The 70,012-nt window shown below is 47.5% G+C and overlaps 3 protein-coding genes and 1 long non-coding RNA gene across 8 annotated transcripts; 2 read left to right on the top strand and 2 right to left on the bottom strand.

The window, feature by feature from the left end:
- Window positions 1-11,942: 11,942 nt before the first annotated feature.
- LOC136329132 (uncharacterized) lies at window positions 11,943-21,553 on the bottom strand. The gene is made up of 4 exons (XR_010730156.1): window positions 21,431-21,553; window positions 15,358-15,454; window positions 13,887-14,021; window positions 11,943-13,283 (listed from the first exon to the last, which is right to left on the bottom strand). It is a non-coding gene; the product is annotated as an uncharacterized lncRNA (long non-coding RNA).
- Window positions 21,554-21,669: 116 nt separating this feature from the next.
- Window positions 21,670-31,487, top strand: ZC3H12A (zinc finger CCCH-type containing 12A). Its single transcript, XM_066269624.1, has 6 exons — window positions 21,670-21,790; window positions 22,582-23,058; window positions 27,553-27,692; window positions 29,058-29,292; window positions 29,642-29,748; window positions 29,916-31,487. The coding sequence occupies exons 2-6, from the start codon at window positions 22,664-22,666 to the stop codon at window positions 30,791-30,793; spliced, it is 1,755 nt and encodes a 584-aa protein (XP_066125721.1). The 5' UTR covers window positions 21,670-21,790; window positions 22,582-22,663; the 3' UTR covers window positions 30,794-31,487.
- An 11,635-nt stretch (window positions 31,488-43,122) lies between these two features.
- MEAF6 (MYST/Esa1 associated factor 6) lies at window positions 43,123-69,444 on the bottom strand. 5 transcript variants are annotated; one of them, XR_010730471.1, is made up of 8 exons: window positions 69,315-69,444; window positions 68,121-68,236; window positions 65,865-65,961; window positions 65,684-65,729; window positions 50,669-50,861; window positions 45,778-45,835; window positions 45,130-45,163; window positions 43,123-44,634 (listed from the first exon to the last, which is right to left on the bottom strand). XR_010730471.1 is itself a non-coding variant. In XM_066269619.1 (8 exons), exons 1-8 carry the CDS (start codon window positions 69,402-69,404, stop codon window positions 44,626-44,628), a joined length of 615 nt encoding a protein of 204 aa, XP_066125716.1. In that variant the 5' UTR covers window positions 69,405-69,444; the 3' UTR covers window positions 43,123-44,625. The 5 variants fall into 5 exon arrangements, 4 of the variants coding, with proteins under 4 accessions (XP_066125716.1, XP_066125717.1, XP_066125719.1 ...); XM_066269619.1 differs by lacking the exon at window positions 45,778-45,835 and adding an exon at window positions 45,941-45,970; XM_066269620.1 differs by lacking the exon at window positions 45,778-45,835 and adding an exon at window positions 45,941-45,970 and having other exon boundaries at window positions 65,874-65,961.
- On the top strand, window positions 61,941-62,393 carry LOC136329130 (cytochrome c-like). The gene has a single exon (XM_066265071.1). The coding sequence runs from the start codon at window positions 61,995-61,997 to the stop codon at window positions 62,274-62,276; it is 282 nt and encodes a 93-aa protein (XP_066121168.1). The 5' UTR covers window positions 61,941-61,994; the 3' UTR covers window positions 62,277-62,393.
- Window positions 69,445-70,012: the final 568 nt, after the last annotated feature.

Genomic DNA, 70,012 nt, shown 5'->3' with positions numbered 1-70,012 from the left:
CTGGATTTCCTGCCTCAGAGCAGGTGGGATGCTCAGCTTTCCCTGACTTGTTGCTCTGGGGATTCTACAAACCAGAGAGGCTCTCTCCATAGAATCAGGGATCAGAGGGCAGAAAGGAGGGGAAGAAAGCTGCCCCACTGAAGGACAGAGACAGTGAGGGGAGGAAGGAGGTGATGTGAGCAGAAAAGGTGACCCAGGCCCTTTTTCTGAAACTTTTCCTGGTAGCGACTTGGGATCTGTGGCACCATGGCCCAGTATTTACAAGATCCAGTTGTAAGTGTCAGCGTGAAATCTACTTCCTGTGTCTTGGGCACAAGCAGGTCCGTACCTGCGGGCCAGCTGGTGTTGCCACACTCCAGACTCCAGACTCCAGGATCCCAGGAACCCAAAGCAACACCCCCCTTCTTGCCCATCCCCACTATCACCTGTTGTCTGCCTGCCTGTGTGGAGTGGACTGCACACAGCACTGGGCACGAGGTTCCGGGGGGAAGGGGAGGCGGGGCATCCTGCACTAAACATGGGCCAGTGCACAGGCACACAGCACTGGGCACGAGGTCCGGAGGAGGGGGCCGGGGCGGCCTGCACTAAACACGGGCCAGTGCGCGGGCACACGGGCACTGGGCAGCCACCACTCTGCAAGGCTGCCTTGTCTACTCACCTCCCCCAGCTCCCAGCACACCGTGCTCCTGTTGTTTAATTTTGCTGAACACTGAGTCCCAACCCCGTGTTAATTGGTTTTACTCCAGCCTTTTGTACCTCCCATTAAATGAGGAAATGCCACCCATAAAAATTTCATTTTAAAAGCCAACTTGTTTGTTTTATATTGAAATTCCCCAGGCAGCTCCAGCAGAGGAAACAGACACATTTTCATTTCATTAAAGCAACTTGAGTAAAGATAAAAAAAAGAAGCTGAGAAATTAGATTTAAAAACAGAGCAAGATGCATTTAAAGAAAATGAATGAAAATGAGCTGCCGCAGAGGGCGGCAGAGATCACGGCTCCACCTCTGCCTGCGCCTCCTGCAGGGAGACATGGGAGCGACCAGGAGTCAGTGGACACTTGGACACTCTAGGCCAGGTCTCAGAGAAGGCTGGACCATGGACTCTCCCCTCCCTGAAAATCGGCACACCGGGCGTCCTAGAAGCAGGCTGAAGTGACTCCATTCCAGGGCCAGCATCCTCCTCCTCTTCAAGGACAGCCTGCACGATGGTAAACCAGCCCGGGTGGTCCTGGATCTACCGCTTACCAGCTGCATAACGGAGGGCAAGTGGCCTCAGTTTTCTCCCATTTCTGTAAAATGGGAATAATAGTATTTCTTCATTTACAGGGTTGTTGTGAGGATTAAGTAGGATAATACCATGAAAACACTTAAAATACAGCCTGGTATGCATGCAGTAAGTGCTTAATAAAAGTTAGCTTTTTATTATCCGATTCTGCTGCTACCCTTCCGCCCCGTGCTCCTAACACAGTGCCCTCAGCAGAGTGCATCTGCCTCGCTCCCTCCTCTACCCATTCCCTCACCACAAAGGTCCTTTCCATGATGTCCCCAAGCTAAAGACAGCTAACAAAGGTTGGAAGAAGCTCTGAGGAGTTTGGGGAGCCTCCACTCTACAGCTCAATTCTTGTACACCAAACCAATTCATTAAAATTTTATTGTAACCTTCCAAGGAAGGCCAGCTTCCCTGGGTCCAAATCCCAGCTCCACTCTTTCCCAGCTGTGTGGTCTTGGGCAAGAGTCTTCTGGGCCTCAGTCTCTCCAATAATGAAATGGGCACAATAACTGGATCAGCCACATATTGTCGTGACGATTCCATCAAACAAACTCTGCAGAGTGCCCAGCAGAGCTGAACGCCTGGTGAACAGCCACAGTTCTGCATCAGGCCTGGGGTCTGCGGCTGTGGAGGTGGAGAAGAGGTGGGGCAGGTGGTTCCATAATAGAGTGACCTCACCCCCCACTTCCTGGTAGTTGCCGTGGGGTAATTATTAATAGTCTTCCCTTTCCTTCTCCAAAGTGTCCTAATCTGGATGACTAATTATATGATCATTTTATTCCAAATCCCCCACCCCAGTGAGAGGCCTCAGAGTTTGTCCCCGGGTGTTGGGAAAGGGTCCCGACCCTTGGCCTGTTTCCTGCCTGACTACTATCTGCTAACCTTGAGCCCTAAATTCACACTGGGCTCAGGCTAATGAAGCTCACTCCCTTAGCATGATAAAGAGACGGGGGTGGGGAGAGGCCAGGGGGAAAGCCAAGGGTGCTGGAGTCTGAGTCTAGGATTCCTGTCCTGTCTCCGCCACTCTGAGTAATTTACGCAACTCTTGATTCTTAACTTCCTCTTTTCTCCTGGCAGAGATTAGTAACAGTAATGTCTTACCCACGGTTGCAAAGATCAAATTAAACCAGTGAATGAATGTGAAAGTGTTTTGCAAACTGTAAAGTGTTGCTCACAGTCTGAGGAGTATCCTTTGGAGGTCAATGACATCTACTTTAGCAGAATTTCCAGCTTCTGTTCCTGGGGGCAACCAGATATGGGGACATAAAGGGTCACAAAGAAGCCCCCCTCAGAGACTCCTCCTCCAGGCAGGAGCAACCTGGGCCTCAAGCTTCACCCCGCTAGCTGTACTGCTACCTCAGGACCTCAGGACGGAAGGTGTGACCCAGCTGCCTATTGGGCTGCCTAAGCCCAGAGAGGACATCTTGGAGGCTGCAAATCAGCACCCTTTTTTAAAAAAAATAAAATTAAATTATTATTTTTATTTATTTATTTATTTTAGAGGAGAGAGAGAGATTGAGAGAGAGAGAGAGAGAGAGAGAGAGAGAGAGAAGGGGGGAAGGAGCAGGAAGCTTCAACTCCCATATGTGCCTTGACCAGGCAAGCCCAGGGTTTTGAACCGGCAACCTCAGCATTCCAGGTCAACGCTTTATCCACTGCGCCACCACAGGTCAGGCTCAGCACCCTTTTTATTCTTTGCAAAATTCTTTCCCAATGGTTCCCAAACCATACACCAGGATGTAACACAGTTCTGAGAGTAGGACCAAGTGGGTGAGGCTCCAGGTTCTCTCTCCCTACCTCTCTTCTCTCTCTTTACTTCTCTGTCTCTCTCCTCTCTCTCTCTCCTCTCCTTCTCTTTCCTTCTCTCTCTATATCTCTCTCTTCCCCACTCTCTCCTTCTCTCTCTTCTATCCATCTCTCTTTCTTTCTCTCCATTCTCTCTCTTCAACCAGAGCAGATCTATTTTATATATTCCTTCCAAGATTTTGCTTGCACAAAAATTTCCATCTTTAAAATGCCTTTTTTTCAAAACACTGTGTTCCAGCTCCTCTTCTCTCCTTCCTCCCTTCCTAAAGCCAGTGGGTGGAGCAGAGCAAGGGAAACACCTGCACAGGGGTGGGGGCGGGCTGGAGGGCCTGAGCCCGGTCAGCAGGGGGTGGGCCCAGCGTGGGAAACCAGAGCCCAGCTGGATGAAGAGAGTGTTTATCACAAGGGACAGCCTGGCCTGGAGTGTCAAAATACACATGGGGTGAGGGGATGTCCACACACGGGGCAGCTGGTGCAGGTGGCAGAGCCCAATCAGGGTAAGTAGGGCAGCCTCGTGGGGGGGATGGGGCCAGTGTGGGAAATCAGAGGCCCAGCTGGGTAGGGAGGGTTCAGCCTGGGAGAGGGTGTCAGGGCCTAAGAGTGAGGAAGGTATCTAAACGAAGAGGGAGTGACACCCCCTGCCTGGGTAGTTACAGCCTGAGGAGGCGTGGGAGAGAGGAGGGACTGCTCAGATGGCCCGTCAGTCAGACGTGGGGTTCTGCCTCCTTCTCCGCCTGCCCAAATCCTTCCTAAAGCCAAGCAAGACCTGGAACACCTTTCCAAGTCAACTGAAATCACCCAATATTCACTGAGCACCAGGGGATGTGCCGGGCAGCATGCTTGGTGCTGGAGAGAGAACAGGGATGGAGCACACAAGAGACAGCCCAGTGCGGAGGGCAGACATGGAGCCACCACTATAGAAGTGAGTGATCGGAACACATAAGGTGAGGTTAACAGCATGACTTCTAGGGGTGAGGGGGTCAGAGAAAAGGCCAGCTGAGAAGTGGAGGAAGATGAGTTTGCCAAGTGGGGCAGGCTGGCGGCAGCAATGACTCTGGACCGTTTCTCCCCCTGCCCATCTTCACAACCCAGGTTCATCCCATTCCCCAAAGGCTGGAGCCACCAGGAACCTCACAGGAGGCCTTTCCGTTCCTGGCACCCAAGGACTAGGCCCTAGTCATGGCTCCTCTAGAAAGACAGGGAGCTTCAGGGGGCTGTCTCACAGCTTTGTCCAGACCCCACTTCAGCTGGGGTCTCACCTGAATGAGAAGGTTCCCCCTCTGCTTTCTTTTCTGAGGTTCCATATCCGTCTTAATTAAGAAATTCCTTCTGGTGTCTAACTCGAATTCCTCTTATTCTTTCTATTCTTAAGAGAAATGTCTAACTGAGGCCCTTCATCAGTATAGTACTGGTCAAATATGTCCTGGGAGAACACTGGGTGATGCAGCTGACCAGGTTAGTGAGTTGGCAGCTGCCCCAAAACCCTCCCTCAGGCAGAGGCTGTCTCCCCATACCGTCCTTATTTTCCCCTCAGAAACCCTAATCTATCATCCTTCCTTCGAGAGTCCCTCTCTCCTTCCCACACTCAGGTGAGAACCCCACTTATGCACCCACCAGCACAACCATCTTACTCCCCAGAGGCCCTTGGAGCACAGAAATCCTGCATAGGTCCCACTCTGGGTGGTCCCTTCCATTTGGGCTCAACCCAGAATAAAGACTGCCTGGGTTCCATAGGACTTGTCAGGCTTCAAACAACCTTAGGAGTTGAGTTAGAGCCCTGCAAAGCACTTCCTTTTTTGTTCAGAGAAGTGTCAATGGCGTCCCCCGTGCTCCGCCTCCCTGCGGTCACCAGAAGGGGGTGCCATAGGCTAATCTGTGGGTCCTGTGATCTAAAGACCCGGCCTTGTCGCTGAGGAGGAACGAGGGAGGGTCTGAAGGGCGCTGGGAGCCCCGGGGTGCAGGACAGTTTGGGGAGCTGCTGGTGGGAGGCGACACACCCGCGCCAGCCCCAACACCACGGGAAAGGGAGTGGCATCGCATTCTGCCTAGTCATCGCCTGCGAAGACTCGCGTCACCTCTGATGTCAGGGCTTCAAGGGGCTTCTTTCCATCTCGAGGCTCCAGGAAAGGGCGTCTGGGGGCCAGAGGTTACGCAACTTTCCCCAAGTTCCGGATAGCAGGGAGGGGCAGGCTAGAAGGTTCGAACCCACGTCTGTGCGCGCCTGTCGCGTCTGCCCCGTGCCCACCAGCACGGTCCGCAAGTGGCGGAGCTCCGGGTACCCCCCTTTACAAACCCACAGCGAGAACACCACCGACCTTGGCCTAGCTTCCCTTTCTCATCTCAAAGTCTTTCACGGTAAGATCTCCGTGGCAGGTTTATAATAAAGAGGCTCCTGAAACCACAAATGTTTTTTAATGAATTCAGGTCCCAAATTCCCGGAGTGGGTTGGGGAGGCGGAAGATGGTGATCATCCTTTCACTGTGAAAGTCAGCGGCAAGGGCGCCAGGGCCCTCCACCGACCTCCAGAGCCCGCGCTGGCGGGGGACGCCAGGGCCCGTCGCGTGTGGGAAGTACTCCTTTTGAAAACTCTAGGTCCTTGTGGTCTGAGTGTTTTGAGTTCAGTCCATTATGAGAAATCTTCTTTTGAGGATGGACATATTCAAATCCAGATGTTGTCCCCACAGAACAAAGAGCTCTCTCCAATTTCTCTTTACAGAAAAGTAGCTTCTCATCCATTGAAGGAATAACATCTCTTGATAAGTGGAATGTTTTATCCACAAGCCAAGAACCTGCTGCTCTGAATTTATTAAAAATGGTCTAATAGCCTGTCTCTGTTCCATTTCAGATGCAGCAAGGACAGCGGTGACAAGGTAGAATGTCACCTGCTGATGGATTCAATAGATTGAGTATGGCTTCACTAAGAAGAGAATGTTAGATTTTTTAAAAATATGTGTTATTTATTTAGATAAATTTCTTTTAATTCAAGACATATTCTAATGGGACAAGTGTAAGATGAAGTACAGGTTGTCAAAAAAACTTCCCGAATCATACATTTCGTCTTATAAATTCAAAAATGCTTGAATGACAACTTTTCAGAAAGAAGGATGCATTAAATGTACACATTGGTTATAAGAAAGTCCCAGGCCCTGGCCGGTTGGCTCAGCGGTAGAGCGTCGGCCTGGCATGCAGGAGTCCCGGGTTCGATTCCCGGCCAGGGCACACAGGAGAAGCGCCCATCTGCTTCTCCACCCCTCCCCTCTCCTTCCTCTCTGTCTCTCTCTTCCCCTCCCGCAGCCGAGGCTCCATTGGAGCAAAGATGGCCCGGGCGCTGGGGATGGCTCTGTGGCCTCTGCCTCAGGCACTAGAATGGCTCTGGATGCAACAGAGCGATGCCCCAGAGGGGCAGAACATCGCCCCCTGGTGGGCATGTCGGGTGGATCCCGGTCAGGCGCATGAGGGAGTCTGTCTGACTGCCTCCCCGTTTCCAGCTTCGGAAAAATGAAAAAAAAAAAAAAAAAAGAAAGTCCCAGTATGAGTAATACTCATTTTTAAAATATACTTTTAAATAGGGGAAATACAGCTTACACATTTGTTGGCTTTAATATGTGTATATAGAGCCAACAAGGATCTTTATCAGCAGTCTCTAGTATTTTTTGTTGAAACTAAGAGTCTGAAGCAGGAAGCCTTTCCTCACTCTACTTGCATACCACCGACGATGGGTTGTCCACCACCTCTCACTGTGGGATGGTTCTGGTGGTCAGAGGTGGTGCTCAGCCCCTTGCCACCCCACAAGTCCCATTTGCTTTGGCCATTGGAGCCAAGCAGGGTTGTGCTATTGTTCCTGCCTCTGCCCCTCTCGGTATCTCTTCTCCAAGGTCACTATTCCCAAGTCCTTACTGTCCTTCACCCTCCACAAGCTGGACTCTGGTCTTGCCCGTCTCCTCAAAAGTATGGCAACTAGAATTGAACACAAGCCTCCAGCTATAACCTCCCACATCCTCAACCCTATATCTCTGTAGATGCAGCCTGAGATCATGTTAGTTTGGGACTAAAAATGCGGCACAGACAGGTCAAGCAAGTTACCCAAGGAGGCAGGGCTGGAAGGTAGTAAAGTCGGGATTCAAATTCTTAACCCATTCAAGTGAACCCCAAGGGTCTAGGAGTTTTCCCAGAGATATTCATGTCATTAAATGCAGTACTAGCATCTGTTTCTACTTATATATTTTAATTAATGAATACTAATTTATTAATCTCTTAAAGGGAACTATTTGAGAGATTCAGTGCTTATCAAATGGGGTTCACAGTTACTCAGTCCTTTTATTGCTCAGCCAAACACTGCCAACCCCTGGGGTAGCCTTGCCTATGAAACAGTTGTCAATTATTTTTATTATAACAACAAGTTTATAGTCTGTACACAGAATAGATCACTGGTTAAAAATACAAATTCTAAAAAAAAATAGACACGAAATGCAAATTAATAGGAAAAAGATTTAATGAAATATTTCTGCAAACTCCCCATACCTACATACTGCTTATCTCTGATCACAATCTCACACGTATTTGATAAATGTTGTTTAGTATCCACCAGGATAACTAAATTGGGCCCTTACCTTACACCTATGCAAAAATTAATTCCAATAGATACAAAAAGTATGCATAAAAAATGAAACCAGCCTAACCAGAAGGTGGTGCAGTGGACAGAGCATTGGCCTGGGACACTGAGGACACAAGTTCAAAACCCCAAGGTCGCAGGCTTGAGCGCAGGCTCATCAGGCTTGAGTGCAGCGTCACCGGCTTGAGCATGGGATCATAGACATGACCCCATCCATTGTCGCTGCCTTGAGCCCAAGGTCACTGGCTTGGCTGGAGCTCCCAGGTCGAGGCGCATATGAGAACAATTAATGAACAACTAATGTGACTCACCTGTGAGTTGATGCGCCCCATCTCTCTCCCTTTCTATCTCTCTCGTGCACATGCAAAAAGATAAGTAAATAAAACTATAAATGTGCTAGAAAACAATGGGAGAATTTGTGTCAGAACCTTAGAGTAGAGAAGGTCTTCATAAGGAGCACAGAAAACCCCCAAGCCATAAAAAGAATGATCTGTTTATCTATATAAAATTGAAATATTTTTCTTGGTATAAAAGGAAAAGAAAAAAATCATGTAAAAAGAAAATTGGCTAACAGGAAAAAAATATTTGAACTATATCACAAAGAGCTCATTTCTCATCTTTAAAGTTCTACAAATGAATAAGGATAAAAGACCAATAATTCTATAGGAAAAAAGACAAAAGATGTAAACAACTGGTCACAAAACAATGCAAATTGGCCTTAAATATTATAAGATAAATGAAATACCAATGGAACTACAATGAGATACCATTTTTCATCTACGAGATTGGCAAGGATCAAAATATCTGAGGTACTGGCAAGAATATGGTGATATAGGCTATTTTCATCACTGTTAATTGGACATAACGGGACAATTTTTATGAAGAGCAATTTAGCAACATTTTCCCAAAAGTAAATGCTCATATACTCTTTGTTATAAGTTAAATTATGCCCCCCACCCAAATTCATATGTTGAAGTCCTAACCTTCAATACCATGGAATATAAATTTATTTGGAAATAGAGTCATTGCAGTTGTAATTAGTTAAGATGAGGTCATACTGGAGTAGGGTGGGCCCCTAATCCAAAATGATTAGTGTTCTTATAAAAAGAGAAAATCAGCCTGACCTGTGGTGGCACAGTGGATCAAGCTTTGACCTGGAACGCTGAGGTTGCCGGTTCAAAACCCTGGGCTTCCCCGGTCAAGGCACATATGGGAGTTGATGTTTCCTGCTCCTCCCCCCTTCTCTCTCTCTCTCTCTGTCTCCTTTAAAATGAATAAATAATTTAAAATAATTTAAAAAGAGGAAATCAGAACACAGACATATACATACAAGGAGAACACCATGTGAACATCAAGCCCAGGAACAAAAAACATTACTAGTAAAACCCCCAGAAACCATCTGACCAGGTGGTGGCACAGTGGATAAAGCATCAGACTGGAATGTGGAGGACCCAGGTTCGATACCCCAAGGTCACCAGCTTGAGCATGGGTTCATCTGGTTTGAGCAAGGCTCACCAGCTTGGACCCAAGGTTGCTAGCTCGAGCAAGGGGTTACTTGGTCTACTGCAGCCCCACGGTCAGGACACATATGAGAAAGCAATCAATGAACAACTAAGATGTTGCAACAAAAAACTAATGATTGATGCTTCTCCTCTCTCTCTCTCTCTGTTCCTGTCTGTCTGTCCCTATCTCTCTCTCTGACTCTCTGTCTCTGAAAAAAAAAGCAGACTTGAAATTTAAAAAAAAAACAAAAAAGCCTGACCAGGTGGTGGTGCAGTGGATAGAGCGTCGGACTGGGATGCGGAAGGACCCAGGTTCGAGATCCCGAGGTCACCAGCTTGAGCGCGGGCTCATCTGGCTTGAGCAAAGAGCTCACCAGCTTAGACCCAAGGTCGCTGGCTCCAGCAGGGGTTACTCGATCTGCTGAAGGCCTGCAGTCAAGGCACATGTGAGAAAGCAATCAATGAACAACTAAGAAGTCGCAATGCGCAACAAGAAACTGATGATTGATGCTTCTTATCTCTCTCCGTTCCTGTCTGTCTGTCCCTGTCTATCTGTGCCTCTGTAAAAAAAAAACAACAACAAAAAAAAAACAAAAAAAAAAACCAGAAACCACAGGAGAGGTCTGGAATAGATTATCCCTCACACTCTCAGAAGGAATCAACCCTACCCACACCTTGATCTTGGACTTCCAGCCTCCAGAACAGTGAAATAATACATTTCTGTTGCTTAACCACTCAGTTTCTGGTACTATGTTACAGCAGCCCTAGCAAACTAATACACCCTTTGACCCAGCAAGATGCATTTATTCTGCTATATATTTTCACAATTGCAAAGTGGTGAGTAGTCCAGGGTCTACACTGCAGCATTGTTCACAATAGCTAAAGAAACAACCTGTGAGTCTACCAGTCAGAAATGGCCTAAATAGCATGACCAGACAGTGGCACAGTAAATAGAGCATCAGCCTGGGTCACAGTGGACCCAGGTTAGAAACCGCAGGTCGAGTGCAGGGTTGCTGGCTTGCACATAGGATCATAGACATGACCTCATGATCATTGGCTTGAGGCTAAATGTTGCTGGCTTGAAGCCCAAGGTCGTTGGCTTGAGTCCAAGGTTGCTGGCTTGAGCAAGGGGTCACTGGCTTGGCTGGAGCCCCCAGTGAAGGCATGTATGAAAAAGCAATCAATGAACAACTAAAGTGCCACAGCTAGTAATTTTTTTTATAGCCTGTCCATTTCTTTTTCTTTTTTTTTAAGATTTTATTTATTCATTTTAGACAGAGGGGAGAGAGAGAGAGAGAGAAGGGAGAGGGAAGCAGGGAGGAGCAGGAAGCATCAACTTCATATGTGCCTTGACCAGGCAAGCCCAGGGTATTGAACCGGCGACCTCAGCATTCCAGGTCGATGCTTTATCCACTGTGCCACCACAGGTCAGGCCACAGCTAACAGCTAATAATTGATGCTTCTTCTCTCTCTCCCTTCCTATCTGTCCCTATCTCTATCTCTCTGTCTCTTTCTTTCTTACTAAATAAATAAATGGCCTAAATGAGCTTTATAATAAAATAATTTTCAGCTGAATATTTTTCAGTAATGAGACCATATAACATGTATACTGATTGGAATTCTCAAAGATTTATTATGAATTGAGAAAAGCAAGGTATAGTTGGTTGTATAGAAAGCCTTGTTTTAAGCCTGGCCGGTTAGCTCAGTGGTAGAGTGTTGGCCAGGCATGTAGATATCCTGGGTTGGATTCCCAGTAAGGGGGCACACAGGAGAAGCACCCATCTGGTTCTCCAACCCTCTTCCCCTCGCTTCTCTCTCTCTCTCTCTCTCTCCCCCTCCTCCTGCAGCCATGGCTCAATTGGAGCAAGTTGGCCCTGGGCACTGAGGATGGCTCCATGGCCTCCACCTCTGGTGCTAAGAAAAGGTCAGTTGGAGCAACAAAGCAATGGCCCCAGATGGGCAGAGCATCACCCCTTAGTGGGCTTGCCGGTGGATCCCAGTTGGGACACATAGGGGAGTCTGTCTCTGCCTCCCCTCCTCTCACTGAATTAAAAAAAAAAAAAGATAGAAAAAAAAAGGGCTCACTTCTGTTAAAAAAAAAAAGAGAGAGAGAAACAAAGCTGAATGTATATGTGCAAATATTTGTTGTAGCAGTATAGATTTCTTCCAGAAAAATACATAAGAAACTGTGATTTCAGTTGTTCCTGGAGAGCAGAATCATTTTGAGGACCACAGAATAAAGAGTTTGGTTCTACTATAAACACACCTGTACTTTTTGAATATCTTACATTGTTTACAATATTTCACCTGTTCAAAAAAAGAAATCTTCTGTAGAACATCAAGACATCTTTAGTACTTCAAAACCTAACACTAGAAAGAGAAAATATAGCCATTTAGCTTTTCATCTTTTGGAAATAACAGCTATTCATACCTGAAATGAATTATTCTAAAAGATGATATCTTTTCTCTTATCTCCTCATTTAGGAACAAAGCACAAAATTTGTTTTCAAAATAACTAGGCATATCACAAAAATGGGGCATAAGATGCAGAAATTCTAAACTCCCAGGTGTGAAAGCAAGTATATCTGTTTTTCCAATTCATAGCATGTAGTTGTTAAATTTCAATCTAAAATGATAATTTCAAAAAATTTAAAATAAAAAAAATAAAATGATAATTTCAGCCTACATTCAGTCCCAAACCAAGCCTGATGAAGTATTTTTAATTTATTTGTCTATAAAATTTGATTTTCCTCACAAAATTATTTAAATTCTATTAAACAGTATGCATCATTTATGAAGTAGGAAAAAGTCACAAATAGCCTTTAAAATAGTAAATCTTGCTTGACCTGTGGTGGTGCAGGGGATAAAGTGTCGACCTATAACACTGAGGTTGCTGGTTCAAAACCCTGCACTTCTCTGGTCAAGGCACATATGGGAGATGATGCTTCCTGCTCCTCCCCCCTTTCTCTCTCTCTCTCTCCTCTCTAAAGTGAATAAAAAAAAATTTTAAATAGTAAATCTTGCCCTGGGCAGGTGGCTCAGTGGACACAGCATCATCCCAGCACGCCAAGGTCACACAGGTTTGATCCCCAGTCAGGGCACATTTGAGAAGCAACCATTAAGTGCACAACTAAATGGAACAACTACGTGGAACAATGAGTTGATGCTTCTCTCTCTTTTTCCCCCCTCAAATCAATGGAAGAATTAAATAAAAATTAAGATGAAATAATAAATTTTATTAAATATAAACTTAAAAAAATTTTTTTTGTATTTTTCTGAAGTGAGAAGTGGGGAGGCAAAGAGACAGACAGGATCCATCCAGGATCCACCAGGCATGCCCACTAGGGGGCAATGCTCTGCCCATCTGGGGCCATTGCTCCATTGCAACCGGAGCTAAGGAAAAAAAGGAAGGTTGTGAGGTCATTGATTGCTGTGAAAACAATTTGAATGTCCAAACATGTTGAGAAATGCAACCTGGGCTCACTGTGTACGTTTGGTTGGGCAAGCTATGTACTGCGCAACTCCAGGGGGCGCTGTTCACACCATAATGCTAATTGTGCGGTGCACCACCTGCACAGCTGTGGCTGCTGAAAATGCTGAGGGACCATGACAGGCTTTGGGCAGCGGAAGGGAGGTGTCAGAGCTGAGGTCACATAGATGGTGAAGCCAGAAACTCATGCACACAGCCTCCCATCTCTCTAGGTTGGCCTCTCTTTTGGAGGCTCTGGCAACAGAAATATCCTGTGTTCTCTGAGGTTCCTAACATAAGGCTGGGGAAAAGGACATATCTGCCAGTGCCCACAATCGCTTCCTTGGCCTGTACAACTCAAAGTCCTCTTTACTCGCTTAGCAGCTGAGGAAGAAGGCCAGAAGCAGGAACCCCACCACGCTCCTCAACTTCACTCCTCCGCTAATGGAGGCACAAGTAGCTAGTACAACGGGTGACATAGACAGGGTTGAACTTTAAATGACATTCAGGACTTTTGGCCTCTGGAACCTTTCTGTGTGACTTCTGGCAAATCTTTAAGCCCCTTTAGACTCTGCCTTCCTACTTGCAAAATGAAGAGTAGTATTACCGTTCTTTCTCTGCCTCCTGGAAAAAGAGATAAGAGAGAAAAACACATACTGATTTCAACAAGGAATGTGTAGACATTCAAGCATTTCAATGAGTATCATCAAACGTCAAGAAATAAATGACAGAGTTCGGAGGCCCTACTGAGCAGCTATAAAACCTTGAGGAGCCTGACCGGGCGGTGGCGCAGTGGACAGAGTATTGGACTGGGATGCGGAAGACCCAGGTTTGAGACCCTGAGCTCACCAGCTTGAGTGAGGGCTCATCTGGTTTGAGCAAAAAGCTCATCAGCTTGAACCCAAGGTCGCTGGCTCCAGCAAGCAGTTACTCGGTCTGCTGTAGCCCCACAGTCAAGGCACATATGAGAAAGCAATCAATGGACAACTAAGGTGTCACAACAGAAAACTAATGATTGATGCTTCTCATCTCTCTCCGTTCCTGTCTGTCTATCCCTCTCTCTGACTCTCTGTCTCTGTAAAAAAAAAAACCTTGAGGAAATCTCAAGACCTTTCTGTCTCTTAGTTTTACCATATGCCAAATGGTAAAGCTTGAACTAGACCAGCAATTTGCTGACCTTTCATCACTAAAAGTCTGTTTTGTTATTTCCAAACCATCCCTACAGACCTCATATTTTATAAGATCTTTAGCCCTGGTCAGATAGCTCAGTTGGTGGGAGCATTGTCCTGGAGCATGGAGGTTGCCAGCTTGATCCTCAGAGCACATACAGGAGCAGTTCAATGTTCCAGTCTCTCTCTCTCTCTAAAAAAAAAATAAAATAAAATAAAATAAAAAATAAATTGTATGCCCTAAGCTGAAATTTAGGTAATTATCATATATTTAATAATTATGTAATTTTTGTCATCATTATAAAAGGTAAGTTTAGAATTCGCAATGACTTCAGGCAAGGCTTGATCCAGCAGCTATTTCCAAGGCTCTATGTTCTTTCAGTCTCTTGACTCTGCCTCCTCTGATATGTCACAAGGTGGCTTCCATAAGCTCCCCTGACACTACTTGCTTTTCTTACTTGAGATTGGCAAGAAATAGAGAGCTTGCTTCTCAGTTAGCTCAAAGACAACACCCAGCATTGAGACTTAGTTTGGCCTGACAGGGGTCACGTTCCTTTTTCTGCAACCACGCTCTCCAACAGACCAATTACTACAGCTGGGAAGATGCGATATTCTCATTTGCTTAAGCCAGTTGGGCTCAACCAACCCTTAGAGTGGGGTTTCTGAGCAGATCACAAGGCTGGGAAATTCCCAGGACTATTACGAAGGAGGAATCAGGCAAAGGGTGTTGTAGAAACAACCAGCAAGTTTCCTGCAGCATGTTTCTTACTTAGCTAGTGATATCTCCAACAGCCTGTCAGAACTTCTGATCAGCATGTGAACTGCATATTAATGACCTCCAGGATCTTGTGAGCTGGTCACGATGACAACCCCATCTGTGGGTGGCCACACTGCCCACGTGAGCTGACGTCAGCCCAGCAGGCAGCAAGCTCCTGACTCCTGGCCTAGTCCACCCATGTCCAGCTTTTAGCTCCCCACTACCGTCAGACTCTTCACAGATGGCTCATTTGAAAACTGCAGGTAAGGCCCTGGCCAGTTGGCTCAGTGGTAGAGCGTCAGCCTGGCGTGCAGGAGTCCCGGGTTCGATTCCCGGCCAGGGCACACAGGAGAAGTGCCCATCTGCTTCTCCACCCCTCCCCTCTCCTTCCTCTCTGTCTCTCTCTTCCCCTCCCGCAGCTGAAGCTCCCCTGGAGCAAAGATGGTCCGGGCGCTGAGGATGGCTCTGTGGCCTCTGCCTCAGGCGCTAGAATGGCTCTGGATGCAACAGAGCAACGCCCCAGAGGGGCAGAGCATCGCCCCCTGGTGGGCATGCCAGGTGGATCCCGGTCAGGCGCATGCGGGAGTCTGTCTGACTGCCTCCCCGTTTCCAGCTTCGGAAAAATGCAAAAAAAAGAAAAAGAAAAAGAAAACTGCAGGTAAATCTCGAGCTCCCAAGCTCTCAGGCCTATGACGGCCCTTTTCATATACAAGGAGACATCCACAGCAAAACATACCTGGAACTACGCAGGCTCATTCATGCACTGACTTACCAAGCATCCGTGCCAGGTCCCATCCCAGGGATGCATCTTCCAGGGGCCAGTCAGGTGGGGAGGCGGTGGCGCCCTACCCGGACCATTACAGTTCAGCCTGGGAACACAGTGAGAGGGAACAAGTGGGCGCCCTGGGACAGAGGCAAGCCCCTGCTCCTTCCAGACCAGAGGGCAAGAATGTCTACCCCAGCACACTGAGCGGCAGGGCCACCTTGGCCCAGCCCCGTAGCGTCTTGGCCATAGGGAAGGCCAGGGCCCTCTCTGGCAGCTTCCAGTAAATCATCCGCGTTGTGTGCCCCAGTCCAGATTAGGAAGTGTTCAACCTCAAGACCTGGAACCCAACCCCTCTGCACACTCTCAGGGCTTTGAAAAATTCCCTCTGACTCGTTCATGGCTGTGGCTCTGGAGTGGGGGAGGAGGCAGGCAAGCTGGCCCTGTGCCTTCCTTCACATCCTACCTCTTCCTGGATCTTCCAACCCAGCTGGGATTCACGGGTTAAGGGAGCGGAGTGCACAGCGAGGCCAAAGGGAAAACTTGACCACAACTACGCTCTCCAACAGACACCTAAGAGCCTCCCGCTCCTTCTGCATAGTTAGGTGTCCCCTGTATCAGGTTGGAAAGTCAGTCACCAGAACTTCTGAGCACCTGTGTGCATCTGATCCCTGCATCTGGGGCAAACAGGGCCAGGGGTGCTTGGGATGGAGAAAGCCTGGCTGGTTCTCAGCTCTGCCTAAACTGACTCACCACGTGGCCAGGGGCAATTCCCTTGCCCTACTTCAGTCTCCCAGGCTATAAAATACAGGTTTCGGGCTAATCAATCTCTCTGGGGCTTCCCTGCCCTAACAGTGCAGAATGTGAGCACTCAAGGTTCAGAAAAGAGGGAGCTGCACTGAAGGATGGGAAGGGAGCAGGGGGGCCAGCTGGGCAGGGCCCCACAGACAAAAGGTCCCCAAGTGCAGACTTTGGACACCATCTCCAAATGATTATACTTAAGTCATTTCTTTATACCAATAAAAATGAACAAAGACATCTGGCCTTATTACCAAAACATTCTACCGGTAAGGTCCATGAAGTCATATTTTTAAATAACCTTTCTCATGTTGGAATTAATTATAGATTTACACAGAGGCGGCAAAGACAGTCTAACTCTAGGCACTTCCCATACACCTCTCAGTTTCAGTTTCCCCTAATGTTATCTCACAGCACACTGCTTCACCGTCAAAACTAAAACAAAAAACAAAAACACAAGAAAATCATTGGTACATCTCTGTTAACTCAAGTCCAGACCTCCTTTGAATTTAACCAGCTTTTCCAGGATCTCAACGTTCCAACCAACCCAGGAAACCACATTCGTCCCAGCCGGCTGGTCTCCCAGTGCCCTCTGGCCTGTGACTGTTTCTGTCTCCCCTTCATTCTCACACCCCTTTCAGTTTTGAGAGCCTTGGCCAAGTATTTTGTAGAGGGCCCTTGAACTGGAATTTGTCTGATGTTTTTCTCTGGGGTTATGAGTTTGGGGGAAGACAAGAAGTGCCCCCCTCATCACATAATATTAGGGATACATGATATGCACTTGACTCACGACCGGTGATGTTAACTTCGATTATTCGGTCAAGGTGGTGTCTTCAGGTTTCTCCATTGTTAAGTTACTATCAGATGAGGCGATCATTAAGCTGGGTGATGGAGAATCTACATATACTATTTGGAAGCTCTGTCTCTTCTCCCCCAGGTTGTTATTTTTTTTTAATATTTTATTTATTGATTTTTAGAGAGAGAGGAGAGAGAGAGAAGGGGGGAGGAGCAGGAAGCATCAACTCCCATATGTGCCTTGACCAGGCAAGCCCAAGGTTTTGAACCAGCGACCTGAGTGTTCCAGGTCGATGCTTTATCCCACTGCGCCACCACAGGTCAGGCTCCCCCAGGTTGTTCTTTAATCAATCATTTATTTCTACCAATATGGACTCATAGATATGTATTTTATGCTTTGGGTTATAATCTAATACTCTGTTATTTCTTTTATTGCTGTAACTGTTACATTGTTGGCCATTGAGGGTTTTTGGCTCCTGGGTCCCTTTGACACACCCCTCTTTTTGTGTTTTGAGCACTTCCTAACTCTGGCACCACAAGACCTTCCAGGCTCACTTTTTCTCTGCCCCAACCCTAGCATCAGCCATTTCTCCAAGGAAGTAATATATTTTAAAAACAGATCCTCCAATTACCTTGTCAATAGTCCAAATATATTGCATTGCACTTGAATACGTGATGAAAAGAGTTCATCCATTCCAGTGCAATTTAAAACATACTTCAACTTTTGCATCTCTATTGTGACAAGTCTTTTAAAAATACACCAGGAGCCTCAAAACCTGGGCTGGACCTGGCCCTTTCTCTACTCTCAGGCCTTGTTGAATTTAACCTCTGCAGCCACTCTGCTAAGGATTGGGAGTAGCCAGCCTACCCTTCTTACAGAGGTGACCCAGTTCCTGCATCCATCCAAGTCTAAGCTGTCCAGTGGAGCTAACAAAGGACAAGATAATTAATTCTTGGAACCGTTCCCTCTCCAGCCTCCCCTTCCCAATCCCCACCAACGGTGACCAATCCTGGAGCCTCACTCCAGCTGTCCAGGTACAGGCAGGTGTCAGGAGAGCAGGAAAGTTCCAGGAAGGAAGTTGGCAAGCCCAGCCACTGCATAATGCATTCAAGAGGCAGAGTGGTGTGTGGCTGCACCATGAGGTCCAGAGAGCTCCTAGGTATTGGGACCAAGGTTTGCAAAATCCAGCTGTGAAGTGAAGTGGGGGTTCTGTGGAGGAGGGTTTCCCCTGGGTTCCACAGAAGAGAGTGGGGTTCTCAGGAAAGAACAGTATTTGAGCTGGAAGAGGGCTAGACTGAGCTCACTGGGAGGGCATGGAGCTGCGTGACTCATTGCCCAATCCTGCCAGCTCCCACTGGCACAGTGCTGTGCAGCATGGAGCCTGGGAGCATGGGTGGAGTCCCAGCCTAGGCCGGGCCCCAGCGGAGGTCCCAAGCAGGCAATCACAATCCAGCACGTAGGTATGCCAGGGGAGAACAGAAGAGGAAGCAACTCAACATCTTAGGAGTCCTGGCAGGCCTCACAGAGGAGGTGACATCATCAACAAGATGAATGGAATTGGCCAGGCAGCCATGGGAGTGGGGGAGGGGAGGGCACTACTGGGCTGGGGAAGAAGCAGATACAAAGGCACGGAAGTGTCTGCAAGGTGCTGGCACAGTGCCTGCCGCCTGGTGAGTACTTCAGAAATGTGAGGCATTATCGCTGTGGCATTCTTGACTTATCATTATGATTATTAACCTGAACTTGTGACTATTTTTCCTATCTTAAAGATAAGTTACTACAATGAATAAATGCCTAGCATCGCTAAGATTTTCTCAATTCAAAAAGGGACTGTTGGGAAGATGAGGGGTGCAGCATACAGAGCACTCATCAGTGGGAGTGGCTGTGAGCAGGTGATGAGGTTGCTTTATCTCTGGGGGGCACAGAGGAAGGGGGCAGCTTCAGGAATAGAAATGCATGCTCCCTCCTCCCTGGAGTGGTCTGTGGCATGGGAAACAAGCAGGTGTCAATGTGGAGATGAATGCCTTGGAGAGAGCTGTGTGGTTTCCAGCTCCACCAGCTCCAGGAGCTTGGGCAAGTGACTACCTTTCTGAATCTCCAAGTGTCTATTTCCTCAGCTCTACCTCTGCATTAAGATAGATCCAAAAGACCTGGACGGATAGCTTGGTTAGTTAGAGCCTCACCCTGAAGCACAGAAGTTGCTGGTTCAATCCCTGGTTGGGGCACATGCAGGAACTTATCAATGTTTCTGTCTCTCCATCCCTCCTTCCTCTTTCTCTAAAAATCAATTAAAAAAATTTTTTTAAATGATAGATACAAATAACCAAAGCACACTTTTTGTAACAGTAAAAAAATAAAAAAGAAAGAAAGAAATCCTATAAACAGCATCTAATAACACTAAGATGGATAAATAACCAGTGGTATATTCTAAAATGAAATATCATTCAACAGTAAAATAAACTATAGGTACACAGCCAATAAAAATTTATTTAAAAACAATACTGTGGGCCCCGGCTGGTTGGCTCAGTGGTAGAGTGTTGGCTCGGCATGTGGTAGTCCAGGATTCGATTCCCGGCCAGGGCACACAGGAGAGGCACCCATCTGCTTCTCCACCCTTCTCCCTCTTCTTTCTCTCTCTCTCTCTTCCCCTCCCACAGCCAAGGCTCCACTGGAGCAAAGTTGGCCCAGGCACTGAGGATGGCTCCATGGCCTCTGCCTCAGGTGCTAGAATGGCTCTGGTTGCAACAGAGTGACACCCCAGATAGGCCGAGCATTGCCCCCTGGTGGGCATGCTGGGTGGATCCCATCGGGCACATGTAGGAGTCTATCTGCTGCCCCCCATTTCTCACTTTGGAAAAATAAAAAAATAAAAATAAAAATTAAGAAATAAAAAATAAAGAAAATAAAAACAATGCTGTGGAGAAAAAAAAGTCACATAATCATATAGAATGATTCCATTTGTACAAAGTAAAGAAAAGCAAAACTAAACAATATATTATTTAGGGATTCATACAAAGGTGATAAAACTAAAAGAAAAAAAGTCAGAGAAAGGATTAACACAATTAGAACAAAATTCCAGAAAGTGGTTGTTCCGAATGAGGGGATGAGGCTCTAATGGAGACATACAGAGGGCCTCAAAGGTTGGCACAGGTCTGTTTTTTAAGTTAGGTGTAGATGTGTGGATGTTTTACTATAAGCATTATTATTATCCGTTCAGCTGCACATGTATAGAGTAGATGTGTCTTTTACAATAAACAATTTTTTATTACAACACTAATAACATGTAACCTTATAGGACACATGCCAACCATAAGGCAGAGAAAATATCAAGTATTGGCACACAGAGGAAACAGTATTGAGTAGTTTGGCTCCCTGGGATTCAGTTGCTCCATCTGCAAAGTGAACTGGTGGCACCGCCAAGGATTGCTGGTGCCTTTAGTTTGTGGGTTCTATGTTCCCTTTGTACATACACACACACACACACACACACACACACACACACACAGTTGAAGGCAGGGTTCCAGACCTCACTCTTTCACCAGAAGAGTCTCCCCACTGCCCTAAATCACTTGTGGGTTTCAAAAGTGGCAAAAGCAGGCCTGACCTGTGGTGGCACAGTGGATAAAGCATCGACCTGGAATGCTGAGGTTGCCAGTTCAAAACCCTGGGCCTGCCCGGTCCAGGCACATATGGGAATTGATGCTTCCTGCTCCTCCCCTGCCCTTTCTCTCTCTCTCTTCTCTGAAATGAATAAATAAAACTAAAATTTTAAAAGTGGCAAAAGTGGTACCTGACGCCCTGGAATGGAAGCTCCTGGTCCTGGTTCCCAGTCTTTCTAGGTGGGGCAATTAAGCCTTTTCTGAATTTCTCTAGGGTAAGATGGACATAATGACCTCTGTCTTCCTCAGCCAAGCCCATGGGTAGATACTGTAAAGTGCTGAACTCAACGTGGGATCATGACTGGCTCATTGGGAACCTAAAGCATCCTAATGGAAGACTGGGTGGCCTCAGGACTTTCATAGCTGTGTAAGAGAGCATTCTGGGGACATACACAGGGTGACTGGTGTAAATGCACCTCTATTGCCTGGCTTTCTGTCTTCGTCATTGTTTATCAGCTAGTTGTACCTGCCTTTTTCTCCTGGTAAGGGTCCTTATTTCAGAAAATGCGTGCCTGGCCCTAAGTGTCGCCCCTCCTCTGTGTGCCTGCCTGCTCTAGTACTTGTTCTTGAGTGTGTTCTTGTCTCCATCTGAAAAGTGCCTGTCTGGGTGTACCTACCTGTGTAACTATGAACCTACTTCCAAAGGTGCGTGGACCAAACTTTGTGAACCTGACTCACTCAAAGCGTCCCTGACTGTGGCTTCATCAGTTGGGGTCCGTACTTGTCAAGCGTCTGAGCGTTCGTGGTTGTACCTGTCCTTGCATCTCTGTATGCGTCTCGGTCGGTCGTGCCCGACTCGATGCACGTACCTGCTTTAGCCTGTGCTTACCTTCCGCACGAGGGCCGTGCACTCCCGGCCCCTGGATCTCCTCGCCGCTGGGACCTGGAGGCCAGCGTCCCCACCACCAATTCCTGGTGGAGCTTGGAACAATCCGCCACGACAGCGGAGCCAGAGGCAGGGGCGGGGCGGGGCTGACGGTGGGGCGGGGCCGATCGCGGGGTGGGGCGGGGCGGTATGGGGCGGAGCAGGAAGGGGCGGTGGCCGACTGGCTCTTCTCCTACGGGGCTTCCGCGTCTCGGTCCTTAACGCAGCCTGCCCGCCCACCACCCCATATAAAGGCACCGCAGGCCTTGCCGCTGGGACTCGGCCCCATGGAGACGCAGCCGGCAGCTCCTGGCGCGCGGCGGGGTGAGTCGCGCGTGGTGGGGTGAGGGCGTGGGCCGCGGGCAGGGGAGGGGGCGGGGGGTCGTGGGACCGGTCCCCTCTACCTCGGGGGTTTTCGGGACCCCCTTTAACTTAGCCCAAGTTGGGAGATCATGGGAAAAATGAGATCGAGCTCTCGAGGAGAGCCTGGGGAGCTGGGGGGCCGGGACAGCCTCCGCGTCACCGAGCCCGGCGGCCAACCAGAGTTTCCCAGCAACTTTTCTCTCCTGTGGGTCTCCCCGGAAAGTTCTCCCCCAACCCAGGAGTTTGGCCACGGGCTCTGCGCCTCCTGGGCCTGGCTCGGAGCGCAGGGCAGGCGGACGGGGGCGAAAGCCTCAGCGGGGAAGCCCCCGGCCTCCCCTCAGCTCACTTCCAACCCAGGGTTTCCATCTGAGCGCCCCGCCCCGCAGCTGTGGGGGCGCGGCAAGGTCTTCTAAGGCCTCCCAGGACATCTGGGTCCCCTGGGTTGGTGTGGGGATGTGCTTAGGATAGGAGGTGGAGTCAGACTGCCTAAGTTCAAATCCTTGCAACACCAGCCAACAGCTAGATGACCTTGAGCAATTTTTTAATGTCTGGGGCTCAGTTTCATCCTTGGGAATAATGATCCCTAGCTGGGGGAGCTTTTGAGGGGACTAACAGAGGTAACCAAAGAAGATGGATTTGCATAGTACAGTGTTGCCTCATCCTATTGGGCGGGGCGGGGCGAGGCTGGACTGGATGGGACAGGGATGGAAGAGAGCCATTCCCCATCCTTAACCCTTGTGGTTTCCTTCAAGGAGCTGTGACAGGTGCCTTCCACCAGTCTGATCTGTGAGTGGCTGGGTGGAGAGAGGCCCACCCAGGAAGCCAGCCCCCACCATGAGTCTGTGGGAACTTGAAGACCCCCAGAGCTGCCAAGTTACCCCCAGGTCAGCTCAGGTGACCCCCACTGAGGAGGCATCAGGTGCAGAGCTGCAGATGAAGGTGGACTTCTTCCGAAAGCTGGGCTACTCCTCTGCTGAGATCCACAGCGTCCTGCAGAAACTGGGGGTCCACGCAGACACCAACACAGTGCTGGGCGAGCTGGTGAAACATGGGCCAGCAGCCGAGCGGGAGCGCCAGGCCTCACCAGATCCTTGTCCTCAGCTTCCTCTGGTCCCCCGGGGTGGGGGAACCCTCAAAGCTCCCACCCTGGAGCCCTCATCTCTGGAGGAGGACAAGGAAGTCAGTGACCTGAGGCCCGTGGTCATCGATGGGAGCAACGTGGCCATGAGGTACGTGTCCCTTTTGCAGCCAAGCCGTGACCTGGAATAGTGGCCTATGTATGTATCTCATAGAGGGGCCTTCAGGAAAGAGTTTAACCTCTTCTCACACACTAGTCTAGAGGAAGAGAAAGCCCTTTATTGAGGCCCTACTATGTGTGCCAGGAGGCTCCTATAATCCTCATGGCTTCTTGGAAGTGGGTTTGCTAGGAATGTTGTAGGGATAAGATCAGGGGCTCAAAGACTTGTTTGGGGTCACACTATTGGGAAGCAGTGGAGCAAAGATTTGAACTTGGGTCCTCTGTCTCCAGAGTTCACCTTGTGCTCTTTGTCACTTCCCAAGGGCCAACACTCAGCCTCAGTTTCTCTCCTATGACATGAGGCAGTACAGCAGAAGGGACCAGAGGGGCTCTAGCTCACTCATAGAAGGAGGGCCTAGAGTCTCTTACAGATGAGCCTTCTTTGCTCATCTGTGAGGCAGGTCTGATCCAGCCCCTCAGGAGTCAGTGCAGTACCTGCAGAGAGTAACCACTCAGGAAGCAGCAGTACTTGATAGTTTTGCAATTACTCAGGGTCTGGGGCTTCTGAGGCCTTGTTGTCTCAGACATGGGCTCCCATGGAAGCAGGCCCAGTCCTGAGGCTTTTGTAACTATAACCAAGGGTGACCTCCAGGATCTGGCTCTATGTGGGGGTGTGGGTCACGCTTTGGCTTCAAGTGAGCTGTGACTTGCGTGCATTCTGATTTAGCTGGAGCCACCTGGGTGGGACGGAGCTCTGGGAGCTCCCTAGGGCCAGAGCCAAGACTCAGTCCCAGTACCCCTTCCCCCAAGTAGGCTTTAACAGAGAATGTTGGGTGATCCTCTTTATTCCAGTCCCTCCCATGTGGGCTGCTGAGTCAGGACTGGCAGACAGATTGTTAACAAGGAAAAGCTTCTGTGGGTGTGGACACGAAGACCCTGACACGGATGGCTCCTTCACAGGCTGTCCTCGGGGATCTCACTGGTGGGCTGCCTGAGGCCTCCATGCCCTTGGTTTCTCTGCCCCTCCCACTTCTGGCCCAGCTGGGTCAAGTCAGCTGTCCTGTTGTTCCTGGCCCAGTTCAGCCATCTTTTTTTAATTTTTTTTTTTCATTTTTTAATTTTTTTTTTCATTTTTAGAGAGGAGGGAGAGAGGGAGAGAGAGAGAGACAGAGAAAGAGAAGGGTGGAGGAGCTGGAAGCATCAACTCCCATATGTGCCTTGACCAGGCAAGCCCAGGGTTTTGAACCGGCAACCTCAGCATTTCCAGGTCGACGCTTTATCCACTGCACCACCACAGTTTCAGGCCCAGTTCAGCTTTAGGTCAGTCTTTCCCTCTCTGAAATGGGCTGAGCCTGGGTGGAAGGTTGAGTAAAGCTGGCTCGCACATGCCAGTGGCAGCTGGTCACAGCATGTGCTTTGAAAGTTACAGGTCCCCTCTCAGGCTCCATCAGCATGTGGCTGGAATGGGTCTGTGACTCCTTCCTCTGGGGGCGTGGGACAGAGTGCTAAGCCCAGGGCAGCCATGTGCTGTGTGTGTTTGTGTGCCGGCAGAGGAGGAGGGACCTGAGAAGGAGGAGGGGCGGTTGTGGAGGGGGCTGGCCAGAGGAGCTGGCTGCAGCACAGAGCCACTGGGGCTTTCTGAGTGAGGCAGAAGCTGGAGGGGAATTCCAGCCTCAAACTTCCTGTCTCAGCTGTTTCTGGGTTCCTGCCCTGCCGCCCCCTCCCCCCACAAGGGGAGGCGGGCCAGCCCCCACCGTATGCAAATCGTGGGGAAATTCACCTCTGTTTCCTTCTAAGGGAATTTTTCTCTAGCTAGGCACAACCCTGGCAGATCTTTTCACCTGGGTAGCCTGGCCCTGCCCTCTCTCCTAGGTTGGGAGCCACTGAGTTGGAGTCTCCTATGTGTCTTACCAGAGTCTAGTTAGCCAGGCTGAGGAGCCCTGACCTCTGCGGTGTGGCTGGGAGGATGTCTGCCCACAGAGCTTCCTTCCTCCATTGCTGTGAGAGGGACTGAAGTTAGCTCACAGCCTGGGAGGCCAGTATCTGATGTTCTACTTCTGCAAGAGTAAGGCTCTGACTACCTGCTGAGGGAATATTCTGAAGGCTGTGCCTGCTGAGAGCAGACTTGTCCCCAGCCACGGTTTCTGATGCCCAAAGGCAGTACATGGTCCTGGAAGCCCTGGCATCCCAGTAAGTCCCTGGGCTTGGAGATGCTGGCCAAGGATGGGACATATGCGTGTACACACGTGTGTATAGGAGGAGATAGGTGGATTCATACGCAGACTGCATACCTGAAAAAGGAAGCCAAGCCAGAGATGATCGCGCCCAGAGCAGAAGGCCCAGGCAGGGAGTAATGTGATGGGAGAAGCCGCCCACCAGATCCTGCCCTCCCGGGCTGGGAGCACTCCCTACCACTAACTTTAGTCCCTCTCACAGCAGTAGGCATTATCAGGACAGACCAGGCAACAGACCCATCCTGGAAGGTCATGGAAGGCTTCTCAGGTGGTGACACCTCACATGAGACCTGAGGGAGGAGCAGAAGTTTGCCACATTCATCACTTTTCCGGTCCCCAGCCTGCCCCTCCCTCATAACACTCGGTAGAACCTCTCAAGTTTGGGATCTTTTTCCCTCCTATATAAACTTCAGGTTTTACTGCTGGGGACAAGAAGGCAATCTGATGGCCCCAGGCATGGGTTCAAGTTCTGCCTCTTACAGCTAACCTGGGGATCTTAGATACATCTCATAGTCTTGGTTTCCTTCACTGCTGCTAGCTTTGGTAAGGTTGAGACAAGGAGGTACGTGATGCACCTACCTCTAATAGGAGCTGGGTACCCGTTAATTTCTGCTCCATCCCCACCCGTCTGAGCATCAACACCCGTAGGGGTCATGAGCACAGACTCGGGGAGTGCAGCTGTGTTCCACAGTTGCTGCTGTGTGATGCTGTGTATGGACCACAGATTTCTCATCTGAATAAAGGGGAAAGGAGCCTCTAATGATAGTACCCTCCCTCAGAGGCTTGCTGATGATTCAATGTTAAGCGCATAGATCAGGGCCTGGCTCAGTGCGCTCAGTAGATGTAAACTTATATCCCAGGCGGATGCACCTGGCGGGGAGGCCCCACCTGGCAGGGATGAGCACTACCTTCAGGCTGGACTTTGCCTCCCTTACAATTTACAGAGACCTTCAGACCCGGGAGTCCTGGCCTCACCCCCAGGCAGCTTCTGTGCCCCCCAGCTGCCTGCCTTCTTCTCTACCTTTTCTGGGGGCTCCAGCTACCACCCTCTCCCCAAAAGCCACCCACAGGATGTGGTCGGACATGGACTTGCATCTTTTGTGTAACATTTATTCTGTTGTATTTGCCAGATATAACAGTCTTAAATTTTTCACTGAGGGTTATTGAGGGGCAGCAGTCAATGGGGAGGGGTCCCCAGCTGGCCTCCTCCAGCCCCCCAGCCTGGTCTGGAGCCCTTCCACCATACCTGGTATTCCCTGGGAGCCCCTGTCTTCCTCCCACCCTCCCAGGAATCCAGTGAGACTCTCCACTTTTCTGGGCTGTATTTGGCTTCAAGCAAACAGGAAGGTTGTCCCACTGATACGGGCCCTTCTAAAGGAAGCTGCAGATGACCAGGCCCATTTTTCAGATAGAGAAACTGAGCCAGAGCAACCCAGCAGCACCTCGGGGCTTTCTTTTGGACCCAGCCACATTGGGATGGGGTGAGGTCAGGTCACGGGCCCGTGGCCGGGGCATGTCCCACGTCTCAGCTCTCCTGTCAGGAGTCCCCTGGTCCCTGCAGTCTTTCTGCCTCAGGTCATGCTCTTCCGAGAGGGAGAGGGGAAAGAGAGGACAGGGCTATCTAGGCATTTTGGGGAATTGGCGGTCTTGGGAGGAAAGCAGTGCCCTTTCACTTTCAAACTGAAAGGGTGCTGGACAGCTTCCTCTGTCTGCCGGCGCCCGCCTGCAAGGTTGGGACGTGGCTCCTTCCCCTTCGCCCTTCTCAGTCCCAGCCCCTGGGGTTAGTGCAGGACTGAACTTTAATCCAGCTTTAATCCAGATCAAGCTGGTTTCTCTTCTGTTAGTGAGGCGGGTGCCTCCCTATCCCCTCCCCGGGAGGAGGGAGGGGTGGTGACTCAGGCTGCATGTGTACATGTGTCCCCTTAGTCCCAGCACCCCCCGGGTGGGGCAGGAACCAGAAGTCTCCAGCGCCTTTCCCCCACCCCCAGGTGTGTTGCAAGCAGCCTGCCCCTCCCCCACGTGGGGAGCGGGTGCTGCCAGATTCCTGGGCGTCTCCTCACTGTTGGGAGATGGAACCTCCGGGAAAGTCCCAGGTCTGGTCATCCTGAGTCCTGTGGGAACCAGGAGGGAATGCAGGCCTTGGGCCCCAGCCCGAGGGCGCTGGGCTGAGAGCCAGGACAGGCTGGAGTGTGAGCCCCCTCCCTCCAGACACAGAGGATAGAGGCTGACCCCTCCCCTCCCCTGCCCTGCAGCCATGGGAACAAGGAGGTCTTCTCCTGCCGAGGCATCCTGCTGGCCGTGAGCTGGTTTCTGGAGCGGGGCCACACAGACATCACAGTATTTGTACCGTCCTGGAGAAAGGAACAGCCTCGGCCCGATGTGCCCATTACAGGTGAGTCACACCTCTGGAGGGGGGTGGTCTCGGTGCCCCAGGAGCCCAGGTGCTGCCCAGGACAGACCCTTTGAATGTGACCGGCGACTTCTAGGCTCCAAGCAGGAACCAGCATTTCTCTTCCTGGTTCATGCTGTCCTCGGCACTCCTGTGCTGAATAGTGCTCATTGACGGTCACCTTGTACAGCCTCTGCCTCCAAGTACCTCCCTCATGTAATGGTGGGACGCTCTCTCCATGGCCCCAGTGACACAGGGGCTGCATAGTGTGGTGACTGAGCCTGTGGGCTCTGGAATCCTGGCTCTGTTCCTTCTGGGCACCTCGCTCTGAGCCACTTGCTCCTCATCGGAGACAGGGGTGAGGGCTGATGATCTCACAGGGCTCCCAGGGTTGTTGTGAGGATCCCATGAATTAATGCTAGCTGTTACCATTCTTCATACAGCAAGAGCCCCCAACCTTTGGAAGTAAAAACGGAGTTTTTTTTTCCCTAGAGGTCTTAAGATCTGGGAGGCGGGCTGGCTGAGGCCACCCGCCCTAGGAAAAGTGGCCCTTTCATTTCCTGCCCCCTTCAGCTCAAGCCGGGGCTTATTTTTTTTTTTTTTTTTTTTAATTTCTTTCTTTCTTTTTTTTTTTATTTATTCATTTTAGAGAGGAGAGGGAGAGACAGAGAGGAGAGACAGAAGGGGGGGAGGAGCTGGAAGCATCAACTCCCATATGTGCCTTGACCAGGCAAGCCCAGGGTTTCAAACCGGCGACCTCAGCATTTCCAGGTCGACACTTTATCCACTGCGCCACCACAGGTCAGGCCCGGGGCTTATTTATTTATTCTTTTTTTTTTTAGAGAGGAGAGGGAGAGACAGAGAGGAGAGACAGCGAGAAAGAAGGGGGGGAGGAGCTGGAAGCATCAACTCCCATATGTGCCTTGACCAGGCAAGCCCAGGGTTTTGAACCGGCGACCTCGACATTTCCAGGTCGATGCTTTATCCACTGCGCCACCACAGGTCAGGCCAAGCCGGGGCTTATATATGGACACTGGTGGGACTGGCTGGATGAGTGCCAAAGCCAAGCCCCCCCTGTACATGAGCAGGCCTGATGTCAGGAAGGAGACAAGGACCTGGCCCAGTTCTGTGCTCTGTGTCCTTTGCTGAGCGGACCTCCAGGCCTGTTTCAGGTGTTCTTTATTTTTAGGCAGCAAACTGCATGCAAGGCCCCGGTGAGGGGCTGAGGTGTGGCAGTGACCTCAGCAGAGCTGCTTCCTGCCCTGGAGCCAAGAGCACCGCTGCCTGCCACCAGGAGGGTGGGGAGCCCTGTGGGCCTGGCTCTGGGTCGAGGCTGGGCCCTGACCTGCACCCCTTGCTGCCTCCCAGACCAGCACATCCTGCGGGAACTGGAGAAGAAGAAGATCCTGGTGTTCACACCGTCGCGGCGCGTAGGCGGCAAGCGAGTGGTCTGCTACGATGACCGCTTCATCGTGAAGCTGGCCTTCGAGTCTGACGGAGTGGTGGTCTCCAACGACACATACCGGGACCTCCAGAGCGAGAAGCAGGAGTGGAAGCGCTTCATCGAGGAGCGGCTGCTCATGTATTCCTTCGTCAATGACAAGTGCGTCCCCAAGGTGGGGGGGCCGCTGTGGGGCCGTGGCCTTGGACCCAGACAGCTTAGAGAGGGCGATGGACATGACACCACGTCAGAAGGATCAGGCTGGGGCCAGGCTGAGCAGTAGCAGTTGTAAAAGGACATGGTTCCAAGAGAGCCTCTGGGTTCCCGGCACTGCATCTGACCCGAGGCCAGTGGACGCAGCCTTGGGTTCACATTTCAGGTTCCCAGATATGTCCTGCTAGACGGGCACCATCTGGAGCTGCCCTCCTGTCTGTCATTCCAAGTGAGGCTCGCTCTCCAGCCCCCTCCCAGCACTTCAAAGTCTCCCTCATGTCTCCCACCTGCTCTGCAGGTTCATGCCCCCTGATGACCCCTTGGGCCGGCATGGGCCAAGCCTAGACAACTTCCTGCGTAAGAAGCCACTCACAGCTGAGCACAGGAAGCAGCCATGTCCCTATGGTAAGAAACCCAGCACCACCCTCAAGGCCGTCCTCCCTCCTTCCCCTTCATCTCACTCTAGTCAACCTGCCCCCAAGTTCTTCCTCCTAGGACCACCCAACCCCAAGTTTCCTATGCCCCGCCCATCCTAGAGCTCCCAGGCTTAGCGTCCCCTTCCTGCTTTCCAGGGCGGAAGTGCACCTACGGGATCAAGTGCCGGTTCTTCCACCCTGAGCGGCCAAGTCGCCCCCAACGCTCTGTGGCGGACGAGCTCCGAGCCAATGCCCTCCTCTCACCCCCTCGGGCCCCGGGCAAGGACAAAAGTGGCCGGCGGCCCTCATCTCCATCTCAGCCTGGCTCTCTGCCCACAGAGTGTGAGCAGTGCAGCCTGGAAGGGAAGAAGCTGGGAGCCCAGGCCCCACTGGGGTCCCACCGAGAGGCTCTGAGCCAGACCTTTGTCCCAGTGACCACAGGCAGGAGCATCCCACCCAGTGGGGGCAGTGGCGGCAGCTTTGGGACCACAGACTGGTTCCCACAGACCCCGGATTCTCTCCCATACACCTCTCAAGACTGCCTGGACTCGGGCATTGGTTCCCTGGAGAGCCAGATGTCAGAGCTGTGGGGGGTTCGGGGGGGCTCTGGAGAGCCGGGCCCCCCTCGGGGCCCTTATGCTGGCTACCCCCCCTACAGGGCTGAGCTCCCAGCCACTCCGGCCTTCTCTGCCTTTAGACGGGCTGTGGGTCCTGGCCACTTCAGTGTCCCTGCCGACTACGCACCCCCACCAGCTGCCTTCCCACCTCGAGAGTACTGGTCTGAGCCGTACCAGCTGCCCCCACCCACCTCAGTCCTGCAGGAGCCCCAGGTGCCAGGCCCAGGGGCTGACAGGGGCCCATGGGGTGGGACAGCAAGCCTGGCCAAGGAGCGAGCCAGTGTGTACACCAAGCTGTGTGGCGTCTTCCCCCCACACCTGGTGGAAGCCGTGATGGGGCGCTTCCCACAGCTCCTGGACCCCCAGCAGCTGGCTGCTGAGATCCTCTCCTATAAGTCCCAGCACCTCAGTGAGTAGTCAGCCTTGGCGGCAGTCCGAGGGCTCTCAGGCTGGGCCACGGAGCAGCCTGTTCCCAGCCCCGAGGCCTACCCTGGAGGCTGGACAGAGGGAGGATTAAAGTAGGAAACGGAACCCACAAACCAAAGATACTGTAGGATTGGTTCTGACCCTCGGCACCTCTCGCTGTGTGCCTGAGTGGGTCAGAAGTGATCACCCTGTTGATGCACATTGTATCTCTGTAGTTTAAGGAGACGCCGGTAACGGCCGTCGGTCCGTGGCTGAAGCCCAAACCCTCCTTTCTCTCAGGGTGGGGAAGGAGGCTGGGGAAGCTGAGGCCTGGGCCGAAGGCCCTGTGCACAGCCCCCCACCTCCACCCCATCCCTGGGACGCCAGCCTTGGCTGGCTAGTTGGGCACTGTGTGCCTGCCCTCCAAGGGCCCCTCCTCTAAGCCAATGAAGCCTCATCCATGCTCTCTTGGGCAATGAGGCTTCATGTTAGTAAGCAAGATGCTTCTTAATTACCCTTCTATCCACTCAGTTCATCCCATTGTCCCTTGGGGGGGGGGGGTGTCAAGAACCCTCTTCTCCCCCTTCCTCTGTAGTTGGAGTCATCTCTCCCTTCCCCAGGGGCTGGGGGAGACACGTGTAATGTTAATATGTATTTTAAGTGTTAAGTCCTTGCTTCCCTTAACATATCAATAAAATTTAATGTGAGCCCCTTCAAGAGGTGATGGTCTCCGTTGTGCCTGGGGGTTGGGCTGACCTTTGGGTGATGGAAGGTCAGAGGTGTGCCCATGGACCTGCCGAGCTCCACCGAGAGTGCTCGGTCCCTTGGGAACAGAGGCATCCTTCCTGAGGCCCTGGTCAGGCCTTGAGAGGAGGAAGAGGAGGCCGTGGACCTGGGCAATGGTGGGGAAGGTGGGAAGCAGAAGTGGAAAAGAATTTGGAGTCCTGAGATGGTGACGTAAGAAAGGGGTGGGAGTGGGGGGGGGCTGTTCCCCTTTTCTGTCCCGTGACCAGAAGTGAAGAGAGGGAAACCACCTGTTGAGAAGATGGCTTCCAGGGGAGCTAGGTGGACGAGTATGGGGGAGCCTTGGCCCTGCCCCATCCTCCCAGAGGCCGTTAGAGTCCACGAGAGCTGCAGAAGCAGGCTGGTGAGGCAATGCCTGGGTAACCGCCATGTGGGGGGGTAGAGGTCCTGGTTCCGAACTGAACTGACTGATGATAATCATCAGGGACAAGTGACCTCCTCTCTGAGTCTCTTTCCTCATCTACGAAGTACCCATAATAATGGTGACCTACCTTACAGTGTTATTGTAAAGAGTGCATGAGGTCATACGTGTTGGGTATGTGACCCAGTCCCTGGCATATAGTAAGTGCTCATTAAAGGACCTCTGGTGTTGCTCTGGGTGGGCTACATTCACCTCCATCTACCATCTGAACCTTTTCATCTGCTCTTGAAGGAAAGAGGCCAGGCAGGAATATACATCTTTTTTTTTTTTTTGCCGATGAGAAAACAAGGTATAAATATTAACTTTAAGTGAAAAGCTGGGCTGTCAGATGATCCCCAAACAAACATCATCAGCAGGGAAAAACGGAAAAAGTAGTTTCAATAATTATGTCATTGAACATCTCACCTAATTTGTACTTCTGTTTACGAAGCTTTTATAGCATCTGTACTTTTTTTTAAAGAAACTGCTTTACCACAGAACAGCTGTTCAGTGTGTTGGAGAAAATGCCACCTTGGCGATTTGCGTGGTAAGCCCCCACACGTTCAGCACACTGAACCTCGTCTAAGTCACCTGCGCTTGCGGCAGGGAGCCGTGCAGCCCACAGCGTGCTCATCAAGGTGCCCCATGCCTGTTGTTCCCAGCCTCCTTGGCAAGTTTATCTGCAAAAAGAAATGTCATTGCCTTATTTATAAAATACTTTTTTTCCCCAATCAAGACGTGTACTCCAGGTTAAAAGGCCATTTATGGGCCTTTGTTTGTTTTTATGGGACAGGAAGCTAAAATACCGGACTGTCCTGTTCATTATCAACCACGGGCAATGCTGAATGACTTGCCCAAGGTCCCATGAAGAGGGCCGGACTGGGGCAGGGCTTCAAGCTCGGGTCCCCTGACCCCACAAACCTGAGGCAGGGAGGGCCCCGAGAGGGCTGGAGGCAGTGTCTTCAGCCTCGCACCTCACAACCTGCTCACGTTTATGACATTCACATAGGAATCCCTTCCAGCATGACTGATGTGACCACCCCACCCACCTGCTCAGCAACAGGTACCCAGCAGCGCCGCCCACCAAGCCTCCTCTGTCTGCACCCCACAGTGCAGCGTGAATGCAGTAAGGCTTTAGGAATGGCCTGGAAGCAGAATAGGGTACCTTCACCCCTTTTCCCTTCCCACCAGTCAGCAGTCCACTGACTTGAGAGCCTGCACTTGGTCCTTGACCAGAGCTGAACTCTTCGTCATTTGCTCTTCTGCTTTGGGAGGTGCGGGGAGGAAGGTGGCAGATCCTACAGGAGTGGGCAGGAGGTAGCAGGTCCAGGCTGGCTGTGGCTAATGTCTGGAGGCCGTGTCTGCCTCTGCTGGCTTGTTGACAGGCACCAACAAGGGCAATAGAGCCCATGTGGCAGGTGCCAGCTGGGTCTGGGCTCCAGGGAGGATTGAGTCAGTTCAGGGCCCTGTTGGCCTGAGCTTGTATCCTGTGCTTTCCCGGCAGCCCCAGCCTGGCTGGGCTGGTCATCCAGGGTTAGCAGCCTCCTCTCCAGGCCTCTTTCTCAATCTGACTTCCAGGCAGAGCCACTCAGAGGCTGCCAGGCCCAATGCCCAGGATGTCTCTCCCACGAGTTGGTTTTTAACCGCAAAGTTCCCACCATGTCTTGCCCACCCTCTGAAGCACCTTTATGAATAGAGCCTCAGTGTCCCCACCTGTAAAAGGGACACAATTATCCCTGCATCTCTCTAGATTTGACGAGATGATACTTCTGTTGTGGCGGCTGCATGAGAGGAAGAAGGTCTGGGTTCAAGTCCCTCTCTGGCTGTGTGGCCCTCCCTGGGCAACTCTCCTCCTCTCCAGGAGCCTCCACTCCCTGGCCTGCCTCACAAGACACCTGTAAGGTGTGAGGAGGTGGCAGGGCTAGCCTTGATCCTGGGACAGAAGCTCAGGCTGAGCTGCTGGAGGAGACCAAACCCCGGCAGCTGCCCTGTGTGCTTTCTCCTCTTTCCTGGTTCCAGCAGCTGAGAGGTTGATGGGGAAACCAGTGAGTATGCAAATTATGCTCTGTTGGGAAATGATCCTAGAGATCTCACAAAGGAGGGCCTCCTGCCAGCCTTTCCCTGAACCCCCCCCCCCCACTCCCTCCCACCCCACCCTAGGGCTGTCACCAGCAAGGCTCTGAGCATGCATCTCCTTGCAAGTTCTGTCTCTCAAACGGGTTAACCCCATTTGGGGTGCAGGATGATTGTGGAGACCACGGCCACCATGGCAGAGAACAAACTGGCCCACAAGAGGACGAAATTCCCTGCTCTGAATGTCCCCACCCACTCTGGCCCATATCAATCACTTCACCAGCCTGAGAAAAACCCAGCTGTCCCTAAAGATCTGGGGACCTAAATTGGGAGCAGGAGAGCTTTGGGGCTCCAGGGGAATACCTCTCCCAGGGCGCCCCAGTGCTGCTAATACCCCAAATATGGCTAGTCTCCTGCCCGGTGGTCTGGGGAAGTAGCTCGAAGAGGCCGCCATTGACCCCTGCAGTTACCGCTTCGTCCCTCTTCCCACCAGGAGGTCCTGCGCCCTCCAGCCTCCCCAGGCTCCTGCAAACAGCAGGACAAGACTCCTACCTGAAGGAGGTACTGGGCAGGTCTGGTCAGAGACAGAGTAAGCAAGAGGCACTGGAATTCCATGGACACAAATCTAGGAACTTGGGGGTGCCCTAAGCTTGAGCCCTGGCCCAGCTGGTCCCAGGAACTTGTGCCCCCAAAGAAGGCAGGCCAAGATTTATCCCTTTTGCCCCAGGGCTTCTCAAATCTCTGGCTCATTATTTTTCCCTAGAACACAGCATAGTGGGTGGAGTAGAGGTTGGTGAGTAAGAGCCTGTTCTGAGGACCTCCTAATTCATGGGAAGGGTGTGGGAGATTTGACTGAAAGAGACAGGAAGTAGGGCCCTACAATTAAGGAAACCCAAACCATCCCAAGCCATGGTATGTAAATCCCTCCAGCGAGTTCCTGGAGGGGGAGTAGGCACCAGGCTATCATCCTGGGGTGTGGCCTCTTGAAGCTCATCTCAAGGCAGCTGCTGGTGATTCTAAACTGCTCACTCATTTAAGAAATGGCTGCAAAAAGAGGTGTGAGAAAAGGAGCAGGCAACCCCACCCCCACCCCCACCAAGCTGAGTAAGTTGCTGGAAGGGCAGGTCACTGGGAAAGGGTCCAAAGGCCCTGACTCTGGCTGCTCTCCAGAGAAGAGCCTCACAAAGGCCAGGGCCGCTGTGGTGCTCTGCCTGCCACCTGCTGGCGCCTCTTGGTATGACTGCCTGTGGAGCAGGAGGCTGACTTAGTTGCCTCAGCCCACCAGCTCCGGCCTGAAGGAAGGGCCTGAAAACGAGAACTTCAGCAGGTAATTCTTTTTTTTTTTTTTTTTTTTACAGAGACAGAGAGAGGGATAGACAGATAGGAACGAAGAGATGAGAAGCATCAATCAGTTTTTCATTGAGCGTTGCGACTCCTTAGTTGTTCATTGATTGCTTTCTCATATGTGCCTTGACCGCGGGCTTTCAGCAGACTGAGTAACCCCTTGCTGGAGCCAGCGACCCTGGGTCAAAGCTGGTGAGCTTTTTGCTCAAGCCAGATGAGCCCGTGCTCAAGCTGGCGACCTTGGGGTCTCAAACCTGGGTCCTTCCACATCCCAGTCCAATGCTCTATCCACTGCGCCACTGCCTGGTCAGGCTTCAGCAGGTAATTCTTTTTTATTTATTTATTTATTTTTAAATTCATTTTAGAGAGGGGGGGGAGAGACAGAGAAGGGGGAAGAGCAGGAAGGATCAACTCCTATATGTGCCTTGACCAGGCAAGCCGGGGTTTTGAACCGGCAACCTCAGTGTTTCCAGGTTGATGCTTTATCCACTGTGCCACCACAGGTCAGGCTCAGCAGGTAATTCTTAATGGTATTTGCAGCTTCACCCTGGAAAGCAACACCTGAGGTCACTAAGGAGGGGATAAAAAATAAAAGCATTCAGTTTTTAAAAATGATTTGGAAGATCCGTGTGTTTTAACCCTTTGACATATACCCTTTGCCTCAATAACCCCACTGCTAAGAATTTATCCTACAGGTATTTTAATATACTTGCAAAAAGAGGTGTATACAACACTACGACACAGCAAAAGATGGGAAACATTAGCCACCAATAGAGGACTGGTTAAATAAATTTTGGTATACTATACACAATGGAATACTAAATAGCCAATAGAAATGAACTCTGGCCAGGTAGCTCAGTTGCTTGGAGCATCGTCCTAATACACAAGGCTGCAGGTTTGATCCCCAGTCAGGGTACATAGAAAAATCAACCAATGAATGCGTAAATTGGTGGAACAAACCAATGTTTTTCTCTCTCCCTTCTTCTTTACTTAAAAATCAGTAAATATAAGTTTTTAAAAATGAGGCAGCTGCACAGATAGAACATTTTCTAAGCTATGTTGCTTGCATGAAAAAAGCAAGGATATGACAGTGTGAGTCATATATTGACATTTTTGTAAGAGACTCATACATACTGCTCATATATGTACAAAGTTTCTTTGTTAGGGTACACAAGTGACTGTCTCTGGGAAGGACAGCTGGTAACTGAGGGATAGGTAGACTTACTTTTTACTGGCCACACTACACTACTATTTGAATATATGCCATTTATATGTATTACTTATTCAAATTACGTATTTTAAAGCCCCATTGGGGTACAGACCTAAGTTACGGGGGAGGGGTGCGGGGGGGGGATCTGAGGAGAGTTGTATTGGACAGGGCTCTGAGGTTTATTCTTGTCCATGAACAGTAAAAACTCAGAGCATACCTAATGGCACCGGCTATATATTGTGAATTGTGATGGCTGCCATTTTTGAAGATCAAAATGGTAGAGTATCAGCAATTGCTTGCGATTCGACCTATCATTTATTTATAAATTATCAACCTGTACTGATGAACTAGGATTTGAGTCCATTTTATAACACACTCAAAGTGAAAGTGAACAAGCCACCCTCTGTACCCTCCCCCGAGGATTGCCCTACAACAGGAGGACCAGAATTTCCGCCACTGCCACCCACCTCGGTAGCGAAAACCTGCACTCGACAGAAGCAGGTTTTTTGTTGTTTTTTTTTAGATTTTTTTAAAATTCATTTTTATTAGAAAGAGAGAGGAGAGAGAGAGAGAGAGAGAGAGAGAGAGAGAGAGAGAGGAAAGAGACAGAGAGAACAGGAGGAGGAGCAGGAAGCATCAACTCCCATAAGTGCCTGACCAGGCAAGCCCAGGGTTTCGAACCGGCAACCTCAGCGTTCCAGGTCGATGCTTTATCCAGTGCGCCACCACAGATCAGGCAGAAGCAGGTTTTCAAAGTGAACACTGTTTCAAATGATGAAGCCCAGCACTTGTAAATTTTAGACATGATAGCATTAATTACATCCACAGGGGAATGAGAGTCCCAATCCCTTCTCATTATCTTTACATTTTCCGTGCGCATCACCTTCCCAGGCACCAAACACACCACCAGCCCCAGAGAAGCAAATATGCATGACCCACTCTCTCCACACTGCACCGGACCAGTGCGCTGCCCCGGGGTGGGGCTTCAGGCATGATGCCCCAGTAATTTGGAATAAGGTTGAGGTGTGGTCAGAACAAAAGCAAAAACTAAGCCACAGACTGTTTCAAAACAGCATACTTCCTGCTCTCAAGCTCAGGCCATCGCACCCTTGCTTGATTCCTGTCTTTGCTGCATCACGATGTCAAGACGGCTCTTCATGGAATCCTTTCTCTCATCACCCTGGCACCCAAAGGCCCTCGCTGGGAGGTGGAATTCCAATGCCTGCTTCTTATTCTTTCAAAGCAAGGAATTATTTTCCCTAAGCAAACAGTATAAACTCAGTTGTGGGGAGAACATTTTACCTACTTTTTGATCAGTTCCCTGAAGCACTCTTAAGGCCCCCAAGTTATGTATAGCAGCTTTGCAAGTCCATGCACTCTCAGCCCACACTGTCCCTGTTCAAACTCAGGATGCTTCCCTTCAGCCCCTCCCCTGGCCTCACCAGCTTCTAATCTTTTCCTTCGGGGGTTGTTCCTGCACAGCTGTCACGGACAACTTGTAGGGTCTGAGGGTATTTGGCTTGAGTTTGAAAAATCTATTTCCTCAGTCCCGGGGGCAGGATACTCGAGACTCCCTCAGAAGCTTTGTACAGACACCACCCTACCCGGATAAGATAAAAAACCTAACTACAAAGTACCTGGACTTTTTTTTTGTTTTTTTGTATTTTTCTGAAAACGGGGAGGCAGTCAGACAGACTCCCACATGCGCCCTACCGGGATCCACCCGGCACGCCCACCAGGGGTGTCACTCTATCGTGACCAGAGCCACTCTAGCGCCTGGGGCAGAGGCCAAGGAGCCATCCCCAGCGCCCGGGCCATCCTTGCTCCAATGGAGCTTTGGCTGCAGGAGGGGAAGAGAGAGACAGAGAGGAAGGAGAGGGGGAAGGGGTGGAGAAGCAGATGGGCGCCTCTCCTGTGTGCCCTGGCCGGGAATCAAACCCGGGACTTCCGCACGCCAGGCCGACGCTCTACCACTGAGCCAACCGGCCAGGGCCTTTTTTTTTTTTTTTTTTTAACAGAGACAGAGAGAGAGTCAGAGAGAGAGACAGACAGGAACGAAGAGATGAGAAGCATCAATCATTAGTTTTTCATTGCGCATTGCAACACCTTAATTTGTTCATTGATTGCCTTCTCATATGTGCCTTGACCGCGGGCCTTCAGCAGACCAAGTAACCCCTTGCTCGAGCCAGCGACCTTGGGTCCAAGCTGGTGAGCTTTTGCTCAAACCAGATGAGCCCTCGCTCAAGCTGGTGACCTGGGGTCTCGAACCTGGTCTTCCGCATCCCAGTCCGACGCTCTATTCACTGCGCCACCGCCCGGTCAGGCAGTACCTGGACTTTTAAAAATGTCTTATAACTACCAAAAGGAGCCAAGGACAACCTATTCCCATCTTAGAGACAAGAAAGAAGGCTAAAGAACAAAAACCAAATTAACTCAAGAGGCAGAAACCAACTAGCATGAGTGCCCTCAGCCCTCCCAACCTTCATGTCCCTCTGAAGTGCAAGAGCCGTAAGAAAGGAGGGCATATCACAGGAGTCCTCGCAATTTGGCTCTAGTTTGTGTAAACCTATTCAGTTTCTGCCCCTATGGCCCAAAGCAAAGTCCCATTCTAAACCCAACTACCCTGAAGGCAGGGCCAGAAGGAAGTACATTCTCCAGCCCAGCAGTCACTCCAGTTCAGGGGGCTGCTAAAGTACACCCCCAGCGGACTACCTCTAGCAAACGTTATAGGTAGTAAGACAGGTACTAGCCTGACCAGGCAGTGGCACAGTGGATAGAGTGTAGGACTGGGATGCATAGGACCCAGGTTCGAGACCCCAAGCTCGCCAGCTTGAGCGCAGGCTCATCTGGTTTGAGCAAAAGCTCACCAGCTTGGACCCGAGGTCGCTGGCTTGAACAAGGGGTTACTTGGTCTGCTTGGTCTGCTGGAGGCCCATGGTCAAGGCACATATGAGAAAGCAATCAATGAACTAAGGTGTCGCAACGAAAAAACTAATGATTGATGCTTCTTATCTCTCTCCATTCCTGACAGTCACTGTCTATCCCTCTCTCTCTGTTAAAAAAAAAAAAAAAAAAAAAAAAGGTACTATAAAGGCATCTGCCACCTAAATAAATGCATCCCTCCATGCCAGCCCCTTTGTGGGTTTTTTGTTGTTTTTATAAGAGAGAGGGAGAGCGAGTTAAACATCGATTTGTTGCTCCACTTATTTATACATTCATTGCTTGCTTCTTGTCTGTGCTCTGACCGGGGAGCAAAACTGTAACCTTGGGACGATGCTCTAACCAACTGAGCTACCTGGCCAGGGCAACGCCTTTGTTCTTCTGAGTAATGAGTTGATTAAAGTCATTACCGTACCTTCTTTTAAAGTAAAGAAATTTAGTTTATGCCCTGGCCGGTTGGCTCAGTGGTGAAGTGTTGACCTGGCGTGTTAATGTCCCAGGTTCGTTTCCTGATCAGGGCACACAGGAGAAGCGCCCATTTGCTTCTCCACTCCTCCTCCTCTTGCTTCTCTCCCCCTCTCTCTTCTCCCCTCCTGCAGCCATCGTTCAATTAAAGAGAGTTGGCCCCTGGCACTGAGGATGGCTCCATAACCTCCATCTCAGGTGCTAAAAAATAATGGCTCTGGTTGTAACAGAGAAAGGGCCCCAGATGGGCAGAGCATCGCCCCCTAGTGGGCTTGTCGGGTGGATCCCAGTCAGGCTGCATGCCAGAGTCTGTCTCTCTGACTCCCCTCCTCTCACTAAAATAAAATAAAAATAAAAGGAACTTAGTTTATAATCGAGGCTACAAACATCACAAGCATGGTAGACAGATATTCCTTGCTGCCTTTTTCTAAACCACCTCAATGTAAGGAACCTAAATAATCTCTCAGGACTTGAAAATCTCCACTTAGCCTGGTCAATTTACAGGAAAACTGGGAGGTTCCCCAATCACTGATGAAACTTCATGGAGAAATAAGTATAAAGCAAGCAGCCTGGTTCTATGTTCATATACATACATGGGTGTCCTCACTCACATAGATATGCTTTTAGCCTGACCTGTGGTGGCGCAGTGGATGAGGCATCGACCTGGGGTGTGGGGATTGCTGGTTTGAAGCCCTGGCCTTGCCTGGTCAAGGCACAGATGAGAAGCAACTACATTGATGCTTCCTGCTTCTCTCCCCCTCCCTTCTAAAATCAATAAAATCTTAAAAAAAAAAAAAAGATATGCTTTTAAATAATACATTTTTTTTTAACAGACAGAGAGAGTCAGAGAGAGGGACAGATAGGAATGGAGAGAGATGAGAAGCATCAATCATTAGTTTTTCATTGCGACACCTTAGTTGTTCATTGATTGCTTTCTCATGTGCCTTGACTGTGGGCCTTCAGCAGACCGAGTAACCCCTTGCTCGAGCCAGCGACCTTGGGTCCAAAATGGTGAGCTTTGCTCAAACCAGATGAGCCCGCGCTCAAGCTGGCAACCTCGGGGTCTTGAACCTGGATCCTCCGCATCCCAGTCCAATGCTCTATCTACTGCACCACTGCCTGGTCAGGCTAAATAATACATCTTTTTAAGAGCAGTCCTAGCCTGACCTGTGGTGGCACAGTGAACAGAGTATCAACCTGGAATGCTGAGGTCACCAGTTAAAAACTCTAGGCTTGACCGGTCAAGGCACTTATGAGAAACAATCAATGACCAACTAAAGTGAAACAACTACAGGTTAATGCTTCTTGCTCCCCACCCCCTCACCACGCCCCTCAATCAATAAATCAAACCTTGGGAAAAAAAGAAAAGAGCAGTCCTACTACATCTCCAGCAAATGTCAAACTATGAGACGTTTTCAGGATTGCCACGCACGTTCCTCAGTTAAGGAAACTATAAGTAGCCCCCCTCCCTCCCGAAGAGGAAACAAACTGGCAAAGGTTAGAGAATGCCTCTGGTTTCCATTTCTAGTTTTTCACCTTTCTTCTTTTCTTTTCTTTTTTAATTTTATTTATTTTTTTAATTTAATTTTTTTTTTTTTACAGAGACAGAGTCAGAGAGAGGGATAGACAGGGACAGACAGACAGGAACATAGAGAGATGAGAAGCATCAATCATTAGTTTTTCGTTGCGCGTTGCCACTTCTTAGTTGTTCATTGATTGCTTTCTCATATGTGCCTTGACCGCGGGCCTTCAGCAGACCGAGTAGTCCCTTGCTGGAGCCAGAGACCTTGGGTCCAAGCTGGTGAGCTTTTGCTCAAACCAGATGAGCCCACGTTCAAGCTGGCGACCTCAGGGTCTCAAACCTGGGTCCTCTGCATCCCAGTCCGACGCTCTATCCACTGCGCCACCTCCTGGTCAGGATCTTTTCTTTTTTTAAAGAGAGGGACAGAGAGAAAGGGAGAGAGCTGAGAAGCATCAACTCATAGTTATGGTACTTTAGTTGTTCACTGATTGTTTCTCATCTGTGCCTTGATGGGGGGGCTCTTGAGGGGGCTCCAGCTGAGCCAGTGACAACTCACTCAAGCCAACGGCCTTAAGCTTCAAGTTAGTGACCATGGGATCGTGTCCATGACCCCATGCTCAAGCTGGTGAAAGTGCACTCAAGTCGCAAACCTCGGACTTTCAAACCTGGGACCTCAGCGTCCCAGGTCAATGCTTTACCCACTGTGCCAACACCAGACAGTTTTTCACTTTTTTTTTTTTTTTTACAGAGACAGAGAGAGAGTCAGAGAGAGGGATAGATAGGGACAGACAGGAACGGAGAGATAAGAAGCATCAATCATCAGTTTTTCGTTGCAACACCGTAGTTGTTCATTGATTGCTTTCTCATATGTGCCTTGACTGTGGGCCTTCAGCAGACCGAGTAACCCCTTACTCAAGCCAGTGACCTTGGGTCCAAGCTGGTGAGCTTTTTTTTTTTTTCCCCCTCAAGCCAGATGAGCCCGCGCTCAAGCTGGCGACCTCGGGGTCTTGAACCTGGGTCTTCCGCATCCCAGTCCGACGCTCTATCCACTGCGCCACTGCCTGGTCAGGCAGTTTTTCACTTTTTAAAAAGAAACAGTCTACATATAAAAAACTATTTCCTTGCCTGACCGGGCAGTGGTGCAGAGGATAGAGCGTCGGACTGGGATGCAGAGGACCCAAATTCAAAACCCTGAGGTCGCCGGCTTGAGTGCGGGCTCATTCGGCTTGAGCATAAGCTCACTAGCTTGAGTGCAGGGTCGCCAGCTTGAGCATGGGATCACAGACATGACACCTTGGTCACTGGCTTGAGCCCAAAGGTCGCTGGCTTGAGCAAGGGGTCACTCACTCTTGCTGAAGCCCCCCGCCACCCCTGGTCAAGGCATATATGAGAAAGCAATCAATGAACAACTAAGGTGCTGCAACAAAGAACTGATGCTTCTCATCTCTTTCCCTTCCTGCCTGTCTGTCCTTATCTCTCCCTCTCTATCTCTCTGTCTCTGTTACACACAAAAAAGAAACTATTTCCTTAAAAACACTGACATTAGCATGCTGCTACCAAAGACACAGCCAGAGACATCTAAATAGCCACAGTCAAAAAGGAAAATGTTTATTTGAGAACAAGAGTGAAAGCTTTTGCATGTCTGACAAGGTAGAATTGTTTTGAGAATCGACGCCACCACATTCAGCTCTACCATTATCACAAATGGAAATATTTTTTCTAACGAAGGTATAGGCATAAAGGACTATCACTAAAGAATCAAAGGAAAGGTGAGGCCCCAAATCTCATCCCTTAGACTGATTCACAACACAGGATTTACATCCCACTATCCAGTCTTCTACTGCAGTCGTTCTTAACATGGCTTCCTATCAGAATCCCAGGGACTCTGAAGGGAAATGCCCGTAATGAGGCTGTACCCTTGCCAAGATGTCTGGGGGTGGGCCCCAGGCATCAGAACTTTTAAAAGCCTCCCAGGTGGTTCCAGTGTGCCGCCGAGGTAGATCTCCACTGCTCCAGAGACTAGCAGCGACTGCCAGACGTTCCTTGGCCCACCACCCCGCCAGCACGGGGGCTCCGTCGGGCACCGCTGCTCCCGTTGATCCTATCTTTAACTCTGCTCAAGAACTCCACGTGTGACCAGCTTTGGGTGCGGTTCTGAGTCTTCCCGTATGCCTTACTGATTTTTAGAGCACTATTTAATCAGGCAAATACCAGCAAAAAGAGAAAAGATGGAAAAACAATTTCCATAAGGCATGATACGAATAAATAAAATAAGTGAAAACAATCTCAGGTTTAAAAGCAAAAGCATGAGAAGTCAAAGCCTGCGACATTTTATACAAAAGAATAAAAATATTTTAAAAGGACTGATTTAAACATGTTTTTCAGTTTTTCCTATTCCTTAAACATGAAACTGCTTCCAACTCAGAAAGATTTAAGATAGCTAATTATTAAATAAACACTCTTTACCTTTCCCCTGTGAAAAAGCAAACAGCCAAGTTCCCCATTTTCTCTATGGTGAACCAGATTACTTTCAGTTTAAGAACTTGGCAACTCCATGCAACAGATTATTAGATATGTAAGCAGGTAGGTATAAGCTGTAGGAAGTCATTACAAAAAGTCCCATGAGAAAATAAGATGGTAAAAACAATAGAAAAATGGTAAAACACAAACAAAATAAGAAAATGGCAGGTCTTTACAGCCTCCCTGCACTCTACTCGCAGCATAAAACCAAAGCAGAGACCAGCTCTGGACGTGTATCACAGACGGAGCTGGTGCGGCCCGTGTGGGGGGAGATGTTCGTTCCGAGGAGGGAGAGGTTCAGTTAGCAACTTGCTGGGATTATAACCATGTCTTGGTCTTCTTGCAGTTTTGTTACTAAAAATGACACAAAGTAAATGATCCAATGTGGTCTTACAGAAATGACGTGTTTGTCACATTTCAGAACAAACAAGGCAGAGTCACAGGCACTGGGTCTGGGAAAGCAGAGGTGGATGGCCACGCACTCAGGAAAGGGATGCTTATCTGTGTGAGGTCGGAGGAGGGAAACAGGGCTCTACAGCCTGGAAGCTTCTGCACTAATGAGTCTTCTAATAGTCCTATAAAGAGAAAAACAAAGTCCCACTTTATTTTCAGCAGAACACTGGTTTGAACCTAAAAAAAAAAAAAAGTACACACGCATACATTATAAACAATTCTGATAGGGTATTTTTCTATAGCCAAAGATTCTATTTCAAATATAATGTGCAATATTTCACATCTGAAAATGTCCTGTCTTCTGAGTCCACAAAGACCCTGCAACACCTATTCTGCTCTAATTATTAGACATCCTAAGCTTGTCATAAAAAAAAAAAAGCTAATATCAATTCATTATTTAACCAATGGGAAGTTTTCTTCAGTAAAAAATGTGCAACTCCTTTCTCTCTCCAATATAAAAAAAGTAAATAACACCTAAATGTTGAAGTATATACAGACATCCCAGATTTTAAAACTAGAGCTGTGATCCCAGATTAGAGACACTCAAGCTCTGACGACATTTTTCTAGTCATTTTCAAAATTACCAGCCCCTCTGAAATGGTCCGGCTGATACTTACAGCTCGTGGTTTTTTGTTTAACTTCAGATCAATCCTGTATAGGAAAGATAAAGATAGTTGCATTTTAATTTACAGGAAAAGGGCCCATGAATCAGCTACTGCATAGGGCACAAGCTATAACAAAGACTATTTGGTTAAGTCAAACCCACATTCTTCATTAGACTATGCCGTATTTAGTTGTTTATCCAGATATTAAGCAAGTATTTAAAAACATGAGCAGATACTCTTGCCAAAGGCAAACTAGATGACTCAAAAAGAAATATAGAGCAGTTATGAAAGCCATATAATTTTTTAAATTTATTCCAAAATTGCACATTAAAGAGACTGAATAAAGGGGGCATGCTCTATGTTAATGTGTTAGCTCTGTAACTGTATACTGGTAATCACTGAGACACATAGTGATTAAGAATAGGAAAGAGACTAGGAGTTTGTATTTCTGGGCATAAAACACAAAAGAAACAAATTTCAATTTTTAAATCTTTCCAAAGCAAAATATCAAGATCTTTAACTATTAGTCTCCTTATGAAGCAAAGCCAGAAAATCAATTTAAATATGAATTAAAGTAAAAGTTATCTATTTAAAAAGCAATTAAAATGCATAAAAGTGAAGTTTACTTAATTTTGCTGAAGTTATTAAATAAAATGTTACCTCCATCACGTTTTTCTGTTTTTAAAAAAAACTTCCCAGCCTAACCTAATATACATACCTACAATTAAACAGATAAACTATGAGTTAGAAAGGTCTCAAAAAGGCATATTGGTGTCTACACACTAAACAACACAGCACAAATACTAATTCAAATCAAACTTACTCAAAGTCATAATCAAACATGCCAGACGGGCTGAGGGGCAGCATTTGAAAGGAAGAAAGCAACAGAAATTAATATACTAATTGAATAAATTAGTTGATTAGCCACCCTAGCAAGATTTGTAGAAACAAAATCAGCTTTAAGAATCTTTAGCCATAAAGTTACAAACATCAAAGCACCAAAGATCTTGCAGTTGGGAGATTCCCTTCCCTCAATGGTTTTCATATCAGAAGAACAGACTACGAAAGAAAAAGTTATTTCATTAGAAAACTAGATACCTGCAGGCCTTCTATTAGCTGCCAGACTCAGAGTTAGAACTTGGAAATATTTAATTGTATGACAAATGTAATTAGGGCATTAGAAGAAATAGCGAAAGAAAGGTTTAGTCATATAATTAAAGGTGCTTTGAAGACAGTACTAACTACTCAGCAAAATATACTTGCACTAAAACAAAAGATAAAAACATCATACATATTTTTAAAAGACAGTTTGCAGCTTTTAACTCAAGTTATATATTCTAAACAAGTTATATGTTCTAAACAAGTTATATGTTCTAAACATGTCCAGGACACATGGGGCTCCTTTTCTCCAGCATTCATTCTAGAAGCCAAGGGTCGAATGAATGAACTTCAGTGATACGTGAGTCTTGTTCCAGAAACTACAGAGCCTGAACTGGTGATGGCAGGTAACTGTTTACGTCAAGGCTACAGTTATGAACACCACAGTCTGCAGCACCCCTATGAAAACAAAGAAAGTTGACACGCACAAGCACTCAAGCCTCAGAGATCAGGAGGGAGCAGTATGAGGAGAAAGCCATTTGGGGCATCACTGCTAACAGACCATGGTTCTGGGCAGACCTCCAAAGCAAACATTAATCTGGAGCACGACACCAGCTCCTTGCTGGCTCCAACCTTTCAGACTATACACAGGTGGTAAAACAATATGCAAAATGGTTATCTCTTCCTCCTAGCCAATGTTTGCAAGAGTGAAGCTGGAAGAAAGCTTAAAATCAATATCCCTTAGGTAATAGGGCTCCATTCAAGCCATTTGGGAAAGGGTATACAGTAAGTGTGCAAACCAAGAACTATCAACAATTTAACTTTCTGGAACAACAAATTGATGTTTCTCTCTCTCTTCCACCCCCCCCAAAATCAAAAAATAAAAATGAAAATAAGATTTAGATAAATAAATCAGCCTATAATGTTGTTTAGGTGTCAACCAATTTGTTGAAGTATTAGAAATGACTGTCCTTACGTTATTTTTTTAATTTTTCCATGGATTGACTGTGTGTGTGAGAGAGAATACACAAAAGAAGGGGTGAAGGGAGAGAGAGAGATAAGCATCAACTCCCTGTTCCAATCAGCTGCTCCACTTTGTTTTGTACTCACTGATTGCTTCTCGTACATGCCCTAACTGGAGATGAAACCCATAAGCTCACTGCACCAGGATGAAGCTTCATCCACTGAGCAACCCAGCAAGGGTCTACCGTCCTTATTTTAAAAGAATAAAAGTCATTTGAAATTTGACTTGTCAGGGACAAATGCAAATTGTAAATGTCTCCCAAACAAAATTTGGATCCCAATGGTCTCTAATTGGCCCTGGCCAGGTAGTTCAGTTGGTTAAACCATCATCCCAATAAGCCAAAGTTGTGGATTTGATCCCCGGTGAGGGAACACACAAGAATCAACCAAAGAATGCATAAATAAGTGGAACAGCAAACGATATTTCTCTCTCTCTCTCTCTCTCTCTCTCTCTTTCCTTTCCTCTTGCTCTCTCAAGTCAATAAATAAAAAAACCAAAACAACAACAAAAATTTAACTTTCAGTCTCACTCACTTAACTTTGTTCACAAAGTAGACTGTACCTACCTAAAGAAAACTTCAAAAAAATCTAGAAGAATCTAGAGTTTGGGATAGTAATAAATACCTAAAGGAGCAGCTGCAAGTTGTTATTTCAACTTATTTTAAGATTCTGAAACTTATTCAGATATCATATAAAATATAAAAATTCAGAACAGTGTGATCATTTATGAGTGCTAGAAATAATTTGATAAATTTTCATATTCCTGAAGAGGATAAATTCAATAGTCATTCCTTTTTGCAAAAGCACCATGTTTATTTCCACTTTACTCACCACTACACAGTGCCTGGCACATAGTAGGTACTCAGACAATTGTTGAAATAATGTACTGTTGATTTTATCTGAGTATCTGGGGTATGGCACGCTGGAGGGGAAACAAGTATTTATACTGGGTGCAAACTTACAAATGTGTACAAAGTGCTCCACCCCGAACCTCACTCTGCCAGACCTGCTAAGACATCAGTCAGGGGGCGAGGGGTTTGGGCCAGACACATTTCCTGACTAAAGATGGCAGGACTCCAAAAACCTTAACTGGCCACACTCAACCTGTTTTCCCTAGAAAGAAGGTAAAAACGGTTCTACTTGGCTCCTGAGGGGCAGATGAGAATGTACCTCCGTCCAAGGGAGAAGCCCAGCCAGATTAAACCTGGAATGGTCAAAGGATCCTGCTTTGCAAACAGAAAACACCATTTGTTTCTATAACTAACAACCACTAATATCAAAGATCTTTATAAGTCCTAGTATTTTTCTGGAACAAGTCAGCCTCTAGGGCCAGGAAAGATGTAGGAAGAAGTGCAGTTCCTATGGAAATCTACTAGAAACCTGCAAGAAGGCAGTAAATGCAATGCCCAATTCCATTTTATCACCAGCTGATCATGTCACTAATGAAAATGAATTATCATATGAAATAAATAGTAACTAGCTTTCTAGAGAATGTCTATTAGTATAAATAATTGAAAAAAAAGTCTCAAAACTTACACAGAGTTTTCTCCCTACCCTAGAAACTGAAATAGGAAAAGCATCATTACTTGAAAAAACAGTAGAGTAAATTAAAGCCACACAGCATGACATTTAATTCCTGACAAGTTAAAAATATATATACTTAAGAGTATGGTTCTCTGCTACTATTTGTGATAAGATAGCATCAGTCCTATCACAGTGATCAAACATGCAGCCCTACAAAAAAGAAAAGATATAGCCCTGGCCGGTTGGCTCAGCGGTAGAGCGTCGGCCTAGCGTGCGTAGGACCCGGGTTCGATTCCCGGCCAGGGCACATAGGAGAAGCGCCCATTTGCTTCTCCACCCCTCCGCCGCGCCTTCCTCTCTGTCTCTCTCTTCCCCTCCCGCAGCCAAGGCTCCATTGGAGCAGAGATGGCCCGGGCGCCGGGGATGGCTCTGTGGCCTCTGCCTCAGGCGCTAGAGTGGCTCTGGTCGCAACATGGCGACGCCCAGGATGGGCAGAGCATCGCCCCCTGGTGGGCAGAGCGTCGCCCCCTGGTGGGCATGCCGGGTGGATCCCGGTCGGTCGCATGCGGGAGTCTGTCCGACTGTCTCTCCCTGTTTCCAGCTTCAGAAAAATGCAAAAAAAAAAAAAAAAAGAAAAGAAAAGAAAAGATATGTAAGTTTTGCTATTTTAAACTGCACTTAACAAGATTGGCACCATGATCTGTGGTTTGCAGAAAAATGCTAAGCTAGCAGACCTTCGTCGTTATTTGGAGGAAATACTATTTCTGCAGTCTGAAAACCACACCAGCATCAACAAGAAAAACTCTTAAAAGAATGCAAGAACCAGTTGATTTCAAGGAGGCTTAAACTGGTTAGAATTAATTCTATATTATCCCTGTGTGTTATATCCAGAGCTAACAATTTAATACTTTGGGTGCACGAAGGAAAATCCTCCAGATTTGTACAGCAACCAATCCAGAAGCAAACTGGAGACCAGGGAACCCTGCCCATCCCTCGCACGCCTCCATTCCGCAGCATGCAGGTCCCAAGGGGAGCAGGACAAAGGCCAGCCTATGAACACCTGGTTTCCATGGCTCCCAGAAGAAGGTCTGAGGCCAGAGCAAGATTCCTCACTCAAGAAACTAAGCATTACCCTCCCTGAACACAGCTATATAATATCCAACTATCTGAGTTAACAGGCACCAAAGTTATCATACAAACCCCGAGTGGAGTGAATGCTAAAATCCTCTCTGAGTGACACCTGACCTCTCTGTCCACTGATGTCATTCCTATCCATTATGCACTGCAAAAAAACACAGCGGACAAATGTTATCTAGGAAGGCACACTCGTATCTTAGAGACTTTACACTGTTCCTCCGATATCGGAAATCAGCATACTGCAGATATATAAAAACAGAGAAATCACATGCAATCAAGGAAAAAGCATGTCAGATCAGTTCTCTCCATTCACAAGGAAACATGATTAGGCAGGGACTGGGATTAGGAGCACAGGACTATATCCCACTTTGCAGCTTCCCAACACAAACTTGTGAGACATTTTTCGAATACTATTACACAGACTGTTTCTATTTCCCCTTTTCCATTTCTAAAAGGATTCCAAATTCACCATATTAAACAAAATTTTCATGGAACAAAATTCTTCTACATTAGAAACAGTGAGAAGGCTGTCCGCCTGCATAGTTACACTAATGTCCACTGATTTCTCCTTTAGAAAGAGAAAAATCAGTCCGCTTCAAATTTGGACTAATGGAACTTCTTCCCAACAGCAACGAAAGAACTAAACTAATCCTGAAAAATTTTCATCGTAGTGAAGTCTCTTCACAGCAATGGCCATGGAAGCTCTGGGTGGGAGCAGGAGGCTGGGGGGAGGGGGATACGGTGGTGGGAGGTGGTCCCGACCACTGACCTGTGCCGGTTTTTATTCTTTCGTTTTTTATGGCTGCTGTGATGACTCCCTGAAGAAGTAGAAGAAGCAGCCTTCTGAGGTTTCACTCCCTGCACAGATCCATCCAGATCCTCAGGGTCCTCCTGGTTGGGCTCATTCTCCTGATTGTGGAAATCGGGCGAGGTATCACTTTCCGTCCCACTTCCTGGTTCCCCTGGAGGTTAAGAATAAATACAAATCCCCAGAAGCGTCATCAGTATTCCTCAGGTAATCTGTCAGTCAAGGTTTTTTTTGAACATTAATATATATTAAAAAAGACTATATTCCTACTCTCATTGATCATACCATCTAATTAACAAGATACACACAATCAAAGCATCCAAATTACAAGAGCTCCTGACATGTAATCTGAAACAGGGTAACAAGAGGAAACAGATAGGACAGCTGGGAGATGGGACCACACAACCAGGATAACCTCACTGCACAAAGGTTATTATTTTTTTTTGTATTTTTCTGAAGTTGGAAACGGGGAGGCAGTCAGACAGACTCCCGCATGAGCCCGACCGGGATCCACCTGGCATGCCCACCAGGGGGCGATGCTCTGCCCATCTGGGGCATCGCTCTGTTGCAACCAGAGCCATTCTAGCGCCTGAGGCAGAGGCCACAGAGCCATCCTCAGCGCCCGGGCCAACTTTGCTCCAATGGAGCCTTGGCTGCAGGAGGGGAAGAGAGAGACAGAGAGAAAGGAGAGGGGGAGGGGTGGAGAAGCAGATGGGCGCTTTTCCTGTGTGCCCTGGCCGGGAATCGAACCCGGGACTCCTGCATGCCAGGCTGATGCTCTACCACTGAGCCAACTGGCCAAGGCATAAAGGTTATTTAAACACAGAATATACTAATGGGATTAATAATTATATAAGAAGCATAATAAAATGGGTTTTTAGGAGGTGAGGGATGACCTTGGAAAAGCTTCCTGTAGCTGGCCCTGGTTCCTTCCCCAAACCATACAGAAAGACTGTTTTTCTAAGAAGAAAAGAAATCTATGAGAAGAGCCCCATTACCTAAATTATTCTGAGAAACCCTAAGAATATTATTTTTAAAAATAGTAATAATACTCTTCAGTTGACACATACTCCCAATATTTTAAACTTATTTATTGCCTGACCAGTGGGTGGCACAATAGATAGAGTGTCAACCTGGGATCCAGGTTCAAAACCCCGAGGTGGCCAGCTGGGGGATGAGGTGGCTCATCGGCTTGAGTTGAGCGTGAGATCCTAGACCTGACCCCATGGTCTCTGGCTTGAGCCCAAAGGTCGCTGGCTTGAGCAAGGGGTCACTAGCTTGGTTGAAGCCCCCAGTCCAGGAACACATGAGGCACAATGAAGGAACAACTAACGTGCCACAACTACGAGCTAGTGCTTCTCATCTCTCTCTCTTCCTGTTGTCTCTGTCTCTCCTCTCTCTCACACATACAAAAAATTATTTATTGATTTTTCAAGGGGGGGACAACTCATAGTTGTTTCACTTTAGTTTTCATTGCTTGCTTGTTGTGTGTGCCTTGACTGGACAAGCCCAGCGCTTTGAATCAGGGACCTCAGTGTTCAGGCCAATGCTCTATTCACTGCACCACCAAAGGCCAGGAACATAGTCTCAATTTTAAAACATTCCTGCCCTGCCTGGTTGGGTCAGTAGACAGAGTGTTGGCCTGGCATGCGGACATCCTGGGTTTGATTCCCAGTCAGGGCACCCATGAGAAACATGAGAAACAACTATCTACTGCTCTTCCCCTCCCTCTCCCGCTTCTCTCTCCCTTTTCCTCTCTCAGCCAGTGGCTCGATTGGTTCAAGCATCAGCCCCACGTGCTGAGGATAGATAGCTCAGTTGGTCCAAGCGTCAGCCCCAGACGGGGGTTGCCAGGTAGATCCCAGTCGGGGCACATTAGGGAGTCTGTCTATATCCCCCATCACTTAAAAAAAATCCTTTAGCTATATTAAATAAGCAAGGTCAAGAACAATTTGTATAAATATATGTATTTTAAAAATAATTATAGCTCTGGCCAGAGAGTTCAATTGGTTAGAGAATCATCTCAAAGTGCAAAGGTTGCCGGTTCGATCCCAGTCAGGGCACCTACAGGAACAGATTAATGTCCTGTCTCTCTTTCTCCCTTCCTCTCTTATAAAAATCAATAAATAAATGTTTTTGTTTTTTTAAGAAGAATAATAATTACATATATTTTGGTAAGTGCATACTTTTTTCCTCTAAAAAATTTTTTTGAAACTCTTAATAGATAAATTGGTCAAAGATTTGCTCTTTACTCAATCACTGAAGAATCCTAAATATGTACATTATCTATTTCTAAAATTTGTCAAAGGGGTTATGAAGACAGTAGTACCAGGGGCCGGTTTTCTTATTTTTATGTCTTTGTATTATAAACTGCTGGGAAGAGATTTCAAATTGAGTTGTATATGGTCACGGCAAGTATAAGGAAGTGAAGGGCCCCCAAAGCAAAAGAGAAATAGAACCAGACAGATTTCAGAAATCATGAAATCTTATCGTTGAACACTTCATGAAAGCAACACAAGAGGGAGCTCTAGGACTACAATGCTAGAAAAAGTATACTGACCCATCTGGCCCTTCCACAGTTCAGGAAAACGGATTTCATATAAAAATTAGCAAAACTCCAAAACTTACCACATAAAACTACAGTAACCAAGACCATGTGGAACTGGCATAAGAACAGACATACACACCAGGGAAGAGAATTCAAAGGCCTGATATTAAACCCTTAGCATTTAAGATTAATTGATTTTCAACAAGGGTATAGTAACCAATTTGGCCCTTCTAAACTTGACAGGGCAACGCAAAACAAACCATTTATTCTTCGTGGGCCAGATGCTATTGGAGTACTGAGTAAATGGATGAGTTGGTCATATTCCATAAGGTAAGCACAACAGTGTATATACATACAAAACCGAGTAAATCAATCAAAGCCCTATGAATGGAGAAGATAACATGCCAGGCAGTAACCGATGTCCCAAAGTAGTGATATGTACATTATCATTAGAGTCAGAGAAGAAAGAGTGAATTAGTCAGGAAAAGCTTCATTGAAGGGGTAGAATTTAAACTAAACCTTGAAAAATGAGAAGCCAAAATAAGTACAAAAAAATAGCACAAGCAAAAGTGTAGGGGTAAAAACACTAGAACCTCACTGGGTAGCTCAGTTGGTTAGAGCATCATCCCAATACACCAAGGTTGCAGGTTCAATCCCTGGTCAGGGCACACACAAGAATCAACCAATGAATGCATAAATAAGGAGAACAACAAATGTTTCTTTCTCTCTAAAAATATTAACAAATAAAAATTTTTTTAAGGCCCTGGCCGGTTGGCTCAGCGGTAGAGCGTCGGCCTAGCGTGCGGAGGACCCGGGTTCAATTCCCGGCCAGGGCACATAGGAGAAGCGCCCATTTGCTTCTCCACCCCTCCGCCGCGCTTTCCTCTCTGTCTCTCTCTTCCCCTCCCGCAGCCAAGGCTCCATTGGAGCAGAGATGGCCCGGGCGCTGGGCATGGCTCTGTGGCCTCTGCCTCAGGCGCTAGAGTGGCTCTGGTCGCAACATGGCGACGCCCAGGATGGGCAGAGCATAGCCCCCTGGGGGGCAGAGCACCGCCCCTGGTGGGCGTGCCGGGTGGATCCCGGTCGGGCGCATGCGGGAGTCTGTCTGACTGTCTCTCCCTGTTTCCAGCTTCAGAAAAATGAAAAAAAAAAAAAAAAAAAATTTTTTAAACCTATAGTATATTTATGACACATGAATCGAACAGCATTTAAACAGAGAATTTGAGAAATGAGAAGTGGAAAGTGAAATGACTCAGAAATGTCAGATTAAGTAAAGGATTTTTTTTTTTTTTTTGGTATTTTTCCGAAACCAGAAACAGGGAGACAGTCAGACTCCCGCATGCGCCCGACCGGGATCCACCTGGCACGCCCACCAGGGAGCGATGCTCTGCCCATCCGGGGGCCGCTCTGTCGCGACAAGAGCCACTCTAGCGCCTGGGGCAGAGGCCACAGAGCCATCCTCAGCGCCCAGGCAAACCTTGCTCCAATGGAGTCTTAGCTGCAGGAGAGGAAGAGAGAGACAGAGAGGAAGGAGAGGGGGAGGGGTGGAGAAGCAGATGGGTGTTTCTCCTGTGTGCCCTGGCCGGGAATCGAACCCAGGACTCCCGCACGCCGGCTGATGCTCTACCACTGAGCCAACCGGCCAGGGCCAAGTAAAGGATTTTACCTAGGGAGACATAAGGTGATGGTTAAGAGAACTGACTTGTGGCTTAGCCCTTCTGTTTCCTCATCTGTAGAGTAAGAATTTTTTCTTTCATGTATTGAGTTATTCTTAAGGACAAGGCACTGGGCTAGACACTGGGGCTACCACAATGTTCCTTATTTTCAAGGAGTAGCTTTAAGGATTAAATGAGATAAATGCAAGTAAAGTGTTTGCTTAATGTCTGGAACACAGGAAATGTTCAAATCTCAATATCCTTGAGATCCACAGCATGCAAGTCAAATGTAAACAAATAGTAAAGACTACTTGTAGTAGAAGTGATTAGCAGAACATAACAAAGCAAAGCCATCAAGAATCTCTGAATAGGCCCTGGCCAGTTGGCTCAGTGGTAGAGCGTCGGCCTGGCGTGCAGGAGTCCTGGGTTCAATTCCTGGCCAGGGCACACAGAAGCAGCGCCCATCTGCTTCTCCACCCCTCCCCCTCTCCTTCCTCTCTGTCTCTCTCTTCCCCTCCCGCAGCCAAGGCTCCACTGGAGCAAAGTTGGCCCGGGCGCTGAGGATGGCTCTGTGGCCTCTGCCTCAGGCGCTAGAATGGCTCTGGTCACAACAAAGCAACACCCCAGATGGGCAGAGCATCGCCCCCTGGTGGGCATGCTGGGTAGATCCCGGTCGGGCGCATGCGGGAGTCTGTCTGACTGCCTCCCCGTTTCTAACTTCAGAAAAATACAAAATAAATAAATAAATAAAAATTTTAAAAAATCTCTGAATAGAGAAGTGACATCCCACAATGATATTTATGGACTTCTCTGTACAAATCCATGTTTTAGGGCTATTAGGCTAGAAGTGGTTTATAGGAGGAACTGGAGCCAGGGAGATTAAACACTGTTAAAATACAAAGGAAGCCTCGCTTGTGGAGCGCAGTGATGCTGAGGTCGCCGGTTCTAAACTCCAAGCTTGCCCAGTCAAGACACATATGCGAAGCAAGTTGATGTTCCTGCTCCTCCCCAGCCCCTTCTCAAGTCTCTTTCTCTCTCAAATCAATAAACAACATCTTTTATAAAAAAAAATGCAAAGGGAGACTGCAAAGTAAGAATAATTTTCTTCCTTGGCTCAGGGAAGCAGAAGAGGAGTGATGGCAAAGGGGTGGGTGAAGACCTCTCCACGAGCCGCAGCGAGTCAGCCCACCGCACTGCGCGACCGCCCGGGAGACACAGAAGGACGTTTGTCTCTCACTGACGTAATAGTGAGCAACCTATTTCTAGAGCAAAGAACATCAGATTTTGATTATTTTTAATAAATCTACAAATGAGATGCTCTACTTATTAAAAGAAACAGCTATTAAAGAGTGTCACGGCAATAGCTTCTGATCAGCACAAGAAGTTTAAAGGAGGACAGAAAGTTCCCCAACGGGACGAGGTGGACATGGAGAGCGGGCTGATGTCAGAGTCCCAGGGAGCGGGCAGGAGACACTGTGCTGATGATCCTTTAAAGGGAACTGGATAATGTCTGCCTGTTTTGTTTTCTCTTATTCCTAAAGAAAAAATGAATATATATATATATATATATATATATATATGAAGAATGCTTCACTAATCTGCATAAAATTCCCTTTTAGGGACCATGCTAACCCACTTTATTATTCTAGTTTGGGTATCTAAAGCCAAGGGAAGCAAAAAGGAATGCATTTCTGAGGAAAATTTTCAAAACGGTTTGAAAATGTCAAAAGTGCAAAGCTCTAAAATCCTTGAGATTTAAGAATATGCAAGTCAGAATTCTAAGAGAAAAGACTGTTCGCTTCACTGCCACCAAGAATTGAAAACAGAGAAATTATTCCAGAAGATTTGTTACACAAAAATTTTAAGGTATTGGAGAGATTCTGTACAAAGAAAAAGATATGGAAAGCAAAGTAGTTCATTCCTCTTCATGGAAATAAAGCTTAGTTTGAATCACCTGGGTCATTCAGGGATACTCAAGCCCTGACCCTGGTTTAAAGAGCCATGCACCTAGCAAAAGTAGACACATGTCTTTTCTGGAAGATAAAATTATTCTAGCTGTCAAATTATTCCACAACTATTTTTAGTAATAATGAGCAGTACACAAAGATAACCAAACACACAGGAAGATTAGATTTCAGGAGTAATGATCAGTAGAAATAAACAAAATCAGGTCAAGGACTTCAGAAATTGAAATTAAATATAGACCATAGAATAACTATGCGTACTATACCTAAAGAAGTAAAAGACAAGTTTGAAAATAACTGCAAAGAAAGCTACTGGAACATTACACAGCACATTTTAAAAATAATTAAGTAGAATTTATAGAAATAAAATTGTTATAACAAAAAATTAAAGATTTTATTTATTGATTTTACAGAGAGGAGGGGGCTGGAGTGAAAAGTATCAACTCATAATTGCTTCACTTTAGTTGTTCACTGATTGCTCATTGTATGTGCCTTGATCCAGCAAGCCCAGGGTTTTGAACCAGTGACCTCAGCATTCCAGGTCAATTCCAGGTCAACACTTTTATCAATGGCATCAACACGGGCCAGTTTTAATAACAAAAGATTTTAAATCAAGGGAAGGTGTAACAGCAAACAGATTTTTATTTTCTTTTGTGACAGAAAGAGACAGACAAGAAGGGAAAGAGAAGCATCAACTCGTAGAGGCAGCACTTTAGTCATTGATTGATTCTCATACGTTACTTGATGGGGTGGGGGGCCTCTAGCCAAGCCAGTGACAGCAAACTTGAGCTCAGGCCAGCGACCCTGGGATCATGTCAGTGATTCCATGCTCAAGCTGGCGACCTCACACTCAAGCCAGTGACCTCAGGGTTTCGAACCTGGGATTTCAGTGTCCCAGGTCAATGCTATCCACTGTGCCACCACTGGTCAGCAAACAGATTTAATTAAAGAGAATTAGGAATTTGTAGGTCAGAAAAAAGTTACTCAAAATGCAGCACAGAGACAGAAAGAAGATACAGAAGAAATAATAAAAGACATAAAGGATAAAATCAGAATGTCGAACATATAATTAACCCGAGTACCAGGAAAGGAAAGAAAGCATGAGACAAATGCAGTATCTGAAAAGATAACAGCTGGGAATTTTCCAGAACTGATAAAAAATAACAAACCACAGTTCCAACTAGTCCAGTGAAACCCAAGTCAGATTAGAAAAAAAAAAATCAAATTTAGATACATTGTAGTTAACTGCAGAAAATCAAGACAAAAATGAAATCTTATAAATAGCAGTGGGAAGTGGTAATGGTAGAAGTGGTGAGATAAAACACAACAGAATTACTTTAAAGGGGCACTGACCATTTGAATTAATGAACTCTAGCATATATGTAATTCTCTATACTCTGCTTTATTCCAAAAAGAATTCAAGGCAGCTTGCCAAGACTCATATAATGAAATCCAATAAAATAAATTTAAAATGAGATAAGGCAAAGAGGACTAAAAGAGGAAAGTAAGCTGGATGCAGTACTAAGATTCATGTATGCTATAAAATGTATGCTATAAATTCCTATTTGCTTTCTAGAGGGACACCACAAATCTAGCTTTAAGCATTTTAGCAACCATACAAAGAGGGAAGCAGTCAATTACAAGATTTTCAGTAAAAAACTAGTCTCTCAGGGAAAACAACTATTTCTAAAGCAGATGATAATTAGAATGATAATAAACAATATCTGCAACATAGAGACACATTTTACAAGTCCAACAGCAACTTTATAGGGAAAACCAAGGAATATCAATATGATGTATTGCAGAGATGAGGCTCAATCCAGGAGGAAGATCTTAGGATAATGAATAGTCTGCATAAGCTTCAGAAATCCCTGGCCAGTGGCTCAGTGATAAAGCATAGACCCAGCATGAGGAAGTCCCGGGTTCAATTCCCAGTGAGGACACAAAGGAGAAGCGCCCATCTGTTCTCCTCCCCTCCCTCTCCTCTCTGTCTCTCTCTTTCTTCCCCTCCCACAGCCATGGTTTGATTGGTTCAAGTGCATCAGCCCTACCTGGGCGCTAAGGATGGCTCTGTGGAGCCTCTGCCTCAGGTGCTAAAAAAGCTTTGTTGCAAGCATAGCACCAGATTGGCAGAGCATTGGCCCCAGTCAGGGCACATGCAGGAGTCTATCTCCCCTCCTCTTGCTTAAATAAAAATTTTAAAAATGAAATCTTTCATACATAAGTGCTTGTCTCAGTCAAACTTCTGAGAGAAGTGGCTTTAAGAATCTTTTCCTGACAAGAACCTAGGTATAGCTACTCTGTATGAATAATTAGGTACAGAGTCAGCCATACACTAAACCAGTGGTTCTCAAAGTGTGTGCCCGGGCGCACTGGTGCACCCTAGAAGATTTCCAGGTGCACCCTATTGTATTCCAGAGAAATATGCGCCTGTTGGGGACCAGAAAACCAACAGGGTTTTTGGAGTTAAGATTTTTGGGGGACAGATGTGTGTGGAATTGGCTGTAAGCTGACCGTCTGCCCAACCCCCCACCTCACTTGCCTGATTAGGTTGCAAAAGGCTGTTAAGCTGTGGAGCTAGATTGTTTACACTACCCCCCCATGTTCCCTGGAAAGACTGGAGGCAAGTTTCTTCTATCCTTTGTTTGGTGTAAAGTTAAGATGATATGTATGCTGGGGGTTTTTCTGCACTCAACACAATTAAGAGTAAATAGAGAAGAGTTCTTCAATGTATTGATGAGGAAATGAGAGTTTACCTTTCAAATATATGCCCAAACATTGAAGAAATCGTTAGGACACATCAGGCTCATGTTTTTCATAAACACAAGAATGAAAAAACTTAACACATTCACACTAGGACCTGCCAAATTTACTAAATCTTACTAAGAATGTATCTATATATATAAAAAGATAACATTTTTGTTGTTTTTTTATTTTTAACCCCTCTTTTTTACAAATTCTAAAAAGTATAACAAAAAATGTAACATAAAAATGTTTTTTAATGCCAGAATAAATTTAAATTTTGTCACATTTATTTTGTTTAATTACCATAAAAGCACGCTTGGACTTTATATTTTTTTCTTTAATATTTGACTTAATTATCATAACATATTTCTCAGAGTTTTGTATATAGTGTGCCTACAATTATTTGTAGGATTTTAAATGCGCCCTGACTTCAAAAAGTTTGAGAACCACTGCCCTAAACTCTCTACCAAGCCAGGGGCAGGATAATAGGCTCTTGTGAAAACTGAGGAGTCAGGCTTCGTTCCATCTCAACTCACAAGTGAGATCCCAAATGTTCCTTAACCAGTCTTACTACTACTCAACAAAGCAGAGGAAATGGCTCTACACTCTACAAGTGACATTACTTGAAAAGAAACAAGATTTAACTGACAGTCACAGCAAAAGAAAAATCCAAAGGACTTGATACAGCTGATCAGGCTGGCGAAAGGAAGTAAAGAGGCCTACAAAGTTTTGAATAATGGAGCCCAGAAGTACTACAACAGAAAAACTGGGCAGATATGAAATGAAGGAAATAAACTGGCTTGGCTTTATTTCAGCATTGTATTTATTGTATTGTATTGTATTATATTTATTATATTGTATTATATTTATTGTATTGTTTTGTATTGAACTGTATTGTATTGATTTATTTATTTTGCATGTGCACCCGAGAGAGAGACAAATAGAGAAATAGGGAGAAAGATAAAAAGCATCAACTCATAGTTGCGGCACTTTAGTTGATCACTGATTACTACTCATACATGCCTTAACTGGGAGGCTCCAGCTGAGCCAGTGACCTTAGGCTTCAAGTCAGTGACCTTTACAATCAAGCCAGTGACTGTGGGATCATATCGGTGACCCCATGCTCAAGCTGGCAATCCTACACTCAAGCCAGCAACCTCGGGGTTTTGAACCTGGGACCTCAGTATCCCAGGTCGAAGCTCTATCCACTGTGCCACCACTGGCCAGGTGAACAGCTCAGTTTTAGACAAAATGTTTGAATGGAAATGTACAGAAGATATTTTCTGGACATGTATCACTAAAGCTCAGGAAAAGGGTTAAGGATAGAGCTAAAATTTAGAAATCTGTACAGTAATAACAATTGAATTTGCTGACTACCAACATCTCTCTTCCTCAAACCACTGCCCCAATGCATAAAAAATGCCTGGACCCCACCACCGCTATGCCATCTAAAAGAAGTACACAGCCATGACACAAAAAGAAGGCTATATTTCTTTTTTTTTTTTTTAAGTGAGAGGAGGGGAAATAGTAAGACAGACCCCCTTATGCGCCCCAACCAGGATCTACCCAGCAACCCCTGTCTGGGGCTAACACTCAGACCAACCAAGCTATTCTCAGCACCCAGGGCTGATGTTTGAACCAATTAAGCCACTTGCTGCAGGAGGGGAAGAAAGAGGGAAGGGGGAAAGAAGCCAATGGTCGCTTCTCACATGTGCATTGACCGGGGATCAAACCTGGGATGTCTGCATGCCGGGCCAACACTCTATCCACTGAGCCACCAGCGAAGGCGAAGGCTGTATTTCAAGGTTATCCAATGCACAGGGACAGCATCTAATACAGCTACACAGCCTGACCAGGCAGTGGCACAGTAGATAGATAGTGTCAAACTGGGATGTGAAGGACCCAGGTTCGAAACCACGAGGTTGCTGGCTTGAGCATGGGCTCACCAGCTTGAGCATGGGCTCACCAGCTTGAGCACAGGGTCGCTGGCTTAAGCATGGGATCATAGACATGACCCCATGGTCGCTGGCTTGAAGCCCAAGGTCGCTGGCTTGAGCAAGGGGTCATTCGCTCTGCTGGAGCCACCTGGTCAAGGCACATATGAGAAAGCAATCAATGAACAACTAAGGAGCTACAACAAAGAACTGATGCTTCTCATCTCTCCCTTCATGTCTGTCTGTCCCTATCTATCCCTCTCTCTGACTCTCTCTCTGTCTGTCAAAAAAAAAAAAATACAGCTAAATAGAGTCTGATTCAGAAAGATAAACACACAAGGTTATATCCCATCACTAGAAATTAGAACAGAATAGAGAGTGGGACGTCCGGCTTGTGAGCAGGGACTTGTGTGTCGTGCACGACCAAAAAGCGATTTCAAAATGGGTGATGTTGAGAAGGACAAGAAGATTTTTGTTCAGAAGTGTGCTCAGTGCCATCCTGTGGAAAAGGGAGGCAAGCACAAGACTGGGCCAGATCTCTATGGTCTCTATGGTCTCAAGACAGGTCAGGCCCCTGGATTTTCTTACATGGATGTCAACAATAACAAAGGCATCACGTGGGGAGAAGCTACACTGATGGAGCATTTGGAGAATCCCAAGAAGTACATCCCTGGAACAAAAATGATCTTTGCTGGCATTAAGAGTGCAGAAAGGCAGACTTGATAGCTTACCTCAAAAAAGCTACTAATGAGTAATAGTTGGCCACTGCCTTATTTATTCCAAACGTTTCATGACTTTATGTGTATTGTATTTAAATTTATCTCATACACCAGAATTCAGATCATGAAGGGCTGATAGAGAACATTTCTTTTGGGCAGTCCAGATTTAAATAAGATTGGCTTGTGGCTAAATGAGTATGATCAGCTTTTTGAACTTTGATGGTAATTTCAGTTAAGTGCTATGACTGTTTTCCCTTTCTGAAAATATGATTGGACTTAATTCATAATGTTCAGCTTTTCACAGAGATAGTGAATGCCATCTCAAAACCTGTAGGAGATTGGTTTTATATTTAGATTTATATAACTGGTTATATTGACATATTTTAAGACTGAGGAAGTCCCTTCACTGTCTCTTAGAATAGCAAGAGTCACTTGTGTTTCAAGTTGTGTTCATTAGCCTGTTACAAGGCGAGGGCTGAAGATACAATGGCTGTGTCCATTTCACATTTTATCTTTTTAGTTCTAACTATGCTAATTTAATTAAAATTCCCTGTATCTAAACTGTTGCCTTTTACTGAAGGAAAGGCATTTTAGTGTGGTTTATGTATAATATCAAATAAAGGCTATTTAACACTTAAAAAAAGAAAAGAATTACACTGTATGGCTCACTTACAGAGAATGACACAATTTCTCTACAAAGTAAATGCTATTTACTCATTTAAGGCCTAACCTGTGGTGGCGCAGTGGATAAAGCGTCGACCTGGAAATGCTGAGGTCACTGGTTCGAGACCCTGGGCTTGCCTGGTCAAGGCACATATGGGAGTTGATGCTTCCAGCTCCTCCCCCCTTCTCCCTCTCTGTCTCTCTCTCTCTCCCTCTCTCTCTCCTCTCTAAAAATGAATAAATAAAATAAAATAAAAAAATAAATTATTAAAAAAAAAAAAAAAGAACACACAGGTGGCCTGACCTGTGCTGGTACAGTGGTTAGAGCATTGACCTGGAATGCTGAGGTTGCTGGTTCGAAGCCCTGGGCTTGCCTGGTCAAGGCACATATGGGAGTTGATGCTTCCTGCTCCCCCCTTTTCTCTCTCTCTTTCTCTCTACTCTCTCTCTCTAAAAATGAATAAATAAAATCTAAAAAAAATAAATTAAAAAAAAAAGAACACACAAGTACGTTCTAGTTGTAGGATCAGAATTTGCTAAAAATGATTAAGGTCGGTACATGGGGATTTATTAGATATGTCTTAAATTTTCAATGATAAAAGGTTTGTTTTTGAAAATGATCTGAGAGACAGACAGGAAGGGAGAGAAAGAGGGAGGAGAGAGATGAGCAGCATCAACTCGTAGTTGCTTCACTTTAGTTGTTTACTGATTGCTTCTCATGTGCCTTGACCAGGGGGCTCCAAATGAGCCAGTGACCCCTTGCTCAAACCAGTGACCTTGGGCTCAAGCATTCAAGCCAATGATCTCTGGGTTTTGAACTGGGGACTTCAGCATTCCAGGTTGATGCTCTATCTACTGCACCACCACCAATCAGGCATAAAAAGTTTTTATTTTTTTTATTATTATTATTATTTTTTTTTGCATTTTTCCGAAGCTGGAAACGGGGAGGCAGGCAGACAGACTCTCGCATGCGCCCAACCGGGATCCACCTGGCACGCCCACCAGGGGGCGATGCTCTGCCCATCTGGGGCATAGCTCTGTTGCATCCAGAGCCATTCTAGTGCCTGAGGCAGAGGCCACAGAGTGTTCCTCAGCGCCCAGGCCATCTTTGCTCCAATGGAGCCTCGGCTGCGGGAGGGGAAGAGAGAGACAGAGAGGAAGGAGAGGGGGAGGGGTGAAGCAGATGGGCACCTCTCCTGTGTGCCCTGGCTGGGAATCAAACCGGGGACTCCCGCACGTCAGGCCGACGCTCTACCGCTGAGCCAACCGGCCAGGGCCTATAAAAAGTTTTAAAGGCCCTGGCTGGTTGGCTCAGCGGTAGAGCGACGACGCCCCAGATGGGCAGAGCATCACCCTCTGGTGGGCATGCCGGGTGGATCCCGGTCGGGCGCATGCAGGAGTCTGTCTGACTGCCTCCCCGTTTCCAACTTCAGAAAAATACAAAAAAAAAAAAAAAAAAAGACCTGACCAGGCGGTGGCACAACGGATAGAGCATAGAACTGGGACGTAGAAGACCCAGGTTCAAAACCCTGAGGTCACCGGCTTGAGTGTGGGCTCATCCGACTTGAGCACAGGGTCGCTGGCTTGAGCATGGGATCACAGAGATAATCTCATAGTCAATGGCTTGAGCCCAAAGGTCGCTGGCTTGAGCATGAGATCACAGACATAATCTCCTAGTCGATGGCTTGAGCCCAAAGGTTGCTGGCTTGAAGCCCAAGGTTACTGGCTTGAGCCCAAGGTCGCTGGCTTGAGCAAGGGGTCACTTGCTCTGCTGGAGCCCCTTGATCAAGGCACATATGAGAAAGCAATCAATGAACAACTAAGGTGCCACAACAAAGAATTGATGCTTCTCATCTCTCTCCCTTCCTGTCTGTCTGTTCCTATCTGTCCCTCTCTCTGTCTCTGTCACAAAAAATAAAAAATAAAAATGTTTATTGGCCCTGGCTGGTTGGCTAAGCAGTAGAGCATGGGCCCAGCATGTGGAGGTCCTGGGTTTGATTCCCAATAAGGGCACACTGGAGAAGTGACCATCTGCTTCTTCACCCCTCCTACCCTCCCTCTCCTCTCTCTCTTCCTCTCCCACAGCCATGGCTCAGCTTGGGCAAAGGTGGCCCTGGGCACTGACGATGCTCCATGACCTCGCCTCAGGTGCCAAGATGGCTCGGTTGCTGAACAGAGCAGCAGCCCCAGATGGGCAGAGACTTGCCAGTAGGGGGCTTGCCTGGTGGATTCTGGTCAGTTAGGGCACATGCGGGAGTCTGTCTTTCTGCCTCCCCACCTCTCACTTAATAAAAAAGAAAAAGTTTTATTTTACTGATTTTTTAGAGAGACAAGAATAGGAACAGAATCAATCTGCTCCTATATGTGCCCTAATCAGATACTGAACTAGCAACCTATGCACTTTGCAACAAGGCTCTAACCAACCAAGCCATTGGCCAGGGCACAAGGTTTTGTTTTTTTAACTTTAAAAAATTCCCTAAGACTTATCAGGAGTGAAGACAAATCTTTCTATCTTTGGGCAGCTAACATCAACCATCCTGTGACAGAAGAGGCAGGAAGGAAGAACACTGTCATTTCTTTCTCATAAAAAAGATTGATTAAAGATACACAAGAGGTTATTAACTTCTAGAAAGAAGATGCAACAGTGTAAGAGATGCAGTCTTCAGATACACAGCTGAATAGCAGTTAAAGATAGGAACTATGGTAGCTTCAAAATAAACTGATGAAAAAGTAAAAAAATAAACTTACTCTTTTCAATGAGCTGGTCCTGAACTCCAGCCAATGCACTTACTGCCTAAAAGAAAAAACCACTAGTTATTTGAAAAATCACTACAGACCTCAGAACACTCACAGACAGAAAGGAAAGAGGAAACACACAGAAATTTAACTGTGGTTTTCCTCAAAATGGGCCGTATAATGATCCCCCCACCTCACTTACAGCTGCTGAAGTAACTGAAGATTTACTAAAGAGTCGCTCAGCTTCCTTAAACTTCCGGTTCCTTCGATCGTTTTTGCTATTGGAGTTTCTAAAACACACACAAGGATTCGTTATAAGCACCAAGCTTAGTCAATGGCTCAAGCTGAGATGTCCCAGGGAAAACGTAAAGAACTCTTTTTCTGTTTTTATTACCTCCACACTACTTGGAATGACCAAAATGACCTTTATGCTGAATGCCTAAGTAGACAGCAATGTTTTCCAATGTATGGAATGTGCTCCACATTGACCCGTGGGACTACTTTAGGTGATTCACAATCATTTTCATTTTAATATGTATATATTTTAGCCCTGGTCGGATAGCTCAGTTTGTTGGAGCATCGTCCTGAAGCGCAGAGGTTGCTGATTTGATCCCTGGTCAGGGTACATACAGGAACAGATTTTTCCTTTCTCTCTCCCTCAATCTCTTTCCCTCTCCCTCTTCCTCTCTCACTAAAATCAACAAATAAAAAAAAATTATTTTAACCCTTAAAGAATGATGGGTGTACAGTATCAGCTTTGTGAAAAGTCACTGGGCTGTATATTTATGATTTGTGAACTTCTCTATATATTTCCTTTTTTTAATAAATATAATATATACATATATATACACTTTTTTTTCTTTGAATAAGTGAGAGGCAGGGATGTGGGGAGACAGACTCCCGTATGCACCTTGACCAGGACCCACCCAGCAAGCCCATCTGGGGCTGATGTTTCCGCCCACCTGGGGCCACTGCTCTACTGTGCAGCAACCGAGCTATTTTAGCACCTGAGGTGAGGCCACAGAGTCATCCTCAGTTCCTGGGGCCAACTTGCTCCTTTGAGCCAGGGCTGTGGGAGGAGAAGAGAGAGAGGGAAAGGGGAGGGAGAGGGTACAGAAGCAGATGGTAACTTCTCTTGTGTGCCCTGGCTGGGAATTGAACCCGGGACATCCACACGCCAGGCTGATGCTCTACCACTAACCAGCCAGGGCCTATTTCAAAATTTTAAAAAATGTAATGTTAATACAGGTGTGTGTGTGTTTATATATATTATAGATAAAGAGAAAGAGGAAGGGGCACAAAGAAAACTAGATAGAAGGTGACGGAGGACAATCTGACTTTGGGTGATGAGTATGCAACATAATTGATTGACAAGATAACCTGGACATGTTTTCTTTTCTTTTTTTTTTTTTTTTTAAAGAGGAAACTACGTAAGTAAAGTATTTTATTTTATTTATTTTTTTTTAATTTTTATTTATTTATTTATTCTTTTTTTTTTAGAGAGGAGGGGGAGAGAGAGAGAGAGAGAGAGAGAGAGAGAAGGGGGAGGAGCAGGAAGCATCAACTCCCATATGTGCCTTGACCAGGCAAGCCCAGGGTTTCGAACCGGCGACCTCGGCATTTCCAGGTCGACGCTTTATCCACTGCGCCACCGTCAGGTCAGGCCTGACATGTTTTCTTTGAACATATGTATCCTGATTTATTGATGTCACCCTAGTAAAATTAATAATAAAAAAAATTTTTAAAAAAAGAGAAAGAGGAAACAAATGTGGCAACAACTTAACAACCGGTGAATTTCAGCAAAGGGTTATCAAGTGCTCATGTACTGCTCTTCTTTCAATTTTTCTATAAACTTAAAAAATTTCAAAAAGTTTAGAAAGTGTTCAAGAATACTACTGCTACCCCAGCCAGGTAGTTCAGCTGGTTAGAGCATTGCTCCAATACACCCAGGTTGTGAGTTCAATCCCTGGTCAGGGCATATGCAAGAATCAACCAATGAATGCATAAATAAATGGAACAACAAATCGATGTTTCTTACTCTCTCACTCTCTAATCCTCTCTCTGCCTCTCTCTAAAATCAATAAATAAAAATTTAAAAAAATACTATTACTAAATAAATCGTGACACGGTTGGCACACAAGTATGGCAAATATTTGGAGCGTGGAACTCATGACTGATTAAAATGTGGAAAAGACTAACAGAATGTTGCTGTGTAGATATGCACACCCTTGTGCCACAGACAGAACTTTCCTTATTCTACAAATGTAGGATTTGTTCAGAATTACTCAGTGAGGCTGAGCCAGAGTCCAAGTTCAACCACTAACCACTTTCCACACTACCACTTACTATACTGCCCCCACCGCAAACTTGCTACCAAAACTTTTTATACAGTCCTAAAAGCAAGTATTAGTAGGTCACAATGCAAACGACACAGGCTTCTGACACTCACTTCTGGTTGGTCAGATACCTATCCCAGCCACGAATGATATTGCCATACATCTGAGTGTCTTCCAGGTAGCTTCCTTCAAAAGCATAGATCTGTCTCTCCAAGTTTGCCAGTGTTTCCTGAGAGATGAAAAACAAAGAAAATCGACACCTTTTAAATGCAAACATTACGTCTGACCAAACTGAAGTCTTGCAATTAGATTTATAAATTCAGGCACAAATATACTAAACCATCATTGTGGAGAGATGGATGATACCAGGAGGCGCAGGCAGATTAAGACAGTCTCAAGTTGTCCTGTAGGATCACTTTGAGAACAGAATGAAATATAGAGAACCCGAACTCTAAAAAAATTTTGTATATACTTTGGAGGATTCATGGAAACCCAACTGTGAAGAACCCTGGCTCCCGCAGACTCACTCCCACGCATACAAGGTACTGCTGGCTGCGAGGGAAGGGTAAGCAGTCTTCCAGTGCTAGCCAACCCACTCCCCTCCCCTTAGGCCGCCGGCACTGAACAGCCAGTTGCTATGGAAACCTGCAAGGGCAGCTTCAGGTGAGATGGGCTTCCCAGTTGCGCAAGCTAAGACGCGGTGGGCAGGAAGGGCTTAGCACGGGACCCCGGGTGCATGTCACAAGTACTAAGTCCCTGGCCTGAGTCCGCTCCCTTCTCTTGTCACCTTCTAGACGGTCCCTAATGCATCGCATCTCTGCCCATAGGAAATCCCATTCAATGCATCTTCTCCTAGTCCTCTAAAGGACATGGCCCCTCCAGCCTCCAAAGGCCAGACTGGATGACTGAGTCCCCCTCCCACAGCCGCCTCCTATCCTACCCCGCCAAAGCCCACCCGCAAGCCCGAAACACTCTACCAACGCGCCCGCCCTCTCCCACCCCCAAGCTCCCGGGCACTCGCCTTCCCAGGGCTCCCACACACAGTCCCACAGCCCCCAGCGCCAAGCCTCCTCCATGCCTCCCGTCCGCCTCGTCCCTCGGTCCCCGCCCCGCCCCCCCGGCGCCCGCACCGCCGGGAAGCCGAGGCGCTGGCGGGCCGCGCAATGCGCAGCCCTGCCCCAGGCCGCCGGACTCCTGGCCGCCGCGCAGCGCCCGCGAACTAACGGCCTGGCGCGGCGGGGCTGCCGCCTGAAGACGGGGGCAGGCGCGGCGCCCCTACCCGGGCTCCCCCGGTGCCAGCCCCCTACCGCCAGCTCCTGCTTCCGCTTCACGAGCTCCGCGAGCTCCCGCCGGGTGTCCGGGATCTGCGGAGGCGCCGCCTTATTGTGCATCGCCATGTTGGGCTGAGGCGGGCAGCGGCGGCGCCGGGCTGGGGGCGGTCCCTGCGCGCCGCCGCCCGCTAGGGGGCGCCCGCGCCGAACTGCGCCTGCGCGCGCGGCTTTCGGAGCCGCGGGTCAAGCGGTGCCGCGCTTTGGGCCCCGGGCTCCCGCCCGCCCTTCCTAAAGGAACCTCGTGGTGGGGCTCTCTGGTCTTGGTCCTGCTACACTCAATTCAGCCCTTCGTGGACAGCTGAGCTTGACAGGTACCGCAAACTCACCTTGTGCCGTAACCAGAGTCCTCCTAAGTTCCTTAGTGAATCACTTTCACTGTCCATCCAATAGCCCAACTCAGAAAGCTGTGTATCCTCTCTCCTTCCCCCCTTAATCCCATCCCAAACCGAGTTCCCTGACTTGACTCCACAAATCCATTTGCTTTTGTCTGCCAGTTCCCTTGTTCATCCAGGCTGTTGGTCAAATAAGTTTGTAAATGTAATATATGTCTGCTCGCTTATAGTTTGTATTGGGTGTGGGGGACAGGCTGTAAGCAGGCAGGGTGGTTAATAGCCTAAGGCTTAGTTTTAAGACTAAGCTTTTCCCCACACCCTTGACTGTTGCATGATGTGGGG

Source organism: Saccopteryx bilineata, chromosome 3 (genome assembly GCF_036850765.1).
Source record: "Saccopteryx bilineata isolate mSacBil1 chromosome 3, mSacBil1_pri_phased_curated, whole genome shotgun sequence".
Taxonomy (NCBI): Eukaryota; Metazoa; Chordata; class Mammalia; order Chiroptera; family Emballonuridae; genus Saccopteryx; species Saccopteryx bilineata.
This window is presented reverse-complemented; position numbering and strand designations above follow the sequence as displayed.

Excerpts from the sequence above, each read along its gene's own strand:
- ZC3H12A (XM_066269624.1), top strand. The coding sequence starts at position 22,664 with ATGAGTCTGTGGGAACTTGAAGACCCCCAGAGCTGCCAAGTTACCCCC. Across the intron at positions 23,059-27,552 it reads GGGAGCAACGTGGCCATGAG|CCATGGGAACAAGGAGGTCT; the intron begins GTACGTGTCCCT and ends CCTGCCCTGCAG. Across the intron at positions 29,749-29,915 it reads GAAGCAGCCATGTCCCTATG|GGCGGAAGTGCACCTACGGG; the intron begins GTAAGAAACCCA and ends CCTGCTTTCCAG.
- LOC136329130 (XM_066265071.1), top strand. The coding sequence starts at position 61,995 with ATGGGTGATGTTGAGAAGGACAAGAAGATTTTTGTTCAGAAGTGTGCT.
- MEAF6 (XM_066269619.1), bottom strand. The coding sequence starts at position 69,404 with ATGGCGATGCACAATAAGGCGGCGCCTCCGCAGATCCCGGACACCCGG. Across the intron at positions 65,730-65,864 it reads CTTCAGCAGCTGTAAGTGAG|GCAGTAAGTGCATTGGCTGG; the intron begins GTGGGGGGATCA and ends TTTTTCTTTTAG. Across the intron at positions 45,164-45,940 it reads ATGTTTGATTATGACTTTGA|GATTGATCTGAAGTTAAACA; the intron begins GTAAGTTTGATT and ends TTTCCTATACAG.